Raw genomic sequence first — 72,089 nt, 5'->3', positions numbered from 1 at the left:
CAGCTGTACATTTCGATGAAACATGGTGAAGCCCCAAAATTGCCCTCCCTGGAAGACTGTGTTTTAGACATAAGGAAGTAGATAGTGGCAAATGTTTTACTTTTAAACTCAAAACAGAGTTGCTAGTTCTAGGTTCCAAGAAACAAAGAGATCTTCTGTTGGATCTGACAATTAATCTTGATGGTTGTACAGTCATCTCAAATAAAACTGAAGGACCTCGGCGTTACTCTGGACCATGATCTCTCTTTTGACGAACATATCAAGACTGTTTCAAGGACAGCTTTTTTCCATCTTCGTAACACAAAAATATGAAACTTTCTGCCCAAAAATGATGCAGAAAAGTTAATCCATGCTTTTGTCACTTCTAAATGAGACTACTGCAATACTCTACTTTCCAGCTACACGGATAAAGCACTAAGTAAACTTCAGTTAGTGCTAAACATGGCTGCTAGAAACTAGAACCAAAAAAAATTGATCATATTACTCCAGTGTTAGCCTCTACATTGGCTTCCTATTAAGGCTAGGGCGGATTTCAAGGTTTTACTGCTAACCTATGACATGGGCTTGCTCCTACCCATCTCTCCGATTTGGTCGTACTGCCGTACATAGCTAAACATACACTACGGTTACGAGATGCAGGCCTCCTTACTGTCCCTAGAATTTCTAAGCAAACAGCTGGAGGCAGGGCTTTCTCCTATAGACCTCCATATTTATGGAATGGTCTGCCGATCCATGTGAGAGACGCAAACTCGGTCTCAACCTTTAAGTCTTTATTGAAGACTCATCTCTTCAGTAGGTCCTATGACTGAGTTTAGTCTGGCCCAGAGGTGTGAAGGTGAACGGAAAGGCACTGGAGCGACGAACCACCCTTGCTGTCTCTGCATGGCCGGTTCCCCTCTCTCCACCGGGATTCTCTGCCCCTAACCCTATTACGGGGGCTGAGTCACTGGCTTACTGGTGCTCTTCCACCCCGTCCTTAGGAGGGGTGAGTCACTGACGTGATCTTCCTGTCCGGGTTTGGCGCCCCCCTCGGGTTCGTGCCATGGGGGAGATCTTTGTGGGCTATACTCGGCCTTGTCTCAGGGTATTAAGTTGGTGGTTGAAGATATCCCTCTAGTGGCGTGGGGGCTGTGCTTTGGCAAAGTGGGTGGGGTTATATCCTGCCTAGTTGGCCCTGTCCGAGGGTATCATTGGACGGGGCCACAGTATCTCCCGACCCCTCCTGTGTCAGCCTCCAGTATTTATTCTGCAATAGTTTGTGTCGGGGATTAGGGTCAGTCTGTTATATCTGGAGTATTTCTCCTGTCTTATCAGGTGTCCTGTGTGAATTTAAGTATGCTTCCTCTAATTCTCTCCCTCCCGAAGAACCTGAGCCCTGGGACCATGGCTCAGGACTACCTGGCCTGATGACTCCTTGCTGTCCCCAGTCCACCTGGTCATGCTGTTGCTCCAGTTTCAACTGATCTGCCTGCGGCTATGGAACCCTGACCTGTTCACCGGACGTGCTACCTTGTTCCAGATCTGCTGTTTTTGACTCTCTCTACCACACCTGTGGTCTCAAACTCTGAACGCTCAGCTATGAAAAACCAACTGACATTTACTCCGGAGGTGCAGACCTGTTGCACCCTCTACAACCACTGATTATTATTTGACCCTGCTGGCCATCTATGCTTCACTTGAGTGTCTCAGAGCCTGGTTACTCTCTAGATTTTTTCCTAGGTTCCTGCTTTTCTAGGGAGGTTTTCCCAGCCACTGTGCTTCTACGTCTGCATTGCTTGCTTCTACGTCTGCATTGCTTGCTTGCTTCTACGTCTGCATTGCTTGCTTGCTTCTACGTCTGCATTGCTTGCTTGCTTCTACGTCTGCATTGCTTGCTTGCTTCTACGTCTGCATTGCTTGCTTGCTTCTACGTCTGCATTGCTTGCTTGCTTCTACGTCTGCATTGCTTGCTTCTAKMTCTGCATTGCTTGCTTCTACGTCTGCATTGCTTGCTTCTACGTCTGCATTGCTTGCTTCTACGTCTGCATTGCTTGCTTCTACGTCTGCATTGCTTGCTGTTTGGGGTTTTAGGCTGGGTTTCTATATAGCACTTTGTGACATCGGCTGATGTAAAAATGGCTTTATAAATACATTTGATTGATTGACACAGCCTGGGTTCAAGGGTGATTCTCAATGCTCAATTATCAATTATTCAGGTCATGCTTTGGGAATCGCTTACTATGCACCACAATCGCCTTACACCTTGCCCAAACCGGCTGCGCGCGTGCGCTATCGTGCATAAATGTATTTTGCCCCCCCACACCAAACGCGATCACGACACGCAGATTAAAATATCAAAACAAACTCTGCACCAATGACATTAATTTGGGGACAGGTCGAAAAGCATTAAACATGTATGGTAATTTAGCTAGTTAGCTTGCACTTGCTAGCTAACGTTAATTTGTCCTATTTAGCTAGCTTGCTGTTGCTAGCTAATTTGTCCTGGGATATAAACATTGAGTTGTTATTTTACTTGAAATGCACAAGGATCTCTACTCCGACAATTAATCCACACATAAAACGGCCAACCGAATCGTTTCTAGTCATCTCTCCTCCTTCCAGGCTTTTTCATCGTTTAAATTATACGGTGATCGCATCTAAACTTTCATTGTATTACCACGACTACCGGCAAAACAGTTCGTCTTTCTATCACCCACGTGGGTATAACCAATGAGGAGATGGCACGTGGGTACCTGCTTCTATAAACCAATGAGGAGATGGGAGAGGCAGGACTTGCAGCGCGAACTGCGTCAGAAATAGGAACGACATCTATTTTAACCCTTGGTGTCGCAGACGCTCGTTGGCGCGCGCAAGCAGTGTGGTTGCTATAATTGAATAACATGGATTTCAAAATGTATTTTGCACGCGACGTGTCCGGTCTGGTCAGCATGTTATTCTCTCCCCACACAAACGCGCCACATTAAAATACAGGTGCCACTAACACAAATAACTATGCTAATATTAAAAGCAAACAAACTCAATGAGTGAAATGTCAGACTAAGCCTAGTTTGTTCAGTAACTCCACAGGGGGTTTCCCTCTTGTGAAACAATGGAATAGCTAGGGCCTGATCAACTTGGCACTGACAATGAGCCTTAGTACAGACTGTGTTTCCAGAATTGACAAACTAATAGGCCTGGTTGTGTTTAAGCTGCTTTCACGTCACTAAGGGGTGTGCTGATCCTATTAACCTACTAAAAGGGTTGAGATCATAAATAATAATGGAACATATTTTCTTGTTATAAGCAGAGGAAAACTAGTAAAGCCAACCAAATGATGTCTAGGCCTATTCACAATGTTACTGGCCACAACAACAAATGAAACAACTAGCCTACATGGGTGCTTGCCTGCAATCTTAAAGTTATTTTTGGCTGGTAATCAAAGTGGAACAAACTTCATTAAGCTGGAGAGTTTTGAATGTGGACCGTCAATCATAATAACCTCTACAACAATTCAGCACTGTGCCAAGAGCTGACTGGGTCTTTGCTTTTCACATCATCCTAAAATAAGTCAAATTCAATAATACCCTAAATATCACATCATCCATTCAAACATGGAACTCTCCATGCGTCAGCAGCATAGAAGGCTCTCACTAAGATTCCAGGAATGTCCCTTTATCCAAGCAGGTGTAGCAAAAGCATAGGTCAAAGGTTACTAGTAACTTATTGGCTGGGCTGTAAAAATCACCAGCCAATGTAAGTACTACACATCACATCCTCATTCTGAAGTGTAATTCCATCTGAATATACTATCAAATCAAAGTTTATTGGTCACGTACACAGACTTGCAGATGTTATTGCAGGTGCAGCGAAATGCTTGTGTTTCTAGTTCCAACAGTGCAGTAATACAAAACAATACACACATGATCCAAAAAGTAAAAATAAAGAAATTAAGTAATTTCAGAACGAGCAATGTCAGAGAGCATTAGTGAGGTCGGGCACTGATGTTGGACGATTAGGCTTGGCTCTGTGGTAGTGAAACTCACGCAAAACTCATGACTCCAATATTAGCAGGCAGTGTTTAGACTGTCCACTTTGAAGTGCTAAGACAGAGTGCCTATATAAGGAATGGAACATATATGAACAGGGCCTGCTACCATTATAACCTATACAGCTGTCAGATGTGGGCGTTAACAAGCAAGAACTGAGATGGAAAGATAATGGTGGAGAAAGGTCAAGAGGAGTTAATTTCGTATAGAGGGAGGGGATTCTTTACGTAACGCAAAGATCGGAAAACTATAAGGCAAATAGGAGTTGTTCGTGTACATACAAGGAGTGACTATATGTGCAATGTAAAGACGGGAAAAACTATAAAGTCAGAACTCTGTGATTAGAGAATTTAGTCTTTTCCATGGAAGGGCTTGGCTCTGTTAAGTTTGTAATAAAGTCTAAATTGAATTCACAAGTTCCGGTATCTGTGCAAATATTTGACTCAAGATTTTCCACAACAGCTCGCAGTCGGCGTTCCAATTCATCCCAAAGGTGTTCGATGGGGTTGAGGTTAGGGCTCTGTGCAGGCCAGTCAAGTTCTTCAACACATCTCGACAAACCATTTCTGCATGGACCTCGCTTTGTGCATGGGGACATTGTCATGCTGAAACAGGAAGGGGCCTTCCCTAAACTGTTAGCACAAAGTTGGAAGCACAGAATTGTCTAAAATGTAATTGTATGCTGTAGCGTTAAGATTTCCCTTCACTGGAACTAAGGGACCTAGCACGAACCATGAAAAACAGCCCCAGACCATTATTCCAACTTTACAGATGACACTATGCATTGGGGAAGGTAGCATTCTCCTGGCATCAGCCAAACCCAGAATTGTCCGTCAGACTGCCAGATGGTGAAGCATGATTCATCACTCCAGAGAATGCGTTTCCACTCCTCCAGAGTCCAATGGCGGCGAGCTTTACACCACTCCAGCCTTCGCATGGCATTGCGCATGGTGATCTTAGGCTTGTGTGCAGCTGCTCGGCCATGGAAACCTATTTCATGAAGCTACTGACGAACAGTTTTTGTGCTGACGTTGCTTCCAGAAGCAGTTTGGAACTCTGTAGTCAGTGTTGTAACCGAGGACAGGCGATTTTTACGTGCTACATCACTCGGCGGTCCCGTTCTATGAGCTTGTGTGGCCCACCATATCACGGCATGAAAGTTGTTGCTCCTAGACGTTTCTACTTCACAATAACAGTACTTACAGTTGACCCAGGGAGCTCTAGCAGGGCATAAATTTGACGAACTCACTTGTTGGAAAGGTGGCATCCTATGACGGTGCTACATTGAAAGTCACTGAGCTTTTAAGTAAGGCCAGTCTACTGCCAATGTTTGTCTATGGAGTTTGCATGGCCGTGGAACGCTTTTGACACCTTGTAGAGTCCATGCACTAACAAATTGAGGCTGTTCTGAGGGCAAAAGGGGTTCAACTCAATATCAGGAAGGTGTTCTTAATGTTTTGTACACTCAGAATATAATGGTGTGTATAGACAGCATGAATTCTATATGAATAGAAAAGGTGTGTAAAGCAGTAGTTATACTGTATTTGATGAGTCATGACTAGAATACAGTGTATACATATAATGTGATCAAACAGTATGAATATTATTAAAAGTGACCAGTATTTAATGACTATGTACATAGGGCAGCAGTCTCTAAGGTGCAGGATAGAGTACCGGGTGGTAGCCAGCGAGTAACAGTGACTAAGGTTCAGGGGCAGGCCGCTAGTGGTGACTAGGAGGCCGGCGGAGGCTGGCTAGCAGCTAGTGGTGACTGTTTACTAGGTATTCTCTATTATCTGTCCATAATATCTCACTACACCTGGCCAATAACGGTACGGCACATGGCTAACGTCACTCTGACCAGTCTCTATTGAGGAGTGGGAACTATTCCCGATACTAAGACACGTGACATCAGCACTGATGATGCAGGATTATTTGAATTAGTTTGTCAAAGCATCATTCCTGAAAACACATCAGGATCAGTGGAGGCTGCTGAGGCGGGAAAGGCTCATAATAATGGCTGGAACGGAGCCAAATGGAATGGCATCAAACCATGTGTTTTACATATTTGATGCCACTCCTCCCCAATTAAGGTGCCACCAACCTCCTGTGGATCAGGATATGAGGTCAATACTCAAATCCCTCCTGGCTTCCTGATGACACAGTCACGGGTCGCTTATCAGATTAACCCAGTTAGATATTACCTTAGGACATTTCCATTCCGTCATTCAAGGTGTGGTGGTGGTCTTAGTTCAGTAGAAACTGAATGCAATCCAGTTTGCATTTCAAGATGACTAGAATAACTACTATTACTAGGCCACAAGTAAATATTTGGATGCAAACAAAGTGTTCCCACCCACCCTTAAAGCAGTAGTCTACTCGATTCACATTATCCACATGTGATACTAGAACTGCCTTGGCGAGCCATGCAGAGCAGAACAAAGAGAGGCAAGACTGTTCCTGACAACCACCCACAGCAGCCAACACTCTGCATCTGAACATCTGACAGCGCAGCTTCAACTCAAATCACATTTTACCTGTCACATACACATATTTAGCAGATGTTATTGCGGGTGTATTTGAATGCTTGTGTTCCTAGCTCCAACAGTGCAGTAGTATCTAACAATTCACAACAATACACACAAATCTAAAAGTAAAAGAATGTAATTAAGAAATATATAAATATTAGATTGAGCAATGTCAGTGGCATTGACTAAAATAAAGTAGAATAGAATACAGTATATACATGAGATGAGTAAAGCAGTATGTAAACATTATTAATGTTATTAATTAATGTTATTATTAACTATTCATTCTTACATAGGTATTCCTCTTGTTCAGATGGGATAGGGAAGTGTGCATTGCGTCATCTGTGGATCTATTGGGATGGTAAGCAAATTGAAGACTAGTGTTCCATTATTAAAGTGGCCAGTGATTCCATGTCTATGTATATGGGGCAGCAGCCTCTAAGGCGCAGGGTTACAGAACCTGGTGGAAGCCGGCTAGTGATGGCTATTTAACAGTCTGAAGGCCTGTTTTTCAGTCTCTCGGTCCCAGCTTTGATGCACCTGTACTGACCTCACCTTCTGGATGGTAGTGGGGTGAACAGGCTGTGGCTCGGGTGGTTGATGTCCTTGATGATCTTCTTGGCCTTCCTGTGACATTGGGTGCTGTAGGTGTCCTGGAGGGCAGGTAGTTGGCCCCCGGCGATGCGTTGGGCAGACGTCACCACCCTCTGGAGAGCTCTGCGGTTGCGGGCGGTGCAATTGCCATACCAGGCGGTGATACAGCCTGACAAGATACTCTCAAATGTGCATCTGTGAAAGTTTGTGAGTGTTTTAGGTGACAAGCCAAATTTCTTCAGCCTCCTGAGGTTGAAGAGGCGCTGTTGCACCTTCACCACTCTATCTGCGTGAGTGGACCATTTCAGTGATGTGTACGCCAAGGAACTTGAAGCTTTCCACCTTCTCCACTGCGGCCCCGTCGATGTGGATAGGGGCGTGCTCCCTCTGCTGTTTCCTGAAGTCCACCATCAAATCAAATATTATTTTGACCAGAGCCCAATAGCCCTGGTCAAAGGTAGTGCACTATACAGAAAATATATGGTGGTTTATATGATGGTAATACAGTAATACAGAATCACGCCTGATCATGCGATTACCACATGCCGTTCTGGAGAGTAGGCTAGGAGTTGCTACTTCTCTTGATCCAGGCAATCAACTCAAAGATTGCCACTTTTGAGGCACTTTAGGTGTGCCAGTCCATCTTCACAACTCACACTATTGCTCAATAACTAATGTAGGCACTATGGCACATCTGATATAGTTTGAGCAATATGCATTTGAAGGAAATGTGTTTCCAATCACTGGGCAGAGGAAAGGGCACACACATTTGTTTGATTGGCCTTGTGACAAGGGCCATAATCCCAAATGGCACCCTATTCTCTATGTAGTGTACTGTATAGGGAATAGGATACCATTTAGGACTCAGCCAAGGTCCTGCTGTGATGTATTGCTACTGTACATGGTAACTCCAGCTCAGTGCCCAGCCAAACGCCTGGGAAACATAGAAGTCATTTTCACCGGAAAGGGATTTTTTTGCGTGACGTGCTAGCTGAGCACACCTGCGTAATAAGGAGGTATTTGCTTACTAGCTCATGTACCACATCTTTTGCAATTTACATATGCAAAAAAAATTGACTACGAAACATCAAGAATCGTCGTTTGTTCTGACATGCAGCAGAACTTGAGCAATGCACAATGCTTTTGTTTGTTACAATTTTTTTATTTTTTTTTATTTCCCCTTTATTTAACCAGGTAAGATAGTTGAGAACAAGTTCTCATTTACAACTGCGACCTGGCCAAGATAAAGCAAAGCAGTGCGACAAAATCAACAACACAGAGTTACACATAAACAAACGTACAGTCAATAACACAATAGAAAAATTGATGATGTAGTGTGTGCAAATGTAGCAGAATTAGGGAGGTAAGGCAATAAATAGGCCATAGTGGAGAAATAATTACAATTTAGTATTAACACTGGAGTGATAGATGTGCAGATGATGATATGCAAGTAAGAGATACTGGGGTGCAAAAGTGCAAAAATAAATAACATACGGGTACTCCATGAATACAACATAGAAAGCATGGAACATAGTGGGACCTGGGAAGGGTTGATTTGTTGTACCTTTAATGGAACATAGTGGGACCTGGGAAGGGTTGATTTGTTGTTCCTTGAATGGAACATAGTGGGACCTGGGAAGAGTTGATTTGTTGTTCCTTGAATGGAACATAGTGGGACCTGGGAAGAGTTNCTTGAATGGAACATAGTGGGACCTGGGAAGAGTTGATTTGTTGTTCCTTGAATGGAACATAGTGGGACCTGGGAAGAGTTGATTTGTTGTTCCTTTACCTTAGGGAGTAGCCAATCTAAAAGTCTTGTACAGCAGCAACAACATGGACTACTTGATGCAGATCTAAAGCTAACCCAGCATAACCAACCAGTTGCATCAGAGAATGTAGTGTAGTGTGATTGGGGATCATGGTGCCAGCTGCCCCAGAGTGAGTCTGTTTCTAAAGGTATTTTTTCTCTCTCACTCTACAATCTGACAAACTGCTGAAGGGAAATATGGGAAGAGAACAGCTTAGACTGTTCTCGACACGAAAGCCGACACGAAAGCCAAGGGGTGGGAGTGTCTATGTGTGTTGGCTGGGAGGGTCGGGATATTTCAGCGAAGACAGTAAACCAAATGGTATTAATATGGATGTTCAGACCAATAGCAGCTGCTGGTTTAAGTGTATTGGATGTTTCTGAAGATGATTAGGAAAGGCAGACTGTATCCTATCTATTCTAAAGAAAGCCACTGCTTCCCCAGCAGAGGATGTCAAATCAAAATAGTTGATAATGGGTTGCATGTTGGGCCCCCTCCTCGCTCTGCCACGGCTGGGACAAACAGAGGATTGTTATAGTGGTGTTCGGACTGTCTGCCACGCACTGACAGCTCACTGTCATAGTAAAGGAAAGTCACGTGGTGAAGAGTGAAACAAAACCTTGTGATATGTTTAGAAACAATGGGCCCGGAGGCAGCACTGAAGAAGAACTAAACTCCAAAGAGCTGAGCCTTCAAAGCCTTTTGAATCTGCTTCAGTCTCTTTCAAGTGCTATGACAGTCAGCATTTTTAGCTTATGCTTAGTTCTATAAATGTAGCATATTAACAGAATTAACTAGCATTTCCTGTCCCTCATCCTGTCTAGGCAAAACAACAGATTATCATGCAAATATTCAAAAATCTGCATGAAGAAAATATGTACATTGTTTTTCACCAAACTGATATTTTGCGGATAAAAATCAGTACGTGATGACCTAGCCCACACAAAACACACTTTTTCATGTACCAAATAAAAATACAAAATTCAATGTGATTCCATCATATTTTCAACACTAAATCGATAGTTTTGTCACAAAAACTGTTGTGTTAAATAGCAAATGTGCCTAGTCTGGTCTTGACACCTGCACTCTAACCAACAGCTGGCAGATACAGTGCAGATAGGCTGTGAGGGTAGGCTAGTTTACATGAGATTATTATGGATAACAGCAAACATATTTATATTTGTCAAATGGCAGTCAAGCATCGATCATGTCACCAGAATAAGACCCTGGATATTTATTGGAAAGTAGCATCGTTACTGTGCACTTTCACCACCTGGGGGAAGTTCATCATCATTTATTTAATCTGTAGCCTAATAAACGGAATGGTTTCCTGAATTATCGTCTTGTCGTTGGTGAAGGACTACACACCATATCATAGCGTAACTCCAAGTTTACTTCGATTTGATGGTTATTATATCAATATTTACACATAATTACATTTTAGACACAAAAATATTACACCATGTCAAACGAACAAATTCCCTGTTGGCATTCATAAAACTGTACCGAAACGTCCTGTTTTAATCATAGCTGTTGTGATTTTATACGGTATGACTTTGGTTGGTGGATATTTATAGAACATCTGATAAGTAATAATTACAGCCAGCAAAATGTAATGAGTGAGCTTAAAGTGGGAGGGGCCTACTCCACAGACTAGTACTGTAGTGTACTTTAATGCCATATATCATGCTAAGTAACTAGAACTTGCATCATGGAGTCAGAATCAGTTGGAGTTAGTTTGTCGAGACATGACTTGTGTCCCAGAGGGAGACTGACTATAAGATTATGGCTTCCCTGCCCTGAAGGGTTTGTCGGCTAGGCCTAGGATATGGTCTGTACACCACAATCGTAACTGTCAGTTTTGCGAGTGAGGATTATCCTACTTGACAAAACAGGTTTTCAAACTACAGGCTTAATAATTTAAGTTAAGACCTTACGGACACGTTATAAATATGTAGTGCCATTCAATTTTCACTGTCATGCTCCCACAACAGATGTTAATTTTTCTCCTCAGTCAGGGTTGCATCCATAGAATGAGTAGAATGGGATTGGAACCTCTGACATCACAATTTGACTGGTATACTCATTCTAACTCTAGGGTTCTGTGATGGTGACTCTGTGATGGTTCCTGCCACAGATGGGGTTCCCGACTACAGGTCAGAAATAGGGCTTTCATCCATGCCCTGTTAACTGGAGCTGACAGAGGCTCAGCAGGAGTAGGTTCCTGATCCTGGTGCCAGCCAGTCTGGTCTAGGAAGGTAAAGCCTACTAGGGTCGTGTTAGTGAGCAGTGGCCACCAGACGTGAGTAAATGGTTAAAAACACAGGAGGTAGCCAACAACAGCACCTGAACATGGCCTGTATGACTACTCATGTTTTCCATTCAACAACATTTCTCCAGTTTGTGTGCCCAGTGGGTGAATGTGACCCAGTATGTGACTGTACAAAAGCTGAGGCATCACTCTCCTGCAGCCAAGCCTTGCCCAAACTAGGAGTAAAAGGATCAGCAGATTACCAGCTTGTTGCTATTGAAGAGGACAGGAATCCCTTCCCTTCTGTTCCTAGAGACTCCATTGCGTAAACTCCCTCCCAGTTCAGTGAACTTGGTTTTGATGAGGTCGGCAGATGCGGTGAATCCAAAGCATAACTTCAACCTACAACCCTGTAACACAGCTTAAAGATTGACAAGAATCCTCTTCTTCAAGTCGAAGTCGAATGCCAATAAACTTTTTTCAGAGGGACTCTGCCACTTAAGATAAACATTGGACAAATTCTACAGGTCCTGTGGCAAACTAGGCATATGTATCACATCGATTCCTCCCTATAGGCCTTATTCCTATTTCATACAGTTGTTTATACAGTTGAAGTCGAAAGTTAACATACACTTAGGTTGGAATCATTAAAACTCGTTTTTCAACTACTTCACAAATTTCTTGTGAACAAACTATAGTTTTGGCAAGTCGGTTAGGACATCTACTTTGTGCATGACACAAGTAATTTTTCCAACAATTGTTTACAGACAGATTATTTCACTGTATCACAATTCCAGTGGTTCAGAAGTTCACATACACTAAGTTGACTGTGCCTTTAAACAGCTTGGAAAATTCCAGAAAATGTCATGGCTTTAGAAGCTTCTGATAGGCTAATTGGCATCATTTGAGTCAATTGGAGGTGTACCTGTGGATGTATTTCAAAGCCTACCTTCAAACTCAGTACCTCTTCGCTTGACATCATGGGAAAATCAAAAGAAATCAGCCAAGACCTCAGAAAAAAAATTGTAGACCTCCACAAGTCTGGTTCATCCTTGGGAGCAAGGATATAAAATGTGTGGGCAGAACTGAAAAAGCGTGTGCGAGCAACGAGGCCTACAAACCTGACTCAGTTACACCAGCTCTGTCAGGAGGAATGTGGGAAGCTTGTGGAAGGCTACCCGAAACTTTTGACCCAAGTTAAACAATTTAAAGGCAATGCTACCAAATACTAATTTAGTGTATGTAAACTTCTGACCCACTGGGAATGTGATGAAAGAAATAAAAGCTAAAATAAATAATTCTCTCTACTATTATTCTGACATTTCACATTTTTTAAATAAAGTGGTGATCCTAACTGGCCTAAAACAGGGAATTTTTACTAGGATTAAATATCAGGAATTGTGAAAAACTGAGTTTAAATGTATTTGGCTAAGGTGTATGTAAACTTCCGGCTTCAACTGTAAGTGCAGTGCATACACAACATTGATTGTTATCTAATTAAATGTATCTTTAAACCACAAAAAAATTGTAGCCCCTAATGGATTGAGCACCATTTCAAGCTAAGTATAGAGAAGGTCACGTGTTCTCAAACTACGATCCGTGGAGGTACTGCAGGTGGTCCGTTCTCATATACACACACACACCTACTCATTCAAGGGTTTATCTGTATTTTTTTTTTTTTACTATTTTCTACATTGCAGAATAATAGTAAAGACATCAAAACTATGAAATAACACATATGAAGCCAAAGGGTGGCTTCTGTGAAGAATCTCAAATATAAATATATTTTGATTTGTTAAACACTTTTTTGGTTACTACATGATTCCATAGTTTTGAATGAGTAGGTGTGTCCAAACTGTTGAATGGTACTGTGTGTATGTATATATTTTTTTTTTTTAAATCATTTTATTGTCCTGCTGAAAGGTGAATGTCTCCCAGTGTCTGTTGGAAAGTAGACAGAACCAGATTTTCTACTAGGAAAAGCATACCCATAACATGATGCAGCCACCACCATGCTTGAAGATATGAAGAGTGGTACTCAGTGATGTGTTGGATTTGCCCCAAACATACCGCTTTATAAAGCTTCTTACTTTTCCACATTTTTTTGGCAGTTTTACTTTAGTGCTTTATTGCAAATAGGATGCATGTTTTGAATACTTTTATTCTGTACAGGTGTCTTCTTTTCACTCCGTCATTTAAGTCATTATTGTGGATTCACTACAATGTTGTTGATCCATCCTCAGTTCTATCACAGCCATCAAACTCTGTAACTGTTTTAAAGTGACCATTGGCCTCATTGCAAAATCCCTGAGCGCTTTCCTTCCTCTCCGGCAACTGAGTTAGGAAGGACGCCTGTAATCTTTGTAGTGACTTGGTGTATTAATACACCATCCAAAGTGTAATTAAGAATGTCACCATGCTCAAAGGGATTTTTAATGCCATCTTTTTTTATTTTAGCCATCTACCAATACGTGCTCTTCTTTGCAAGGCATTGGAAAACCTCCCTGGTCTTTGTGGTTGAATTGGTGTTTAAATCATTTTATACTGAGTGTACAAAACATTAAGGATACCATCCTAATATTGAGTTGCACCCCACCTTTATGACCACAGAACAGCCTCAATTCGTTGGGGCATGGGCTATACAAGGTGTCGAAAGCGTTCCACAGGGATGCTGGCCCATGTTGACTGGAATGCTTCCCACATCTGTGTCAAGTTGGCTGGATGTCCTTTGGGTGGTGGACCCTTCTTGATACACAAGGGAAATTGTTGAGCGTGAACAACCCAGCAACGTTGCAGCTCTGGACACACATTTAAACCAGTGGCACCTACTACCATACCCTGTCCAAATGCACTTAAATCTCTTGTCTTGCCCATTCACCCTCAATGGCACACATACACAATCCATGTCTCAGTTGTCTCAAGGCTTAAAAATCCTTTAAGAACCTGTCTCCTCCTCTTCATATACACTGATTGAAGTGGATTTAACAAGTGACATCAATAAGAGATCATAGCTTTCACCTGGATTCACCTGGTCAGTCTGTCATGGAAAGAGCAGGTGTTCTTAATGTTTTGAACATCCCAGTGTGTGTGGGGTACAGAGATCTGGTTGTCATTTTAAAAAATCATGTTAAACACTATTATTACACACAGAGTGAGTTCATGCAACTTATTATGTGACTTGTTGAGCACATTTTTACTCCTGAACGCATTTAGGCTTGCCGTAACAAAGGAGTTGAATACTTATTGATTCAACATATTTCAGCTTCTCATTTTTTATTAATTTGTACAAATTTCTAAAAACATAATTCAACTTTGACATTATGGGGTATTGTGTGTAGGCCAGTGACACAGAATCTAAATGTAAATCAAAAACATCAAAAGTCAAGGGGTGTGAATACTTTCTGAAGGAACTGTAGGTGCCGGTAAGATATACATTGTGATTGTCATGATTCTATATGTATTGCGATTCGATACTGTGATTTTATTTGCGATTTAATGTTCCAAAACATATTGCTCACTATATGTCTGCTGCAGAGAAACAAGAGAATGAAAAAAAWTTTTTGATGTTGGCTCACTATTTAAAAAGAAGATGGAGACGAAGCTATAGGATGAACAACATCTGAGTTAATACCTAACAATAATAATGAATAAATCATATTTTAACAAATCTATACTTTTAATCAAAGTATCGGTATAATATTGTCTAAAATAATATTACGATATGTAACTGTATCAATCCCCCCATCACTATGAGCTATCATCATCACTTTGGCATAAATCGTAGCCTATCTCCCATTGACATTTCCATAATTTAGGCCTACTCAAAAGTTTGAGCAAATCGCATGGATCTCAACTAAGGATTCCACACACTGAAAAGGAACCTTTACTAGGACCCAGTCTGTGCAGTCTGTCCTTTGTCAACTAAAACCTAAGACAACATCCCCCTACGGCCAGTCCCTCGAGTGCTACACAGACAGCCGAAATCTCGTTCTCACAATCTTCTCTTTACAGGCGTACAGTAATCTCTCTGCTGTGTGATGTCGTCCAGACACAGATACACCACTGATTATTCAATGTGCACATACCACACAAAGTATGCGTCCCAAATGGCACTCTATTCCATTTGTAGTGCACTACTTTTGACCAGGGCCCATAGGGTAGCGCACTATATTAGGGAATAGGGTACCATTTAGGACTCACCATAGACACTCCACAGCCACCAGACAATGAATAGAGAGGAAGCCTCACAAGCCTCACAATACCCCATAATGTCAAACGGTCTGAAGACACTCAGATAGCAAGTCAGAGACACACTGAGAACCAGGAGTTCCCATTTCCCAAGATCCCATCCATCTTATCTAGCCAACGTGAACATGGAAAACACTGAGGCAATGACTGGAGCCAAATGGAACTGGCAGGAAAACAGTGGTGGCCTCTCTTTCACACAGCTAGCTTGGGCAACAACATTAGGCCCAAGCAGACACACACACACTCAGAGTCCCAAACGGCACCTTATTCCCTATATAGTGTACAAAACTATGGGCTAGGTCAAAAGTAGTGCACTACAGTATGTAGGGAATAGGGTGCCATTTGGGATCCAGACAGAGTCTGGAGGCCCCAAGCTGCTTATCCCACTGTCTCTTAAAAGCACTAGTTAAGTTTCAGCATCGGTACAGGAGGAATAGCAACACAGGGGAGACGCAGGATTAGTAAAAGCTACACATGATCCATGGCCATAGTTATTCTATACTCCATCTTCAAAGTAATGACTAGGGATGTCGGGTTTGAAATGAAAGCTTCTTTTAGTAATACTACTTGTTCACGTTACATTTAACAAAACTATAAAAGAAAGTTGCTAGCGAAAGTCAGGATAATCACTTATCACTTGTACATAACAGTCTCGTTCTTTCTCTACTTCTACTCTATTGGAACTTGCAGTCAATAGCGTAATCCAATACTAACAATACAACAAAAATATGTATGTAGTTCTCTCAATCTCCAACACACAAATTCTAATACAATTACATATGTAAACAACTCTAAAAGAAAATATCTTTAGATACAGCTCAATGAATTAACTTAAACATTACCTCTGTAACCCATTAAAGTTACAACATAGAGACAGTGAATTATTGACGCTGCAGTGAATGCTGAATGCTCATCCCATGGGTGAGGCAAAATGTCCCACTATTCCATCTATAGAACAGAGAACCATAATGTTTCTGTGTATAAAAATTGCCAAAAAATGGCCCTCAATGACAACAGAAAAAAAACAGACTGTAGTCTATAATATTTCCTTTTATGTCACAGGGTTGGGACTAGGGAGAGTGCTGGTTTAATATGGGTCAAAGTTTCCCTTAATAAAGCTACCTAATGAGCAACCAGGGATGGGCTTGGCCAAGGCAATCATAGAGAATAAATAATTGCATATATTACAAATGAAACCTCCTCATGCTTCAGTCAACAGCAAATCCTTTGTCTGGACTCATAGCTTAGAGCACTAGATGACTGCAGACAGAGTGAAAATAATGTCAATATTTCTAATCCACTACAGAGAAGCAAATAACTGATATTGATTGAATAGGCCTCTGTCTAGCCTGTGTGTCATCTATCTGTATGTAGGCCTATTCAGACTTCGGCACTGGTATAAAAATATTCATTGTTGTGGAAACAACTATCAAACTGATACTGAATCAGGCCAACTCCCCAAATATTATCTAACCCTATCAGTAACAACTAAATCAGATACTGGTACTGTAACTGTAGTGTGTGCACTGTAGACTTAACTATGTAGGCTAAATGTCCTTAGAGCAATAGTACAGACTTTATAGAACCCTGACCTGTTCACCAGACGTGCTACTTTGTCCCGGACCTTCTGTTTTCAACTCTCTCGCTCTCTCTACCGCACCTGCTGTCTCGAACTCTGATTGCTCAGCTATGACAAGCCAACTGACATTTACTCCTGAGGTGCTGACCTGTTGCACCCTCTACAACCACTGTGATTATTATTTGACCCTGCTGGTCATCTATGAACGTTTGAACATCTTGGCCATGTACTGTTATAATCTCCACCCAACACAGCCAGACGAGGCCACACCTCAGAGCCTGTCTTCTCGGTTTCCTCCTAGGTTCCTGACTTTCTAGGGAGTTTTTCCTAGCCACCGTGCTTCTACATCTGCATTGCTTGCTGATTGGGCTTTTAGGCTGGGTTTCTGTACAGCACTTTGTGTCATAAACGGATGTAAAAAGGGCTTTATAAATAAATGTGATAAGAGACCATAACTCCATTCCTTAAAGAGGCCTTGGGTTGAGTTTCCAAAGGTCAGAAACACCTGATCTATAGTACTGGCACCAGGGACGAGGTATGTTACTATGGTTACACTGACTACCTGCCTTAATGATGGGCTGGGTTCATTTGCATCTATGTTGCCGGCTAAATCACTTAAGGCATGAAGTTATGCAATCAGGCCAAGTTCACAGCAGAGACATGGAGGGAGAAAAATGTATGAATGAACTGAAGATTCGAGCCCACTCGCAAAACTCAACAGTTTGATGTGATGAAAGACCCATGCCAAGTAGGTCTGTCATAGACAGTAGAGGCTCAGTCAGTACAGAGGCTCACCTCAGCCATTTGGTCTGGAAAGGGAAGAAGTAAAACATTCCATGACGGTGTCATCCTTCATATCAGATCAATAGAAACAGGTCACGGCACATCATTTCCACTACATAGCCTACCTACTATAGAACCTGGTTTGTTGTTCTGTGTGCTAATAGCAAAATGAGAGAATAACAAAACTACTAGCCTTTTACAGCCAAAGCTCAAACCTCCATTGCTCTCCCATTTACAACCCTGATCCTACACAACAAAGCTGGTTTGGTGGGGTTTTGAATAGAGGTCAACCGATTAAATCGGCATGGCCGATTAATTAGGGCCGATTTCAAGTTCTCATAACAACTGGTAATCAGCCTTTTTGGACGCAGATTATGGCCGATTACATTGCAATCCACAAGGAGACTGCGTGGCAGGCTGACCATCTGTTACTCGAGTGCAGCACCAAAAGGACCTTGTGGCTGCAAGGAGCCAAGGTAAGTTGCTAGCTTGCATTAAACTTATCTTTAAAAAAACAATCTTCACATAATCACTAGTTAACTACACATGGTTGATGATATTACTAGGTTAACTAGCTTGTCCTGGGTTGCATATAATCAAAACGGTGCCTGTTAATTTATCATCGAATCACAGCCTATTTCACCTTTGCCAAGCGGGTGATGATTTAACTAAAGCACATTCGCGAAAAAAAGCACAATCGTTGCACAAATGTACCTAACCATAAACATTATAAAAAACACACAGAAATACGAGCCCTTGGTCATTTAATATGGTAAAATCCGAAAACGATCATTTCAAATACAAAACGTTTATTCTTTCAGTGAAATACGGAACTGTTCCGTATTTTATAGAACAGGTGGCATCCCTAAGTCTAAATATTGCTGTCATAATTATGTAAATTATGTTTTTTTTTAACTGCATATTTAGTTAAAAGAAATGCATGTTAGCAGGCAATATTAACTAGGGAAATTGTGTCACTTCTCCTGCGTTCAGTGTAAACAGAGTCAGGGTATATGCAGCAGTTTTGGCCGCCTGGCTCGTTGCGAACTGTGTGAAGACCATTTCTTCCTAACAAAGACCATAATTAATTTGCCAGAATTTTACATAATTATGACAGCAATATTTAGACTTAGAGTTGCCACCCGTTCTATAAAATACGGAACAGTTCCATATTTCACTGAAAGAATAAATGTTTTGTTTTTAAATGATAGTTCAATAGGGTCAACCTGCCCGCTTGACCCTATCCCCTCCTCTCTTCTCCAGACCATTTCCGGAGACCTTCTCCCTTACCTCACCTCGCTCATCAACTCATCCTTGACCACTGGCTATGTCCCTTCCGTCTTCAAGAGAGCGAGAGTTGCACCCCTTCTGAAAAAACCTACACTCGATCCCTCCGATGTCAACAACTACAGACCAGTATCCCTTCTTTCTTTTCTCTCCWAAACWCTTGAACGTGCCGTACTTGGCCAGCTCTCCTGCTATCTCTCTCAGAATGACCTTCTTGATCCAAATCAGTCAGGTTTCAAGACTAGTCATTCAACTGAGACTGCTCTTCTCTGTGTCACGGAGGCGCTCCGCACTGCTAAAGCTAAGTCTCTCTCCTCTGCTCTCATCCTTCTAGACCTATCGGCTGCCTTTGATACTGTGAACCATCAGATCCTCCTCTCCACCCTCTCCGAGTTGGGCATCTCCGGCGCGGCCCACGCTTGGATTGCGTCCTACCTGACAGGTCGCTCCTACCAGGTGGTGGGCGAGAATCTGTCTCCGCACCACGTGCTCTCACCACTGGTGTCCCCCAGGGCTCTGTTCTAGGCCCTCTCCTATTCTCGCTATACACCAAGTCACTTGTCTGTCATATCCTCACATGGTCTCTCCTATCATTGCTATGCAGACGACACACAATTAATCTTCTCCTTTCCCCCTTCTGATAACCAGGTGGCGAATCGCATCTCTGCATGTCTGGCAGACATATCAGTGTGGATGACGGATCACCCACCTCAAGCTGAACCTCGGCAAGACGGAGCTGCTCTCCTCCCGGGGAAGGACTGCCCGTTCCATGATCTCGCCATCACGGTTGACAACTCCATTGTGTCCTCCTCCCAGAGTGCTAAGAACCTTGGCGTGATCCTGGACAACACCCTGTCGTTCTCAACTAACATCAAGGCGGTGACCCGTTCCTGTAGGTTCATGCTCTACAACATTCGCAGAGTACGACCCTGCCTCACACAGGAAGCGGCGCAGGTCCTAATCCAGGCACTTGTCATCTCCCGTCTGGATTACTGCAACTCGCTGTTGGCTGGGCTCCCTGCCTGTGCCATTAAACCCCTACAACTCATCCAGAACGCCGCAGCCCGTCTGGTGTTCAACCTTCCAAGTTCTCTCACGTCACCCCGCTCCTCCGCTCTCTCCACTGGCTTCCAGTTGAAGCTCGCATCCGCTACAAGACCATGGTGCTTGCCTACGGAGCTGTGAGGGGAACGGCACCTCCGTACCTTCAGGCTCTGATCAGGCCCTACACCCAAACAAGGGCACTGCGTTCATCCACCTCTGGCCTGCTCGCCTCCCTACCTCTGAGGAAGTACAGTTCCCGCTCAGCCCAGTCAAAACTGTTCGCTGCTCTGGCACCCCAATGGTGGACAAAACTCCTCACGACGCCAGGTCAGCGAAGTCAATCACCCACCTTCCGGAGACAACTGAAACCCCACCTCTTTAAGGAATACCTAGGATAGGATAAAGTAATCGTTCTAACCCCCCCCTTAAAGAGTTAGATGCACTATTGTAAAGTGGTTGTTCCACTGGATATCATAAGGTGAATGCACCAATTTGTAAGTCGCTCTGGATAAGAGCGTCTGCTAAATGACTTAAATGTAAATGTAAAATAGTTTCCGGATTTTACCATATTAAATTACCAAGGGCTCGTATTTCTGTGTGTTTATTATAATTAAGTCTATGATTTGATAGAGCAGTCTGACTGAGAGGTGGTAGGCAGCAGCACGCTCGTGAGCATTCATTCAAACAGCAGTTTACTGCGTTTGCCAGCAGCTCTTAGCTGTGCTTCAAGCATTCCGCTGTTTACGACTTCAAACCTATCAACTCCCGAGATTAGGCTGGCAATACTAAACTGCCTATAAAAACATCCAATAGTTAAAGGTATATGAAATACAAATGGTAGAGAGAGAAATAGTCGACGCGTCAATTCCTACAATAACTACAACCTAAAACTTAACTGGGAATATTGAAGACTCATGTTAAAAGGAACCACCAGCTTTCATATGTTCTCATGTTCTGAGCAAGGAACGTAAACGTTAGCTTTTTTACATGGCACAAATCCAGACAGCTGATGTTCTGAAAGAACTGAAAAATCTGGCTCCCTCTCTTTCTAAAATTATCCACCAAAATTGTTGCAATCCCTATTACTAGCCTATTCAACCTCTCTTTCGTATCGTCTGAGATCCCCAAACATTGGAAAGCTGCCGCGGTCACCCCCCTCTTCAAAAGGGGGAGACACTCTAGACCCAAACTGTTATAGACCTATATCCATCCTGCCCTGCTTTTCTAAAATCTTCGAAAGCCAAGTTAATAAACAGATCACCGACCATTTCGAATCCCACCGTACCTTCTCCACTATGCAATCTGGTTTCCGAGCTGGTCATGGGTGCACCTCAGCCACGCTCAAGGTCCTAAACGGTATCATAACCGCCATCGAAAAAAGACAGTACCATGCAGCCGTCTTCATTGACCTGGTCAAGGCTTTCGACTCAGTCAATAGCCGGCAGACTCAATAGCCTTGGCTTCTCAAATGACTGCCTCGCCTGCTTCACCAACTACTTCTCAGATAGAGTTCAGTGTATCAAATCGGAGGGCCTGTTGTCCAGACCTCTGGCAGTCTCTATGGGGGTGCCACAGGGTTCAATTCTCGGGCCGACTCTTTTCTCTGTATATATCAATGATGTCGCTCTTGCTGGTGATTCTCTGATCCATCTCTACGCAGAAGACACCATTCTGTATACATCTGTCCCTTCTTTGGACACTGTGCTAACAAACCTCCAAACGAGCTTCAACGCCATACAACACTCCTTCCGTGGCCTCCAACTGCTTTTAAATGCTAGTAAAACTAAGTGCATGCTCTTCAACTGATTGCTGTTCGCACCCTCCCGCCCGACTAGCATCACTACTCTGGACGGTTCTGACTTAGAATATGTGGACAACTACAAATACCTAGGTGTCTGGCTAGACTGTAAACTCTCCTTCTAGACTAACATTAAGCATCTCCAATCAAAAATGGAATCTAGAATCGGCTTCCTATTTCGCAACAAAGCCTCCTTCACTCATGCAGCCAAACATACCCTTGTAAAACTGACTATCCTACCGATCCTTGACTTCGGCGATGTCATTTACAAAGTAGCCCCCAACACTCTACTCAGCAAACTGGATGCAGTCTATCACAGCGCCATCTGTTTTATCACCAAAGCCCCATATACTACCCACCACTGCGACCCGTATGCTTTCGTTGGCTGGCCCTCACTACATATCCGTCGCCAAACCCACTGGCTCCAGGTCATCTATAAGTCTTTGCTAGGTAAAGCCCCGCCTTATCTCAGCTCACTGGTCACCATAGCAACACCCACCCATAGCACGCGCTCCAGCAAGTATATTGCACTGGTCATCCCCAAAGCCAACACTTCCCTCAGCCGCCTTTCCTTACAGTTCTCTGCTGCCAATGATTGGAACAAATTGCAAAAATCTCCCTCTCTAATTTTAAGCATCAGCTGTCTGAGCTGCTCACCGATCACTGTACCTGTACACAGCCAATCTGTAAATAGCACACCTGACTACCTCATCCCCATATTATTACTTACCCTCTTGCACCCCAGTATCTCTACTTGCATATCATCATCTGCACATCTATCACTCCAGTATTAATGCTAAAATTGTAATTTTTCACCTCTAGGGCCTATTTATTGCCTACCTCCCTACTCTTCTACTTTTGCACAAACTGTACATAGATTTTTATTTTATTTTGTGTTATTGACTGTACGTTTGTTTGTGTGTAACTCTGTGTTGTTTGTGTCGCACTGCTTGCTTTATCTTGACCAGGTTGTAGTTGTAAATGAATACTTGTTCTCAACTGGCCTACCTGGTTAAATAAAGGTGAAATAAAAAAAATATGCACTTTTACTTTCTTCTCCAGCACTGTGTTTTTGCATTATTTAAACCAAATTGAACATGTTTAATTATTTATTTGAGATGAAATTGATTTAATTTATGTATTATATTAAGTTAAAATAAGTGTTCATTGTTCATTCAGTATTGTTGTAATTGGCATTATTACAAATATATATATATATATATAATAAAAAAATAGGCATCGGATTTTTTTGGTTCTCCAATAATCGGTATCGGTGTTGAAAAATCATAATCGGTCGACCTCTAGTTTTTAATGTGTGTGAACATACAACAAGAGTCAGAGGTGTCAGATGCAGCACCTGGGGGAGCAGTCTGGGTAGCCTACACACCACATACAGTGTAAGGTGACACTCCTCAGTCCTCATCACATTGAACAGAGACTTTAGTCTTCTCACTGGGGCATGACTAAATCAGCTCACAATCCACTAATTACAAAAGGCACACGGGTGAGCCAATGAGGTCTGGATGGAATCCACCACAGAGTATCATACCCCTCAGAAACACGATCTTTGCAGTCCTCATTCCGTCATCATTGGCACCCACATACACACTGTGGTGGTTAGGCAACCTATTCCCAATTTAGTGCACTACCCATAGGGCCCCTGGTCAATAGTAGTGTACTATTTAGGAAATAGGCTGCCATTTGGGAGTTAACCAGTGTCTGATGAAAGGGTTACAATAACCCTGGTCCCATGGTGTGGGGGATGTTGTTTTACCGTCAAGACACTGAGGGCAGCAGTCAAATAAGAAACCAGTGAGATTGCACTTTACAGCTTTAAAAACCTGTGTTTTATAGTAAACGTACAGAGTCATTGAATCCAAAAGTCCTTTAATATAATTGTATTGCTGCTGCTCATCAATAATGGTCCAATAATATGGAGGAATTTGCATTGTTAAAGCTTGTCCCACAGTGGTTATAACAGAAAAGAAAAGGGGATATTTAGCCTGCTGTATCCTACAAGCAATAGCTATACACTGGGTAAAAGTAGACATTTCCAGTGGTCTTCAAATGTTTTTTAAGAAAGGTGAAACCGGCAGTGCATGGTAGTAAAGTGAATATTTCCTGAAAGGAAATGTAAAGTGAATATTTCCTGAAAGGACTTTGAACGGCCTCAACTTTTACTAGCAGGATGTCAACACAGGTGCAACGCCTCTGTCACAAAGAGCAGCAACACTGTGACTGATAGCAATTCACTCTCTCATAAAAATAAAACAGGTATGGAAATGACAAAAGATCAAAGTCCCCCAAAAAACGGAGACAAATCATTTTCTGTTGGCAACGCCTGCAGACAGTGGGATCAATGGAAAAATTGTGAACTTGGCACCTCTAGTTCTTTCCATCAATTTTCTTTCTGGTCTGTCAGACACAGAACAGCATAGCCTATTGCACACACTGAATTCTCATGTAACATTTTTGATTTAGGACATTACTCATCTGAGAACACAGGCATGAGTTATTGCAATACATAACGAGAGCACACGTACCTGTGTGTCTATATGAAAACTCCTGTTTATTTTTTAAGCAATAGGTAGGCTAGATGCTTGCCCTGCTTCAATTGGTTACTCAGTTGGATTTCTTGCCACACACAACAGTATGCCTGTGTGTGTGGGTGAGAAGAAAACGAACGAGCTACAAAACCGGAACACTTCGGTCAGGACACAAGGGTTCCATCAATCCTCAAGCAATTGCGTTGATGGTGCATAACTGTTAGGATTATATTGTAATGGAACCATTCGTTGGAACGGTTATAAAAACTGGAATCGCATTATCTGATCTGATGTACGCAGCAGTGCATGCTCTGCAGCTGGGAAATGACAACTCTAGAGCGGTGTAATGAACCTTCAGTGATACCCAGACACTGTTCTGTCTCGGAGCGTGTCAAATATCGAATTGACCAGCTAAATGTTGAACTCATTGGAAACCAGTAAAGTTAATGTTTTCTAAAAGGGAGTATTTCTTTGAGCGAAAATCGGAACAAAAGTCTACATTCCAGGATGCTGTGTTTACGGTTTTCCCTATGGAAGAATACATGTGATGGCAATCGTCTCCTGCGTTTTGACAGCCTCCATTGGCATCAATGTAGCCTGCTAATGTTAGCCAACCAGCTAGCGAAGATAACTCCCGTGTACAACTAGCTACCAATATTTAAAAAGCTTCCAACAATTGCATTGAATTTAGTTTGTAAGGGTAAAAGAATGCGCGCAGACATTACCTACCTCGTATCCTCTTCAACCAGTGCAGCCCGATACTTGTTTATAAAAGTGGAAGTTTCCCCAATAGACTGCCGGGTGTAGATCCAACCTCCGATCTCCCCTTCCTGCAGCAACCTTCGACTCGCTCACAAATCCAAGGAATTGGCCATGACGTCACTTGACACTACAGGACAGTTGTACACATTTAGATTATATGTATCCCATTATCTTTTTAAACTGTCTGCGCAGCCATGTGGTTCAATAGCCACTTAGCCAGACTTATTTCTCAGCAATTATGCCACTACAGGGTTCTGAAAAATGCAAATGCACATGCACAAAATGCACAGCATTGCAGACCAAGTTTTCAGACAACTTGGGCATCATACATTTTTGAGTGACCCAGTAACATTTAAGCCCCCTCCCCTAAAGAAGTCATCCAATACCAGATTGAAAGCTGATAGCTGCAGGGTGAGTGCATCACATTAGAGAATCGCCTGAGAGGAGGCCAGAGCGACATCTGCTTCATGTTTCTGTACACACAGACAATGGTGCCTCCTAATGTGTGCATTCTGCCCTGAGAACATGTTGGCTCCTCACTGGTGCGTCCCTATAATATCTCCATTCTCCTGAAGTGTGCACATAAATTAAAACCATAGGATTGCAGAAGCATGGGCTATTGGGAGCTTCCACCATGTTTCTTATACCACTCATTTCAAGGACAAGGGAAGTGAACAAGACAAGTGCTTACTTTGGGAGGAAAGACAAAGCACAAATATATCACACTCCACACCTGGTGAGGTGAGCAAGTTCATTGGCCACCTTGTATCATGTACATATGAAAGGCAATTTCAGGTTGTGCTGGAGGAAATGTTTGTCTATTCACCAGCCAACTGGGGCCAGCCCTCATGAAAAACAAGGCTAGCTGTGCAAACACAATCATAGGCCTATCCTCCATGGAAACTATGATGACTGGTTGTGTGGCAGAATTGGTTTGGATGCACTTGACATTTCAGTGGACAATAGATACTGTCCGTCACATCACAGAGGACAAGTGTGAGGGTGCATTGATCCAACTTAAGCTTGTAAAATATTTACACAACATTGTCCGTGACCATAACCGCAGTGAAGGCATCTCTAGGTTATTCTCTCATGGTTAGCGTCCCAAATGGCACTCTATTCCCTATATAGGGCACTATTTTTGACCAGAGCTCTGGTCAAAAGTAGTACACTAACTACACGGGGCTCTGGTCAAAGTAGTGCACTACATAGGAAGCAGGGTGCCATTTGGGATACACCCTTAGTTTTAAAACACCCATCAGGATAGAACGTGGGAATGAATGCAAAGCTTCTATGAACTCAAAAAGCTACACATACCTAGAAAAGGAGAGGAAAGCCTCATTCTGCTGTTTTAACATACTTCTTCACATACAGTATCTTTAAGATCAATGTGATTAAAACAAATAATTAACACCTCTGAATATACATGGAGCTTACTTTGAGCTAGGGTTATATAAAATAAAAGCTTTTTAGAAAATAAAGATCTATAAAACTGCTGTGGTCCGTCATGTACACACCCACTAAATATACAGTGTACAAAACATTAAGAACATTGGGTTCCTAATATTGGGTTGCACCTCTGCCTTTTGCACTCAGAACAGCCTCAATTCTTTTATGGTATGGTCGGTCTCTACAAGGTGTCGAAAGCGTTCCACAGGCATGCTGGCCCAAGTTGACTCCAATGCTTCCCACAGTTGTGTCGAGTTGGGTGGTGGACCATTCTTGATACACACGGGAAACGGTTGTGTGAAAAACCCAGCAGCGTTGCAGTCCATGACACACTAAAACCGGTGCGTCTGGTACCTACCATACCCCGTTCAAAAGGCACTTAAATATTTTGTCTTGCCCATTCACCCTCTGAATGGCACACACACACAATCCATGTATCAATGCTTAAAAATCCTTTAACCTGTCTCCTCCCCTTTATCTACACTGATTGAAGTGGATTTAACAATTGACATCAATAAGGGATCCTAGCTTTCACGTGGTCAGTCTGTCACTCAATGTATATCCCTGTATAAAATGTCAAGACCCAATCATCCCTAGATAATGATAGATCATAATAGCAGTTATTTGTTCAAACAATGGAAGACAAGCAGCTCTCTGGAGGACCTACTTTACATCCCATCCACCCCAGGTGACCAGATGAAGCAACTAGGCAAAATGCACTAATAACCGAAAGGTTGCAAGATCGAATCCCCGAGCTGACAAGGTAAAAAAATATGTCGTTCTGCCCCTGAACAAGGCAGCTAACCCACTGTTCCTAGGCCGTCATTGAAAATAAGAATTTGTTCTTAACTGACTTGTCTAGTTAAATAAAGTTAAAATAAATAATTTAGCCAGTGCTTGTTAAATCCCTACTACCAGAGTGGATGGATCTTGAGCATTAAACACAGACACGAGCACATCACTTGCCTTTTATAACATACTGTATGCCAGTATTTTTCCCTGCATAAAACATTCTGAATTGGGTGCACCTTTTCCCTAGTAAAATATTTGACAGTTACTGTTATAGAATACATGAGATGATGTCATCCCAGGTTCAATATCTCGTTATACTAGTTCAATGCTCTAACCACTAGGCTACCTACCGCCCCATTAATGAGAGGTATGGATATAAATTACAAATAACTGCCAGTTCAGTCTCAGTCGAAAGCATAAACACGATGCGAGAGCAGCACAACGGTATATTCTACACAGATCCTACCGAAAAATAACATTTATGAAGAAAACATAACTAACCTATGGATGATGATCTTCATGTAGAGCACGGCATCAAAAACAATCAATTACAAAGGCAGCAAAAAACTTCCAGAATATATACATGTTTTATTCAATACAAATTTAAAATGTTTTGTTTTGTTGTCAATGGAAGGAATATGGCAGTTAAGAAATAATGGAGATGGAGAGTAATCCAGCAGTGTACAACCAGGCTTGGCCCTGGCAGCAGGCAGGCAGACCTCCATCCAGTCTGGGCCCGGCAGCAGGCAGGCATACCTCCAGATCCCCATCCAGGCTTGGCCAAGGCAGCAGGCAGGCAGACCTCCATCCAGGCTTGGCCCCGGCAGCAGGCAGGCAGACCTCCAAGGCTTTGCCAGGCAGCGGGAGACCCACCCGATAGATAGGACCATCATGTCAAAGTAAAGGAGGTAAGTAGGTAGCAGTGTCGGACTAGACAGTGCACCTCAGGGGCTGACAGGCAGGTTCTGAATCTCTACACCTTCCCCTGTATCCTCTTCTCCCACCTCCTGTTCTCCAGGGGAGCCTTTGGCTGAGCCCTGGCCCGCCTCCATCTCCTGTTGGGCTTGGATATTTAAGATGAGCTCCTTGATCTCTTCGCGTTTCGTCTTCATCCGTTGCTGCGGGAACCATTCCTCCAGGTTCACCGGGAGATGAAAGCTGGTAAGTGGATTCTGAATGGGGGCCCAAAATCATAATTATTTTGGATTCAGGCCGAAGTCCTATTTTCAGAGTGGTGCAAGGTAGAAATGAAGCTTCCAAATCAATAGTCTAAAGCCCTGGTTCATGCAATTGCTCAATTGATTAACAACCACTGCAGGTAATTCAGTTAAATTCAATATACAGTGCATTCGAAAAGTATTCAGACCCCTTCCCTTTTTCAACATTTAGTTACGTTACAGCCTTTTTTTTTTTAAATTAGACTGATCGATCTACACACAATACCCCATAATTGTTTGAAATGTTTGATAATGTATTAAAAATAAAAATACCTTATTTACATAAGTATTCAGACCCTTTGCGATGAGCTCAATTTCGAGTCCCAGGTGCATCCTATTTCCATTGATCATCCATGAGATGTTTCTACAACTTGGAGGCACCTGTGGTAAATTCAACTGATTGGACATATGGAAAGGCACACACCTGTCTATATAAGGTCCCAAAGTTGCCAGTGCATGTCAGAGCAAAAACCAAGTCATAAGGTCGAAGGAATTGTCCGTAGAGCTCCAAGACAGGATTGTGTCGAGGCACAGATCTGAAGGTACAAAAACATTTCTACAGCATTGAAGGTCCCCAAGAACACAGTGGCCTTCATCATTCTTAAATGGAAGAAGTTTGGAACCACCAAGACTATTCCTAGAGCTGGACGCACAGCCAAACTGAGCAATCAGGGGAGAAGAGCCTTGGTCAGGGAGGTTTTCAGCAGCAGCGACTGGGAGACAAGTCAGGATCGAGGGAAAGATGAGTGGAGCAAAGTACAGAGAGATCCTTGATGAAAACCTGCTCCAGAACACTGAGGATCTCAGACTGGGGCGAAGGTTAACCTTCCAGCAGGACAATGATCCTAAGCACACAATGCAGAAGTGGCTTCGGAACAAGTCTCTGAATGTCCTTGAGTGGCCCAGCCAGTGCCCGGACTTGAACCCGATCGAACATCTCTGGAGAGACCTGAAAATAGCTGTGCAGCGACACTCCCCATCCAACCTGACAGAGCTTGAGAGGATCTGCAGAGAAGAATAGGAGAAACACCCCAAATACAGGTGTACCAAGCTTGTAGCGTCATATCCAAGAAGACTCGAGGCTGTAACCACTGCCAAAAGTGCTTCAAAGTACTGAGTAAAGGGTCTGAAAACATATGTAAATGTCAGTTTTTTATTTTTGATATATTTGCTAAAAAAATGAAAAACCTGTTTTTGCTTTGTCATTATGGGTTATTGTGTAAATTGATGAGGGGGAAAAAACAAATGTTATCTTTTAGAATAAGTCTAACATAACAATGTGGAAAAAGTCAAGGGGTCTGAATACTTTCCGAATGCACTGTACAACTATTTATCCTACCAGGATCAATGGTAAGGTGAGTCTGCTACAAGTAATTGCGTCACTAAATACATTCTGAAAACATTGGCAATTTAAAATGACCCAGCAACACTGTGTTAATGGCCTACATCTCATTATATGGCTCCAGGTGTCTCAGTTACAGTACACTGCATTGGTGTGTGTGTGTACACTGGTTGTGTCGCTCCAGATTATACTCTCACCTCGAAGAAGCTCTCCACATACTGCAGAATGTAGACTCCACAGTCGCTGAAGTTGTCCTGCTGAGGCACATGTGGGCTAGAACCCTTTGTCTGGTCCCTCCCAAAACTCCTCCGACTTCCTTTCCTCACCTCCCACTCCACCTCCAGGTACCTGCAGTTACACACACACACAAACCAAATATAAATGGCTTGGGAAGGTTTGCTTTTGTGTGCTAATTAGGCAAACTAAATCTACAATATTCAGAACAGTATTAAAGCATTGACTTACTCTCGTAATGTTTTAATGACAGAAGATCTGGCAGGGCCACGTAACGAGTCCATGATGAGAATACAAGGTCTGAGAAAACAAACAAATCACTTAGAAAAGGCCTAAAACATTGTAATTTTTAGGTAAATATTCATGGCCATTAACCTCAAATGACACTATCCACAAAGGTGTCAGAAGGAAAGCAATAGCATCCTCTACTGCCACAAAAATGGTAGAACATCCTTTCCTACTCACTGTTTACAGACGGTGGGTTTTGATGTCCACTCTGAGCTCTCAGGGGGTTCCAGGTCTTCAGCAAGTGCACCGTCCTCACTGCACTCATCCTAGACAAAAAAAAAGAACTAAACAAAGTTACACAACATTCATTTAACTTAATCTGCAAATCATCAGATAATGTTATTTTACAGTAAACAAATTGACAACAAACATTTCGCATGCTTATAGGGAAGGACATTCAACAAGCACAGCACTCACACAAATGACTGATGATTGGGTGAGAGAAATTGATGATAAAAAGATTGTGGGTGCTGTTTTGTTAGACTTCAGTGCGGCTTTTGACATTATCGATCATAGTCTGCTGCTGGAAATACATATGTGTTATGGCTTAACACTCTCTGCTACAGTTGAAGTCGAAAGTTAACATACACTTAGCTTGGAGTAATTAAAACTTGTTTTTCAACCACTCCACAAATTTCTTGTTAACAAACTATAGTTTTGGCAAGTCGGTTAGGACATCTACTTTGTGCATGACACAAGTAATTTTTCCAACAATTGTTTACAGACAGATTATTGCACTGTATCACAATTCCAGTGGGTCAGAAGATTACATACACTAAGTTGACTGCCTTTAAACAGCTTAAGAAAATCCAGAAAATGATGTCATGGCTTTAGAAGCTTCTGATAGGCTAATTGACATAATTTGAGTCAATTGGAGGTGTACCTGTGGATGTATTTCAAGGTCTACCTTCAAACTCAGTGCTTCCTTGTTTGACATCATGGGAAAATCAAAAGAAATCAGCCAAAAATTGTAGACCTCCACAAGTCTGGTTTATCTTTGGGAGCAATCTCCAAACGCCTGAAGGTACCACGTTCATCTGTACAAACAATAGTACGCAAGTATAAACACCATGGACCCACGCAGACGTCATGCCACTCAGGAAGGAGACACGTTCTGTCTCCTAGAGATGAACATACTTTGGTGCGAAAAGTGCAAATCAATCCCAGAAAAACAGCAAAGGACCTTGTGAAGATGCTGGAGGAAACCGGTACAATAGTATCTATATCCACAGTAAAACGAGTCCTATATCGACATAACCTAAAAGGCCGCTCAGCAAGGAAGAAGCCACTGCTCCAAAACCGCCATAAAAAAGCCAGACTACGGTTTGCAACTGCACAAGGGAACAAAGATCGTACTTTTTGCTGTAGGAGAGACTGGAGCACTTCACAAAATAGATGGCATCATGAGGCAGGAAAATTATGTGGATATATTGAAGCAACATCTCAAGACATCAGTCAGGAAGTTAAAGCTTGGTCGCAAATGCCAGCAGCATACCACCCTGCATACCACTGCTGGCTTGCTTCTGAAGCTAAGCAGGGTTGGTCCTGGTCAGTCCCTGGATGGGAGACCAGGTGCTGCTGGAAGTGGTGTTGGAGGGCCAGTAGGAGGCACTCTTTCCTCTGGTCTAAACAAAGATCCCAATGCCCCAGGGCAGTGATTGGGGACACTGCTCTGTGTAGGGTGCCGTCTTTCGGATGGGACGTTAAACGGGTGTCCTGACTCTCTGAGGTCATTAAAGATCCCATGGCACTTATCGTAAGAGTAGGGGTGTTAACCCCGGTGTCCTGGCTAAATTCCCAATCTGGCCCTCAACCATCACGGTCACCTAATAATCCCCAGTTTACAATTGGCTCATTCATCCCCCTCCTCTCCCCTGTAACTATTCCCCAGGTCGTTGCTGCAAATGAGAACGTGTTCTCAGTCAACTTACCTGGTAAAATAACGGTAAATAAAAAAAAAATGGGTCTTCCAAATGGACAATGACCCAAAGCATACTTCCAAAGTTGTGGAAAAATGCCGCAAGGACAACAAAGTCAAGGTATTGGAGTGGCCATCACAAAGCCCTGACCTCAATCCTATAGAAAATTTGTGGGCAGAACTGAAAAAGCGTGTGCGAGCAAGGAGGCCTACAAACCTGACTCCGTTACATCAGCTCTGTCAGGAGGAATGGGACAAAATTCCCCCAATTTATTGTGGGAAGCTTGTGGAAGGCTACCTAAAACATTTGACCTAAGTTAAACAATTTATAGGCAATGCTACAAAATACTAATTGAGTGTATGTAAACTTCTGACCCACTGGGAATGTGATGAAATAAAAGCGGAAATAATTAATTCTTTCTACTATTATTCTGACATTTCACATTCTTAAAATAAAGTGGTGATCCTAACGCACCTAAAACAGGGAATTTGTTCTAGGATTAAATGTCAGGAATTGTGAAAAACTGAGTATAAATGTATTTGGCTAAGGTGTATGTAAACTTCCGACTTCAACTGTACATTGTGGATAAAGAGTTACCTGTCTAACAGAACACAGAGGGAGTTCTTTAAATGGAAGCCTCTCCAACATAATCAGGAATTCTCCAGGGCAGCTGTCTAGGCCCCTTACTTTTTTCAATTTTTACTAATGACATGCCACTGGCATTGAGTAAAGCCAGTGTGTCTATGTATGCGGATGACTCCACACTATACATGTCAGCTACTACAGCGACTGAAGTGACTGCAACCCCCTAACAAAGAGCTGCAGTTAGTTTCAGAGTGGGTGGCAAGGAATAAGTTAGTCCTAAATATAAAAAATATATATATAAGCATTGTATTTGGGACAAATCATTCACTAAACCTCAAACTAAATATTGTAATAAATAATGTGGAAATTGAGCAAGTTGAGGTGACTAAACTGCTTGAAGTTACTCTGGATTGTAAACTGTCATGGTCAAAACATATTGACACAAAAGTAGCTAAGATGGGGAGAAGTCCATAATAAAGCGCTGCACTACCTTCTTAACAGCACTATCAACAAGGCAGGTCCTACAGGCCCTAGTTTTGTCGCACCTGGACTACTGTTCAGTCGTGTGGTCAGGTGCCACAAAAAAGGACTCAGGAAAATTGCAATTGGCTCAGAACAGGGCAGCACGGCTGGCCCTTGGATGTACAGAGAGAGCTAATATTAATAATATGTCAATCTCTCCTGGCTCAAAGTGGAGGAGGGATTGACTTCATCGATACTTGTATTTATGAGAGGTGTCGACATGTTGAATGCACCAAGCTGTCTGTTTAAACTACAGGCGTAGGACACCCATGCATGCCCCACAAGACATCTCTTCACAATCCCCAAGTCCAGAACAGACTATGGGAGGCGCACAGTTCTACATAGAGCCATGACTACATGGAACTCTATACCACATCAAGTAACTGATGCAAGCAGTAACATTTTATTTAAAACCGTGGGCACAGTGTGTTGTGAAATCTGTGAATGGGTTGTAATATCTTTGAAATTGTATAAACTGCCTTCATTTTGCTGGACCCCAGGAAGAGTAGCTGCTGCATTGGCAGGAACAACTGGAGTTTCATAATAAATACAAATGTCACCAACAGAATAGCAAATTCCCCCATTACCTGACAGGAGCTTTGGTCATCAGAAAAGGTATCTGTGTCATCACCATTGCCACTACCTGATCTGTAACACAAACTGATTCTGTGCAAGCCATCTGCAAAACATGATTAAAAGCCAGTGAGATAACTGACTCTTCATCCATCAATTTCCACACAGCTTCTAAGACAAAGTATATTTGCCATATGCACAGGATACAGTGTACTGTACACAGTGCAATGAAATGCTACTTCCAAGTAGAGACATTGTCTGTGGGTCACCTGTGTACTGTGGCTGAGCATTGACCAGCCCATTCACCCTTTCTAAAGAGGTCTTGGGAGGCACTTGGCCCCCATTGGGACAGATGGACGCTCCCTTTGGCTGCTCGCTGTGGGAGTGTCCTTCCGAGGAGTCCTCTGTTGCACTGAGGGACAGCTTCTCTGAGGGGGCCAAAGGTTCCTCTCTGCCTGGGGGCTCACAGTAGTCTGACTCTGGGGAGAGTGGCCGGCAGTGGTCAGGAGGCCTGCCCTGGGGGGCTGACTGTGTCTGTGATAGCCCTGGGGCCTGGCACAAAGGGTTGGGCTCAAACTGAGGGCCCTGCATCCCTGGGAAGCAGATCACTGCCAAGTACCAGTGGGCTCTGAAACATAGAGAGACCAATGGGTTTGGTTAAGAAAGAGAATTAGGTTTACCATCTGTGTCTTACATTGCATCTTATACTGATATAAAATAACAAATGTGTTTGCTTTCATCACTGCACGTCACGTAAATGCTTAAAGGGATACTTCAGGTTTTTGGAAATGAAGCCATTCATCTACTTCCCCAGCGTCAAATTAACTATATCTCTGCGTGCAGATTGAAGGAAGTTGCTAGCATGCTAGTAGATACCATAGACTTCCATCATTGCGCAAACACTACAGTGCATTCGGAAAGTATTCCGACCTCTTGACTTTGTCCACATTTTCTAACGTTACAGCCTTATTCTAAAATGGATTAAAATTGTTTCCCCCCCATCAATCTACACATAATACCCCATAATGACTAAACAAAAACAGGTTTTTAGAAATGTTTGCAAATGTATACAAAAAAAATGAAATATCACATTTACATAAGTATTCAGACCCTTTACTCAGTACTTTGTTGAAGCACCTTTGGCAGCGATTACAGCTTCGAGTCTTCTTGGGTATGACACTACAAGCTTGGCATGCCTGTATTTGGGGAGTTTCTCCCATTCTTCTCTGCAGATCCTCTCAAGCTCTGTCAGGCTGGATGGGGAGCATCGCTGCACAGAGATTTTCAAGTCTCTCCAGAGATGTTAGATCGGGTTCAAGTCTGGGCTCTGGCTGGGCCACTCAAGGACATTCACAGACTTGTTCCGAAGCCACTCCTGCGTTGTCTTGGCTGTGTGCTTAGGGTCATTGTCCTGTTGGAAGGGAAATCTTCACCCCAGTCTGAAGTCCTGAGCGCTCTAGAGCAGGTTTTCATTAAGGATCTCTGTTTACATCTTTCCCTCGATCCTGACTAGTCTCCCAGTCCCTGGCGCTTAAGGATCCCCACAGCATGATGCTGCCACCAGCATGCTTCACCATAGGGATGGTGCAAAGTTTCCTCCAGACACGACGCTTGGCATGCAGGCCAAAGAGTTCAATCTTGTTTCTCATGGTATGAAAGTCCTTTAGGTGCCTTTTCGGACAACTCCAAACGGGCTGTCATGTGCCTTTTACTGAAGAGTGGCTTCCGTCTGGCAACTCTGCCATAAAGGCCTGATTGGTGGCATGCTGCAGAGATGGTTGTCCTTCTGGAAGGTTCTCCCATCTCCACAGAGGAACTCTGGAGCTCTATCAGAGTGACCATCGGGTTCTTGGTCACCTCCCTGACCAATGTCCTTCTCCCCCGATTGCTCAGTTTGGCCGGGCAACCAGCTCGAGGAAGAGTCTTGGTGGTTCCAAACTTCTTCCATTTAAGCATGATGGAGGCCACTGTGTTCTTGGGGATCTTCAATGCTCCAGAAATGTTTTGGTACCCTTCCCCAGATCTGTGCCAACACAATCCTGTCTTGGAGCTCTACGGACAATTCCCTCGACCTCATGGCTTGGTTGTTGCTCTGACATGCACTGTCAACTGTGGGACCTTATATAGAACAGGTGTGTGCCTTTCCAAATCATATCCAATCAGTTGAATTAACCACAGGTGCACTCCAAGTTGTAGAAACATATAAAGGATGATCAATGGAAACCGGATGCACCGGAGCTCAATGTCGAGTCTCTTAGCAAAGGGTCTGAACACTTACATAAATAAGGTATCTGTTGTTGTTTTTTTCTCTGTACTTTGTTTTTATTGAGGAACACAAAGAAAGTACAAATAAAGTAAAGTAAAAGAACAACAAAAAAGATCTGGCAGTTACAGTGCACATCACAGCTTCATCATATTAGTTACATTAACATCTTTGAATTAGACCTTTTCCAAGTACGAAACCCATTTTTCCCAGTATTCTTGACCTCTCTCCTCTTGAGTTCTTAAAGCAAAGGTCATATGCTCCATGTGGTGTATTTCTTCTACAATATCTATCCATTGTGTCACTGTGGGAGGGTCTTTTTGTAGCCATTTCCTAGTGATAGCCTTTTTACTGGCTGCCAGTAGGGCCTTCAACAGGTACTTGACTCTATTGTCTAAGTTATCAGGTATTTCACCCAAGTACAAATAAATTAATGTTTGTTCTATGTCAAATCCCATTATTTTTCCAATGTTAGATCTTATTTCTCCCCAGTAAGTTTCGATTGCGGGGCAAGTCCAAAAGATATGAGAGTGGTCCGCCCTCAATAGACCGCGTTCTCTCCAACAAGGGTGTGGTGAGCCAGTCTGTTTTGATTTCAGTTTAGGTGTTATGAAGAAACGTATAACATTCTTCCAACAGAATTCTCTCCATGTTCTTGAGTTGGTGGAGCTTTGTTGAGTCTCTAATATGTTCAACCATGTTTCATCAGTTATTTCAATGTTAAGTTCCTCCTCCCATTTCTTTTTAATATAGTTTGTAGAATGTTTCTTTGAGGTTTGAATACCCAAGTAGAGATTTGAAATAGCTTTTTTGTTACTCCCCAAGTTGTATGCGTTAGTGAATACTTGGATTCATTTTTGAGGTGCTCGTGGCTCAATCACTTTTATCTCCCTCAAGAAATAGTGTCGAACTTGTAGGCATCTGTAAAAATCTTGCTTATCCAAGCCATGTTTTTTTTACTTAGGTCCTGGAAGTTATCTAGGTCCTCATAATTGTACTGAATGATGGGATGCCTTTCTGCGTCCATTGTTTAAATCTGCTGTCCTGAGTTGCAGGGATGAAGCTGGGGTCGTATGCAGGCCAACTCAGCAGTTTGATCTCTGTCTAAATTATTTTGCTTAACTACCCTAAACCATGTCTCCAGAGAGAAATTAATCCACTGATTTTGTCTACAGTATATTTCTATTACCATGTCTTTATTTCCCAAAACTGACTGTATGGGTATCTCTGTCAAAGTAGTCTCCATGTCTTTCCATTTGGATTCGTATTCTGAATTGCACCAACACACCAGAGGTCTCAATTGGGCTGACACAAAATAATATTTCAGGTTTGGTAAGACCAAGTTCTTTGGTAATTGTAATATTGTATATCTAATTATTGGTCTCTTACTGTTCCAGATATACCTTGATATCTGTTTATCCCAATCTGTTTTTTGTTATACATTTGCAAACATTTCTAAAAACCTATTTTCGCTTCGTCATTATGGGGTATTGTGTGTAGATTGAATCAATTTTAGAATAAGGCTGTAACGTAACAAAATGTGGAAAGTCAAGGGGTGTGAATACTTTCAGAATGGACTGTAGTTAGCATTGGCTTGTGAAACTACCTCCAACTTCCTTCATACTGGATGCAGAGACATAAAAATGGTATCCATGACTTCATTGCCAAAATCCCAAAGTATCTCTTTGAGACGAATGGAATTCCATTTGGATAGATTGTGCATCCTAAATAGTGAACTTATTTTAACCAGAGCCCTATAAAGCGCACTACTTTTGTAAAGTGGTGCACTATATAAAAATGTGTGCACTATATGGCGAATAGGGTGTCATTTGGGAAGCAGTCAGTGATATTTAGAGAGACAGTAACTTACGACTCATTGATGGGCACAAAGATGAAGTCCTTTTGGAACAGGTCTACATGTCTGGTCCATGTCTTCACCCTGTTGTGCTTCCTCTTCTGCATCCTGATAACCAGCAAAGAAGTAACATGTTTGTTTTTTTAAGTCGTTGGTATTTTTATTTTATGGACAATAATAGTCATAGTCGAAATGTAGAGAGGAAGACTGAGTGGACAGGAAGGGCCAAGGTGGGCATCGAAACGCAGTACCCAGCGGATGTGTGGTCCGGAGTCAGCAGAGCTATCACTAAACCAGACTCCAGCACTTCAGCTTCTGTCCTGTCATAACTAAATTCGGTGTGAAATGTGTTGCCCCTCATATCACTGGGCAGAGAAGAGGAGACTCACGGTAGGTTCGTGGTGTCTGGGAGGATTCTCCTCTCTTTCTGGTTGAGTCTCTTGTAAAAGAATGAGCTAAACACATGACTCCTTTGTGAGTCTTCTTTTTTCAACTTCTCCAAAACTAAATATCTAAGTAAAGGGAAGATACACACACACAGAAAACAGTCAATCCACAGTCCCTGTGAGGTTGGTCAATGTCCCTTATATGCAACAAAAGCAAGCACTGCTTCGATTGAATATCAAACAGAGAATGTGACTTTAAAGACAATGGAAAATAGACAATGGAAAATTTACAATGGAAAATAAGACAATGGAAAGCAAATTACACCAACTTTAAATAAAAGTCTATGATGACGTCGTTTAGGAATTCTCCATCATTAAGGCAGTGAAGGTCTTCGTTAGTCACCGATATGCCCCCCTTGGCTGGAGGAGGTGGGTACACCATCAACCTACAACACAACCATCCAATGATTAAACCATCAGTAACAAACAAACACAGAATTGTGCTTAAGATGACAGGGTTGTATTCATTAGGGTACAACGAAGCAAAATCGTTTGCAACAGAAAACAAGTGTTTCTTATTGGACAAGTTTCAGATAGTCCCTCCCTGTTTCAGTCAATTTTCTTCTGTTTGGTGCCTAATGAACATGACCCAGGAGTAGGAGATAGATAACCCTTGTACTTTATGATTGGTCCAGTGAAGGTGGGTTGGAGCTCAGCCATGTCATCGTCTTCATCATCAAAGAACAAACTGTTCTGCTGTCGTGTAGCCATGCGCGTTCGCACCATTGGAGCCGGTGTGTTGGTTTTAGTGCTGTTGTTTTTGTTGTTTACCTACAAGAAAGGGATGTAACCAAAATATATTTGTCATGGGATTTATTGAAAATCTGATGTCTAAGAAAAGCAAAACCAGCAACATATATTTTGGTAGCTAGTCTCAAAAGGCTCTAAGATGCTAATCTTCAGGACCTGAGACACACAGCCCTATTACGTCACATACTGTTAAGTTTGATCAATTCCAACAACTTTTCCAAAATTCCCAAGTTCTCCAGAAATCCCAGTTGGAAGATTCCCAGAAACAGGGAATAAGCAGGCCCACCTTTTCTTTAGTTGCTTTGTTGTAGTTGACCAATCTGATGTTAGCTTCATCAAACGACAATTTGGTGGGGAACTCATTGAGGTTGTTGGCTCGGCCGATCTCTTGTAGAATCTCCTCTAGAACCGTCTGCTGGTGCAACGACAGCCCGTTCTCAAAGATCAACACGATGTACTTCTCATCAGAGTCTGAGGACAGAACGGAAAGCAACAAGACTTGACATTTTGTTGAAGGTGAGATAACAGACTTGCTTTATTTAGCACAAAATTACGTGTCACAGAAAGGCTTCTCCAAACACAGGTTTCTGTTCATCCAACTATGTACAGACTACTGCAACTGGCATGGGATCTCCAGAGTTCAATTGACATCACTATGTAGCGTCTGCAATCCTTACCGTTGCCAGCGCAGTCGTACCAGCACAGGCCTCCCTTGTCTCGGGTCATCTTGAGCTGGGTGCGGAGCCGCACACATTCCTCGGGGCTGGTCTGGAAGAAGAGGACGGGCAGCTTCCTCACGCTGCACCACTCACAGCTTATGAGCTCCGACGCACGCAGACACACCTTCTCCAGAGCATCCACCTCAGGACCTGGGACACAAAGCACTATTATGTCACATACTGTTTAGTTTGATCAATTCCAGCAATTTATTTAGGAAATGTACTGTAATTTTGCAACCCTACACACTGTACAACACTGTCTAGTCTATCTACAATAGGTTGTCCTTTGAGAGCAGAGGAAAAAATTTATAGGACATCTGACGTTCTTGTTGTCTCCTACCTTCAGTTTCAAGATGAATGTGATCGACCGTAAACTGAAAGACAAAGAGATGGTTGAATGATGACGGTATGCTAGACAGTCAGGGAATAGTGAAAATTCAAAAAACTATTAATTTAGCAGTATTCATTTTGTTATGGTTAAGACAAATAACAACATTATTCATGGAAAATGTATAGAATTGCAGGAAAACTAGCTTTAAAAACGGTAAAATTCTCTCTCAGCTCGATGGCAGAATATGTAGAATCACAGGAAATAAGCTTTAAAACGGCACCATTTTCTCTCAGCTCCATGGAGAAAATGTGTAGAATTGCAGGATGAGGGCCTCTTAAAATGTTCTCTAAAATGTAGCTACACTGACGGCGCTCATTCCACGCCTCCTACCAAGCCCACCACCAAGCCCACCACCAAGCCCACCACCTAAGCCCCTTTTTGATCCAGGAAAAAACCCTGATAGGCTATTGCTTTTGGCCAGATTTTAGGTAAGTATAAGTGTCTGTACAGAGAGAGTACAGTCGTGACCAAAAGTTGAGAATGACACAAATATTAACTTTCAAAGTCTGCTGCCTCAGTTTGTATGATGGCAATTTGCATATACTCCAGAATGTTATGAAGAGTGATCAGAAGAATTGCAATTATTTGCAAAGACCCTTTTGCCATGCCAATTAACTGAATCTCAATAAAACATTTCCACTGCATTTCAGCCCTGCCTCCAAAGGACCAGCTGACATCATGTCTGTGATTCTCTCGTTAACACAAGTGTGAGTGTTGACGAGGACAAGGCTGGAGATCACTCTGTCATGCTGATTGAGTTCGAACAACAGACTGGAAGCTTCAAAAGGAGGGTGGTGCTTGGAATCATTGTTCTTCCTCTGTCAAGCATGGTTACCTGCAAGGAAACACGTGCCGTCATCACTGCTTTCACAAAAAGGGCTTCACAGGCAAGGATATTGCTGCCAGTAAGATTGCACCTAAATCAACCATTTATCGAACGGTTCAATTGTTGTGAAGAAGGCTTCAGGGCACCCAAGAAAGTCCAGCAAGCGCCAGGACCACCTAAAGTTGATTCAGTTGCGGGATCGGGGCACCACCAGTACAGAGCTTGCTCAGGTATGGCATCAGGCAGGTGTGAGTGAGGCGAAGACTTTGAGGATGGCCTGGTGTCAAGAAGGGCAGCAAAGAAGCCACTTCTCTCGAGGAAAAACATCAGGGACAGACTGATATTCTGAAAAAGGTACAGGGATTGGAATGCTGAGGACTGGGGTAGTCATTTTCTCTGATGAATCCCCTTTCCGATTTTTTGGGGCATCCGGAAAAAAGCTTGTCCAGAGAAGACAAGGTGAGCGCTGCCATCAGTCCTGTGTCATGCCAACAGTAAAGCATCCTGAGACCATTCATGTGTGGGGTTGCTTCTTAGCCAAGGGAGTGGGCTCACTCACAAATTTTCCTAAGAACACAGCCATGAATAAAGAATGGTACCAACACATCCTCCAAGAGCAACCTCTCCAACCATCCAGGAACAGTTTGGTGACGAACATTGCCTTTTCCAGCATGATGGAGCACCTTGCCATAAGGCAAAAGTGATAACTAAGTGGCTCGGGGAATAAAACATGAAATTTTGGGTCCATGGCCAGGAAACTCCCCAGACCTTAATACCATTGAGAACTTGTGGTCAATCCTCAAGAGGCAGGTGGACAAACAAAAACCCACAAATTCTGACAAACTCCAAGCATTGATTATGCAAGAATGGGCTGCCACCAGTCAGGATGTGGCCCAGAAGTTAATTGACAGCATGCCAGGGCGGATTGCAGAGGTCTTGAATAAGAAGGGTCAACACTGCAAATATTGACTCTTTGCATCAACTTCATGTAATTGTCAATAAAATCCTTTGACACTTATGAAATGCTTGTAATTATACTTCAGTATTCCATAGTAACATCTGACAAAAATATCTAAAGACACTGAAGCAGCAAACTTTGTGGAAATTAGTATTTGTGTAATTCTCAAAACTTTTGGCCACGACTGTACAGGAGCAGGGTACTTACATTGACAGGCTTGGACACCATCCTGCGAAGAGTCCCTACTCTCACACTCCGACAGTCCAGGATGATGCTGTCCAACTTGTCGGGAGAGATCCTCTGTTTTTTCCTGGGTGTAGAGTCGTCCGGCATTTTGTTTCCAAACTGAAAATAACATGCATGGTCAGCCTTGAAACCTGCTGCTTCATATCACTAATTTCTCTGAGGGACAAATCATGTACAGTAGATGTCTGGCCAACACCACAAGGTGATTCATCAACTGGCCATTTAGATTCAACTGCCCAATTCGTTTGCAAGCTAAATATCGGTAGCACTATGTTGTTTTCTCAAAGGTAAACTTTACAACCCTGAAGACACAAAGTAAATGAGACTTAAATCCTTAGTCACAACGGCTGCCAAAAACAACTTAAGGAGCCCATCTCGGTGAATACAAAAACAACTTAAGGAGCCCATCTCGGTGAATACAAAAACAACTTAAGGAGCCCATCTCGGTGAATACAAAAACAAACACCCAGTGATGTCATTTTCTGCCAAGCAAAACAACCCACGAGGTTACCTTGAGAGAGCAGATCAGGAACATTATGGTCTCAAGGACATTTTGACAGACAGATTCAAAGTCAGACTGAAACGTGATAAAACAGCTCACTACAACACTGGCTCACTATAGACAGGTCCGTTTACATAATGTAGCAATGAATTGAGGAAAACTTAATTACGTATCCACACAAGTACCACCCTATACACAGAGGCTGTTGTAGAGGATAATGCGGGTCGCCTACAGCACCTATACACCACCCCAGCATGGGTAGGACTCCTGGCCGACCCTACTTACGTCATGCTATCCTGGTCTAAATAAAATGAAAAATACTTAAAAATATAAACTCAGCAAAAAAAGAAACGTCCTCTCACTGTCAACTGTGTTGATTTTCAGCAAACTTAACATGTGTAAATATTTGTATGAACATAAGATTCAACAACTGAAGCATAAACTGAACAAGTTCCACAGACATGTGACTAACGGAAATTGAATAATGTGTCCCTGAACAAAGGGGGGGGGGGGCAAAAATAAAGGTAAGAGTCAGTATCTGGTGTGGCCACCAGCTGCATTAAGTACTGAGTACAGAGTACAGGCCTCGGTGTAACGCTCATTCCTTCGACGATAAACGCAAATCCGACCATCACCCCTGGTGAGACAAAACCACAACTCGTCAGTGAAGAGCATTTTTTGCCAGTCCTGTCTGGTCCAGCGACGGTGGATTTGTGCCCATAGATGACGTTGTTGCCGATGAGGACCTACCTTACAACAGGCCTACAAGCCCTCAGTCCAGCCTCTCTCAGCCTATTGAGGACAGTCTGAGCACTGATGGAGGGATTGTGCGTTCCTGGTGTAACTCGGGTAGTTGTTGTTAAAATCCTGTACCTGTCCTGCAGGTGTGCTGTTCAGATGTACCGATCCTGTGCAGGTGTTGTTACACGTGGTCTGCCACTGTGAGGACGATCAGCTGTCCGTCCTGTAGCGCTGTCTTAGGCGTCTCACAGTACGGACATTGCAATTTATTGCCCTGGACACATCTGCAGTCCTCATGCCTCTTTGCAGCATGCCTAAGGCACGTTCACACAGATGAGCAGGGACCCTGGGCATCTTTCTTTTGGTGTTTTCAGAGTCAGTAGAAAGGCCGCTTTAGTGTCCTAAGTTTTTATAACTGTGACCTTAATTGCCTACCGTCTGCAAGCTGGTAGTGTCTTAACGACCGTTCCACAAGTGCATGTTCATTAATTGTTTATGGTTCATGGAACAAGCATGGGAAACAATGTTTAAACCCTTTACAATGAAGATCTGTGAAGTTATTAGGATTTTTTTTTGAAAAGGGACATTTCTTTTCTCGCTGAGTTTATGTTAAAAGACGACATACCTGATCTTTCATGCGGTTCCTTCTGGGTAGTGAAATTCTGCTGTCGACGTCGGAGAAGAAGTCAGAAGTGATCTCCTCCTGCTCCCCTCCTGTGCTACTCTTCACTGCCGCCTCCACTCTGCCTCCGGAGGGCGCCGGTGAGGAGTGGGCTGAGTCAGCGGGCCGAGGGGAAACGCTGTCCAGCCTGTTTACGCTGCCCGTGCTGGCGTTGTCCGCCTCATCCTCGTCACTGGACAGCACGACTGGAACACAAACAGAGTCGTCATTTCCAGACGCAACACAGCTGAATAAATTATTTCAACAAGATGGGATTTACATCCTGAAATGTGGCCTTCGTTTGCTAACAGTTCTGACAGAGAGAGGTAAGATGTACAGACAGGTGCTAGTGGTTTTGAGCTGTGTGGTTGGTTACATAGAACGTCCTGTGCAGTTGGTTGAAATGAACCATTTCTGTAGTGTACTACCTCTCACAGGGACAAACGCCTGCCTGCAGTAAACCCTGAGACTAACCAGCACACAGGCAGGTGAAGAGTGAGTACTGAGCAGGCCAGGTGTGTATCCCAAATGACACCCTATTCCCTACATAGTGCACTACTTTTGACCAGAGCACTTAATGGAATATGGTGCAATTTGGGATGCATACCTGGACCGTGGACTTACTGGGGTCGTTGAGCTCGTGCTGCTTGGCGGCCGCCATCCTCCTGCCTTTGTTGCCGGCGACTTTCCCGGCGCAGCAGCTCCCCACCAACCCCACCCCCGCGGGTCTCCCGTTGTGTGGCAGCGGCAGGCCGGCCCGGGTGGTGATGCGTACCGGAATGGGCGGGTTCATCACTGTGTCCACACGCAGCGGCAGCGCCCTCATGGTCGAGGACGAACCGTAGAAGCTGTTCTTGGTCAGCTGTCGACTGTTTGGTCCTGGGGAGGGGTGTTGATGGGGGTGGGTGTGCTGTGGGTGAGGTCGAATGGGGGGTCTGGGCGTGGGGGACGTAGGCTGGGCTGCTGGGGGGTGGTAGAGGTGGGGAACCTCCGGCACCAAGGAGTTTCCACAGTGTTCACACGTGCTGTGGCTTTCACTGGATTTGCTACACTTATCACACACTGTGTGGTTCCTTTCTGGATTTAGAGGCTGCAGACAAGGCAAAGACAATTTCATTTCAACAGCAGGTAGGCTACACTTAAATTATTTGTATCTTCTGACATCAGTCAACATCATTGCTAAATCGGTCAGGGGTATCGTCTTAAAACCGCTCAGCTCTTTTTGGTTGAAATGGACAGCGGAGGTAGAAATTATAAACAAGATGCTTCTTCCTATTCAGTTATATATATATATATGATCTCTAGCCACAACATTAATAGGTATGACTCGGACAGGAAGGAACATGCTGGATGGTTTGATAGTGGACTAGCGAGATCAGAGAGAGAGCAAGAGAGAGCCAGGCCCTTTTTAACTTCAGGACCTGGCATATCCATAAAGCGTCTCAGAGTAGGGGTGCTGACCTAGGATCAGGTCCCCCATGTCCATATAAACATATCCATTATGGTGTAAAAGGCTAAACTGGTCCTAGATCAGCACTCATACAACAAGATGTTTTATGAATACGGACCCAGATGACGACGTGAGTGCATACTGCTCTTACCTCCACTGTCTGAACCTGCGAGGGAAAGCTACAACAGCCCTCCAGCGAGGGTCTCCGACTGTGCTCTTTGATGCTCAAGTTGTCGTTGGCTTAAAAGGGAATAAAAGACAACATGGAAAGGAAACATTCATCTGTCATGTACAGTAACGACTGATCGTGTTGAGAACCAGCCTCATCTTCAAGACAAACAAAAAAATATCAGAGTGGAGAAAGTTGGCCTTGGGGAAGTTTCACACAGGTGCAGTTTTCCAGTGTTTCAAGGTCACCTTGCTGCACCAGGTGATCATCATCATTACTGTATACTGTCATATTTGTCTGTGCCGGAGTCAGCTGGCTGGGTCACAGTGTGCTTTACTAGCCTGACTGCCTGTGTGTGCTACTGTCCTCTCCATGCTCATCTGTGGCAGCCAGACTCACTCGCTCTCACTCCTTCCTCTCAGAGGAGCTTTGCGGGCGGATTAATCTGCGAGGCCTGATGCAATCCCCCTTAGGCAGACAGACAGGAGGCTCAGCCCAGATCTACTGCCCTCCAGGCACCACTCCGCAAAGGATTTCACTGCTAGAGACAGACTTCCCAGCAAGACACCGTCCACTATTCCCTCTACCACCAAGTCCCACATTACATCCTGATACTAGCATTTAACCGCACCATCTTAGTACAGCACACTGTGTCCACATAGGAAACCATGGTTTGAGACTGCCTCAGATTGAGACTGCACACACCGTCCTCCATCCCCCACCACCACTTACCGTCCCACATCACATCCTGAAAGCAGCATTTGCCCACACTGTCTTAGTAGTACACTGCCTCCACATATAACATGCTACTGTTATTATATCAGTACAGTGAATGTAATGGCAGTGTGTGTCTCATTTTACCTGGGCTCTCTGGACAGGTGAGAATGATACTCTCTACTTCTGCTGCTTGGATCTGCTGTTGAGTGGTGCTGTAGTCTCTTCTGAGGGAACAATGGCACAGTCTGGTCAGATGTCATTCAAAACAAAGCCTTTTTGTTTTCTTGTCAACAACCATAATGAGGTAAACAAATCAATAACTCAAATTTGGAGATAAACAAGTTATGCAATTGAAGAGGTTGGCGGGGGAAATGATCTAATATGATGAAACAACACGTGGGGTATCCATGCTAGCAGTGCTGCCCTACAGAACCAGACCAAAGGTGGATGGATGCAGGTTATTAAGGTGATTAGTTAGTATAAACGCACATGGCCACAGGCACCACTGCTTTGACTACAGCATGAGATGGAACAAAATACAATGTTGGAACAGGACAAAGTTCAGATCACTACAATGCATTACAGCACAAAGCATGGCTAAGCATATACTGTATACAGGGTGCAATGTCTTCCCTTTCTTTTAGGTCAAGGTTGCTTTAGAAAGGAAAATGAAGAGAGCAAGTCTAGTCTTGCTGTTACGAAACTAATAACAAACCGATTGATTTTGCTGCACTCGTTATGTCTAGGGGTCTTAGGCCTAGCTACCTGGTCTGTAACCTGACTCGTTATGTCTAGGGGTCTTAGGCCTAGCTACCTGGTCTGTAACCTGACTCGTTATGTCTAGGGGTCTTAGGCCTAGCTACCTGGTCTGTAACCTGACTCGTTATGTCTAGGGGTCTTAGGCCTAGCTACCTGGTCTGTAACCTGACTCGTTATGTCTAGGGGTCTTAGGCCTAGCTACCTGGTCTGTAACCTGACTCGTTATGTCTAGGGGTCTTAGGCCTAGCTACCTGGTCTGTAATCTGGTTGGTGCTGCCACCTGGGGGAGGGTGTGTTGAAGTGTATCCTGGTAGAGTATTGCCAAAAGCCGGGTGTACACTACACAACTTTCAAAATCCTGACCTCTCACATTAAACAACAACAAACTAAACAATGTGGCACAGACTTGGGTCACACAATACATAGTACCCTCCAAGCTCATCATTAAGCTTGGGGCCCTGGATCTGGACTTCCCGACGGGATACCCCCACGTGGTAAAGTTAGGCAACAACACCTCCACTACGCTGATCCTCAACACAGGGGCCCCACAAGGGTGCGTGCTCAGGCCCCTCCTGTACATCCATGACTGCGTGGCCACGCACGTCTCCAACTCAATCATCAAGTTTGCAGACAACAACAGTGATTATCAACCACGACGAGACAGCCTACAGGGAGGAGGTAAGGGCCCTGGCGGAGTGATACCAGGAAAATAACCTCTCCCTCAATTTAAACAAAACCAAGGAGCTATTCGTGGACTTCAGGAGACAGCAGAGGATGGTTGAAGACATTTGTCTTGGCCCCTAAAACCCTCACTAACTTCTAAAGATGCACTATTGAGAGCATCATGGTCGGGCTGTTTCACCAACTGCACCGAATGCAACCGCAGGGCTCTCCAGAGGGTGGTGCGGTCTGCCCAACATCATCAGGGCCACACTGCCTGCCCTCCAGAACATCTACAGCACCCGGTGTAACAGCAAGGCCAAGAAAAACAACAAGGACCTCAGCCACCCGGGGCGTGGCCTGTTCACCATGCTACCTTCGAGATGGCGAGGTCAGTACAGGTGAACCAAAGCTGGGACCCGGAGACTGAAAAACATCTTCTATCTCAAGGCCATCAGACTGTTAAATAGTCAACACTAGCCGATACCCTGCCCTGAAATTTAGTCGCTGTCATTAGCCAGCCACCACCCAGTTAATCTACCCTGCACAACTGACTAGGTATCCCCATTTCCCTACATACACAGTCATGGAACACTGGTCACTTTAACAAATGTTAACACACTGTTTTATCCACGTCATATGTATATACTGTATTCTAGTCAAGGCCCATCCTATTTAACTATTGCTGTATATATTCTATACACGTATTCTTCAGATATACTATATATTCTATCCACATACTGTCCATAATGTCTATACATTCCATCACATTCACATACAGTGGGGAGAACAAGTATTTGATAACCTGCAAAATCGGCAGTGTTTCCTACTTACAAAGCATGTAGAGGTCTGTAATTTTTATCATAGGTACACTTCAACTGTGAGAGACGGAATCTAAAACAAAAATCCAGATAATCACATTGTATGATTTTTAAGTAATTAGTATTTGATACATCAGAAAGCAGAACTTAATATTTGGTACAGAAACCTTTGTTTGCAATTACAGAGATCATACGTTTCCTGTAGTTCTTGACCAGGTGTGCACACACTGCAGCAGGGATTTTGGCCCACTCCTCCATACAGACCTTCTCCAGATCCTTCAGGTTTCGGGGCTGTCGCTGAGCAATACGGACTTTCAGCTCCCTCCGGAGATTTTCTATTGGGTTCAGGTCTGGAGACTGGCTAGGCCACTCCAGGACCTTGAGATGCTTCTTACGGAGCCACTCCTTAGTTGCCCTGGCTGGTTCTGGCCTTTCTAGGGAGTTTTTCCTAGCCACCGTGCTTCTACACCTGCATAGCTTGTTGTTTGGGGTTTTAGGCTGGATTTCTGTACAGCACTTTGAGATATCAGCTGATGTAAGAAGGGCTTTATAAATACATTTGAAATTTGAGTTGAAATACAAAATTTCCATAAATATTCACACCCTTTACTCAGTACTTTGTTGAAGCCCCTTTGTCAGCGACTACAGCCTCGGGTGTTCTTGGGTATGATTCTACTAGGTGTGCTTGGCACTTGTATTTGGAGAGTTTCTCCCATTCTTCTCTGCAGATCCTCTCAAGCTGTCAGGTTGGATGGGGAGTGTCGCTGCACAGCTATTTAAAGGTCTCTCCAGAGATGTTCGATCAGGTTCAAGTCTGGGCTCTGGGTGGCCACTCCTGGACATTCAGAGACTTGTCCAGAAGCCACTCCTGCTTTCTCCTGGCTGTGTGCTTAGGGTCGATGTCCTGTTGGAAGGTGAACCGTCGCCACAGTCTGAGGTCCTGAGCGCTCTGGAGAAGGTTTTCATCCCCTCGATCCTGACTAGTCTTTCAGTCCCTGCCACTCTACCATAAAGGAAAGATTGGTGGAGTGCTGCAGAGATGTTGTCCTGGAAGCCACTGGATTCTCCTATCTCCACAGAGGAACTCTGGTGCTCTGTCAGAATGACCATCGGGGACTTGGTCACCTCCCTGACCAAGGCCCTTCTCCCCTGACTGCTACGTTTGGCCGGGCGGCCAGCTCTAGGAAGAGTTTTGGTGGTTCCAAACTTCTTCCATTTAAGAATTAAGGAGGCCACTGTGTTTTTAGGGACCTTCAATGCTGCAGAAATGTTTTGGTACCCTTCCCCAGATCTGTGCCTCGACACAATCCTGTCTCAGAGCTCTGCGGACAATTCCTTCAACCTCATGGCTAGGTTGTTGCTCTGACATGCACTGTCAACTGTGGGACCTTATATAGACAGGTGTATACCTTTACAAAATCATGTCCAATCAATTGAATTTACCACAGGTGGACTCCAATCAAGTTTTAGAAACATCTCAAGAATGATCAATGGAAACAGGATGCACCAGAGCTCAATTTCAAGTCTCATAGCAAAGGGTTTGAATACTTCTCTAAATAAGGTATCTGTTTTTCTAAAAACCTGTTTTCACTTTGTTATTATGGGTTATTGTGTGTATTGTTAGATATTACTGCACTGTTGGAGCTAGGAACACAAGCATTTCGCTACACCCACAAAAGCATCTGCTATATATGTGTATGCAACCAATAACATTTGATTTGACAAGATTCTTCACTTGGTCGTGAGGATTCTCCATACCACGCTGTATCGCAAAAACAATGTGTTTAGATTTAGCGTAGCTAGAATGAGCTGTGGCTCAAAGCAGCCTCAAACGTTTTCAGTCAGACATTCACGCTTGCCCTACAAAGTTGAAATATCTAGCCAACATTTTGAATTGAATAACATTGCTTGTGAACTTCAGAGCTGTAACGATTTGACACTTTTGTTATAAGGCAAGTACAAACGCATACTTGTAGTAGTCATGGCTCCTGCTCGAGTCTACACATTCTGGGTGATGCGAAACAACGTCATCATTTCACTGGGTTCTTCTCTGGCGAGCTCTTATTTGCTATTGTTGATCACTGTTCTCAACTTGTCGTTGCACATCTCATACTACAAAAGCATTGCAGATTTTGTGCCGATAAAATCAAAAGTCTGAAAATATCGGGACGTCTGGGACTGCTCAAAGACGAGATCGGCAGTCCTCAAACTGCGTCTCTGACCCGCTCACATGAGCGTAACTGACGGCCGCGCCCCGATTGGACAACAACATGGGGATTTTGTCTCGGATTTCAAAAACTTGTCTGAGACAAGTAAATCGGGCCCAAAATTATTTTGTGTACACCCGGCTTAACTGTGTGCTAACACTAAACTACCTACTACATAACTTAACCAATACAATCAAGTCCAGCGCAGTAATAGTCTATCACAAATATTAAATGGGTTGCACTTTCGACTTGATGTCAATTCGCCAAAATGAATTGATCAGATCGCCTAAATAAAGTGAGTAACATGTCTCTTCGACTGATTAGAGATCCAGCACTACCAACTACTTTGAGAAAGAAAGCATTTTGTCAAATGAAACCATTCGGTAGCTATCAATGCTATGTTATGCAGTACGACCAGTGTGACTTCAGTGAGGACTCATACCTTTGGACAGGTTTCCTCATTGCAGCAGGAACATTGTGGGTGTGTTGAAAGGGTCTCCCCTGTAGAACAACTCCTTGAGACGGTGTTGGGCTGACTATTAAATAGTCAGTTCTGTTAGGCATCGGTGACGTTGTTGCTACCATGTTTGGGAGGTCACTGTAGTAGAGGAAGCAGAGGAAGGACATTAGGGTTTTGCTAAACACAGGTTGTAATGGTTCATTGTGATATTTGCAGTTGTCAGCAAAACATTCCAACTTGAACTGAAGAGATACTTGCAACAGTGATATGTCATACCTTAGCCTCTTGTCACTTCCTGGTTTGTTTAGAGCCCGTATGTGATTATTTGTATTTGGCCTGTTTTCATATGTTTTTAGGGGATCCGCAGAAGAAAAATGCCTAAGAGCGGGGGACTGGTGTGGGGAGAGAGATTGAGAGTAGAGAACAGAGAAGGTAATTAACACAGGATCTGGTGACAGGTTGCAGGGCATTTCTGCCGAGTACATAGATAATTCTGTATGTCAGTGATGCTGCATGAAAAATAGATACACCCCTGTAGGATATGACAATAACAGCACTGATCTGATGTCCTTGTTCACTGTTCAAGAGAAACATGTTTTGAAGATTTTGTTATAATAGCCTAAAGTAAGATCACATTCACAATAAAGTTCATCAGATTAAATGTTCTGTGTATAATAACCGAGTGCTGTAAGCATCAAATGTCACAACATGAACTTTTCACCAGCAGCAGCATAAAACAGACCCATTTTGTTGGTAAAAATACAGAGTCCTCTGGATGGCATAGCCAGACACGCTTTGGCAGAGAGATAGTGAGAGAGGAGAGCAAGATGGGCAGAATAACAATGACCTAAATGTGAGTTGTGTGGAGGGGGGCTAGATGAGGAGTTAGCCTACAGTACCTTCTGTCCCTCTGGGGAGGAGTGCTGCTGTCTGTCCATCTCCATGGTCACCACCGATGTGCTGCTTAGGAGAAAAGAAGAGCAAGAAAAGGGGTGGAAGAGAATGCTTAGATAATGCCTTGGTTTTATGTCCTTAGGCCCAACCATTGGATAAACATACTGGGTACTTATTCCAGTTAATGGATTACATACAGTACATTATTGGATTACAAATACATTGTATGTAACATCATGATTATGAGATGCATGTTCTGCAGATTTACAGTCACATCACTGTCAGGTTGTAGCTCTAGAGTAAAACAAAAGTCTACACACTTCTATCTCAACACAATGGCTCTGTATGCAGAGTGTGTGTACATGTGGCTGTGCGTGTCAGTCTGTGTATTGAGCTGACAGGCAGGCAGGCTCTCAAGTGGGAATAGTAATTCACAGAAGAGAGAGAGACTTGGGGTCTATCTTAGTCTGGTGGATACAGTGGGGTCAAGTTGATGCAGTGCAGCGATGCCGAGGGCTGAGTGCTGAAATGAGGTCCGGGAGAGAAGTGCTTACTCGTGTCTCCTCTCCTCTTCACTGCCTTCAGAAAGAGAAAAGCTCCAGTTCTGCTTGTACCCTCCATCTCGCCTGGCCTCTGATCTATCCAGAGCTTGAATATAATAAATCACAACTCACATCAGTTATTCGAGGCCAAATGAAGGCATCAGTTGAAATGATCATGTATACTTCCAGGAGTTCACTAATAATTTCAACATTGCTTGTTGCAATCCCTTTTTGATACCACCCCTTTTGATTTGAACAAAACCTTCCATACATATTTGCACCATATGTATAATTAAAATCATCAAAGAGCTACCTGATTCAAGTGTGATCCTAAGATCTAATTAGATAAATCAGATGTTAAGCCTCAGTCTAAAGTGAAGTTGTCAACACTGACTATCCCTGCTATGTTCTTTGATGAATAAAACTCAACTCATGCCTGCAATAAAACTGTATGCAGAGGAGAACAGAGCAGGTGGTACCAAGGAGCTACTCCCCCTCTCTCTGACCCACAAGACTCATTTCCTGGTGACTCTCAAACATTTGCAACAGCCTTAGAGGCTTAGCAATATGCTGCTGGAAAATGAGACGTGGTGGAGTTGTAATATCTCATGAGAATCACAATAACTAGCTTGGATAAAAACACCTTTTAAAAGTTTTCTTGAAAAGCAATATGAATGATGCTTTGAGAAATTGTGTTTTATTTTCGGTGTTGTCACCCTGTCATTATTGCAATCACGTAATTGTAGGCCTCCACGTATCAATGTCTGAGGATAAGGAAAGACATTTTACCTCTGTAGGGTAAATTCATTTCAATGCAATCCCTTTTTGATACCACCCCTTTTGATTTGAACAAAACCTTCAATACATATTTGTCCATTAAGTTACTTTTTGGACCTTAATGCTAAAACATTCAAGAGCTAAAGCTGCTCAAAGTTGACCTATTTTGCATACCCCACATCTATGTCTTCATCACTGGAAAAGAAAGACAGTTGAGAATGATATAATTTAAAAAGCTTACAAACAGGTTTGTCAATCTGAGTTTCTGAATTATCAAAATCAACCGTTTATCTTTTCCAGTGATGAAGACATGGAAGTCTCAGTCTGGTATGCAAAATGGGTCAACTTTGAGCACCTCTATCTCCTGAATGTTTCTGACCACTTCTTCCATGTGCAAACATGTATGGAAAGTTGTGTTTAAATCAAAAGGGATGTTGTCAAAAAGTTATTGAATTCATATGGATTTACCCTGTATGAAACCATTGAGGCACTTAAAATGTTTTCCATAGCTGAGCTATTATTAAATTGATAATTCTCCCTGCAGTAAAAAATAAATAAAAAATCCAATATTTAAAATCAGCACTATCTGCCACAGCAGCAGGATAAGTAGTGAAGCTGGGGATGTGGCAGTTTGCCAGAGGGCCTATATTTCACAATCAAAAACAGTGTCACTAAGTGTATAGACTAACATTACAATATAGGACATGCCTAAATCTAGCAGAGTTCAGAAAATATATCTACAATTGTACCCTAGATAACCAACTGTAGCCTAGATATTTAAGTCATGGCTGGTCCATTAAGCTCCTTCCATTTCCACCCTACTAGCTCTGATTTCATAACGCCGTAGGCTATCCTTACAGTGTTATGAAATCAAAGCTTCCACCCTACATGTAGAAGCCCACCTTCTTCACAACACCATCAGCAGGCTAAATGAGTTAGGCTGCTTAGTCATAGGTAGAGCAGTTGTAAGAGAGCTTTGAGTCTGGCTTGGTGGTTCAGACTACCTGACAGTCACTGCAGCTTTGTTCCCCCTGCCACAAGACAGCTCAAACCAGTCTGTTAGGTACAGCTAGATACTTCCCACTATAGGCACTTACAGTTATTCATAATTGAAGAAAATTGTTACGGTGAGCATTCTAGAATGACAGGCTACCTTCAGAATCTGTCAGATCAATCTCAACATACTGACCTCGAAATTAAAAAAGTTAGGAGCACCAGAAAATATGATTAAAAAAGAAATTTGATTGAGATACAGCCTATATGAATCCAGTAAATTTAATTGATCAACATGCCTTTGGGTTGCATAAACTGTCCCCATATCAACTACTTCCTTGCTGCACATTGCACAGGCAGTGAATAACTTAGGCCTATTACTTAGCCTAATTGGTAATGACTACAAGTGTTAAAGGTTCAGGTTTTTCATCAAACTGGATGATATTTGGATGAAACCAGTTCATAGTAGGTTGACCCAAGTATGAAAAATGACTGCAGCTGGTACATTGACAAAGTTGATCCCCCCCATGTCAACAAGTTGGATTCAGGAGGCATGCATTACTTCCGGCTTTCTGCAACTTCACTTAAAGACTGACATTTTATAATCGTTTTATAATCTTAACTCATTTAAATATGCAAAGCCTTAAAACCCTAATCACGTGCACGTTATACAGCTCTGTTTACAAACCGTATGATAGCTCAAGCAAAATGTGTCAGAATGATACTGGTAACAAACCCCTTTTCATCTGTGTTGTGACCTTTAGCTAGAAGGCTATCTACCAGCACGCCAGAAAAAGCACACTGTTGTGACTCGATGCCATAGTGTTAATTTAACGTTACACTATTATTTCACTTTCCATCTCCTTTTGTCTTCCCACTATCATCAAACTGTAATGATAGACCATTTTAAAAATTCTAAATCTACTCTGTCGGCTCAGCTTCCCAGGCAATCGCCGCAGCAGGAATGCTGTGATGCAAAGAAGGAGGGATATGCTGTGAAGCCTGTGAGGACAGATCCAACATACTGCATGTCATCATTATTCATTTCAAATCAATTGAGCATTTCAGGCACACAAAAATTACAAATACAAACATTGAAAAGTTTCCCAAAAAAGTGCAAGACCAAATATTGCATATTTCCAATTGAGTACTTCAAAAACACATTGTAGAATGAGTAGATCACTATATCAATGAATTGATAGCATGATAACTCAAAACAGTCAACTCTAGCCACTTTAAAATGGAAAAATTGATGTAATAAATGTATCACTAGACACTTTAAACTGCCACTTTATATAATGTTTACATTACTCATCTCATATGTATATACTGTACTCTATACCATCTACTGCATCTTGCCTACGCCGTTCAGCCATCACTCATTCATATATTTTTATGTACATATTCTTATTCATTCCTTTACACTTGTGTGTATACGGTAGTTATTGTGAAATTGTTAGGTTAGATTACTTGTTAGATATTACTGCATGGTCGGAACTAGAAGCACAAGCATTTCGCTACAGTCGCATTAACATCTGCTAACCATGTGTATGTGACAAATAAAATTTGATGGAGGAAATTAAATTCACTACCCATTTAACAAACATTTTCCTTTTCAAAAACATTACAGGCTACGTAGACAGGCTCCTGGATCTCCTCTTTAAGGATGTCACCCTTGATCCAGTGCTGTATGTGGGGAAGCTGTGCGAGCTGTCCATCCCAGGACCCCTGTATACCCAGTGTGAGAGGCCTGACTAGGAGGCCATAGCTGGATTTGACTCCCGCTTCAATCTTGGGGGTGACTGAATCCTGCTTGATTGAAGCGGGGTACATGGGTCCCCCTCCTCTCCCGCTCCCCTTCCATCAATCTCTGTAGTTGGTTGCATTTCCTAAAGTCTAAGTAATTCACTTTTACATGATGACTTAACATTGTTACTTTGTATCGTTATGAAAATCTTTTATTAAGCATTTGGACGGGAAGGTGAGCGTTACAAATTGTACGAAGCAATGGGGTCCTGCGGTTGGGTATTAGGCTTCTGGCTCAAATGTTTGGGGTGTTAAATGTCTCACCATTATTTCTCAGTTCATGTTGATCAATACTTTGGCTATGCTGGCCTACTGTAAATTATCAAATATATATGCCTGATCAATACATACGCTACATTTACAAAAGTATGTGGAAACCCCTTCAAATTAGTGGATTCAGCTATTTCTGCCACACCCGTTGCTGACAGGTGTATAAAATCGAGCACACAGCCATGCAATTTTAACCTGGATTGGCTCTCACCAGTATCCGATAAATTAAAAGGCATTTGTACTGAGCTAAATCTAACTCAGCTGATAACTAAACCAACCCGTCCCAACTTTAAGAACCCAGTAAAATCCACTCTACTAGACATTATTCTAACAAATACCCCCCATAAATACACAGCCAGTGGGGTTTTTGCAAATGATATCAGTGACCACTGCCCTATTGCTTGTATTAGAGATACCAGGCTGAAACACTCTGATCCCTGTATAATCTCTAAGAGAAATTATAAACATTTCTCACAGCAAGCTTATGCCTGACTGTAGAGCTAGCGTGCGTCGGGAGGTCTTTATCCACTTGCTGCTTTCTGTGGCAACCGTCGGTTCTGTAGCTGCTGTGGGTTTTCACCTTCTCTTTTGCGTGGTTCATTTGTTAGCGTTCTATGTCTGGTAAAACATTTCCCGCTTGAAGAATCACAGAGTAAGAAACCGAACCAGTTCTTGTCTCTCCTGAATTGTCAGGTCTTTTCCTGCAAAAGAATCGGGCCTGGCCTTGGGCGAGGAAACAGGTACTCCAGCTATTGGCTGTTTTTTAGGCAATTGAGGAAATAAATGTACTGCAGCTGTCAAAAAGGCAAAATCAAATTACTTCCTTAATGCTCGACAGATTCTGCAGGAGAATCCTGCAAAATTCTGGAACCGTTAATTCACTGAAACGGGGAATTCTGCTGTTGTTTCTCTTCCTAAGCAAATACCTTCAGACTTCTGTATTCTAACTGAAAAAAATGATTTTGTGATGCTTTTAATAAGCATTTTCATCTCTGCTGGTTTTTTATTTGAAAGGAAAAAGTGGACTTTGTGGTACTGGCCAGTTAGTTGATTTTTTCGTCTTGCTTTTCAACCGTTTACTTGAAAAATGGTAACCCTGTTTTTAGTTTCAGAAAATAACTGAAGCAGAGGTTCTAATTGCCCTGTTGTGCCATATACTAAGAATCCTTAGGCGTGACAATTTAGAACCGTACTTAATTTAAGTGGCTTGCACCTATTTTTGCTGGTTCAGTAACACACATTTAATCTAACATTAAGCACAGGAAATATCCCTAAAGGTGTGGAAAGCAGCTTTGTTTATCCATTCATAAGGGAGGTGACGGGTAGTGATTTGATAACTATCGACCCATCTCTAGGCCCCCTTGTCTGGTAAAGATTCTAGAATTCTATAGTCAACAAACAGTTACAATCTTTTTTTCTGCTAACAGTATTCTTAGTACATCAATCTGGTTTTAGATCTAAACACAGTACCACATCGGCCACTATGCTTGTTTAATAATGATAATTGCAAATGCCTTAGATGATAGAAGCACTGTGCTGCGCTTGTTTGTAGATTTGTCAAAAGCTTTTGACACTGTAGACCATGCTATCCTTTTGAGTAAGCTGTCATTATAGGACTGGGCACTGATGCCTGCCGATGGTTTTTATGACTATCTTAAAGATAAGAACCAAGCCGTCATGGTCGATGGGGTCAAGTCTGAACCCTTACATTACTTAAAGGGTCCCTCAGGGTTCAATAATTGTCCCACTATTGTTCTCACTTTATAAATAAAACATTTGATAATGTCAGATATTGTAATTCCATTTATATGCAGATGACACAGTGATGTACTCTATTGCTCCAACAGCGGACAAGCTTTAATGCAGTTGGAGCTGATTTTAGGATACTACAGGGGTCTTTTTACAGCTAAATTGTTTTAAACGCTAGAAAACAAATGTCATGTTTTTCCTAGGTCTAAAACTCTCATTAGAAACACGTTTGTAATCACTAGCTTGGATGGTACTCAAATCAATAAATAAGGTCTTTGCATAAAATACTTAGGGGGTAGGTTTTAGATGATAGGCCTTTTTTAAAAAAACATGTTATCTGATAATTGAAAAAAGTCAAATCAAGATAGAACTTCCTTTACCAAAACAGGGCTTGTCCTGTCCTCTGTAAAAATAGGAAAAAAATTGTGGCAGCTTAACTTTTATGTCCGTTTTTAGATTATGGTGAATTATCTATATTGCCAGCAATCGGCAAAACACATTAAAACACTGGAGTCTTATTACCATTGTGGCCTCAGGTTTATCACGGGGTGATAGTTTCAGAACTCATCATCTGTATCCTATATCAACATGTGGGTTGGGTCTCTCTATCGTGAGCGAAGAGCAACACTCTTTGTATTTATAAAAGCACTTCTTTTAAATACCTCCAGTATACAGTGGGGAGAAACAAGTATTTGATACACTGCTGATTTTGCAGGTTTTCCTACTTACCAAAGCATGTTAGAGGTCTGTAATTTTTATCATAGGTACAACTTCAACTGTGGGAGACGGATCAAAAACAAAAATCCAGAAAATCACATTGTATGATTTTTAAGTATTTAATTTGCATTTATATTGCATGACATAATGTTTTGAACATCAGAAGAGCAGAACTTAATATTTTGGGTACAGAAAACCTTTGTTTGCAATTACAGAGATCAGTACGTTTCCCCTGTAGTTCTTGACCAGGTTTGGCACACACTGCAGCAGGATTTTGCCCACTCCTCCATACAGACCTTCTCAGATCTTCAGGTTTTTCGGGCTGTCGCTGGCATACGGACTTTCAGTTCCCTCCAAAGATTTTCTATTGCAGGTTCAGGTCTGGAGACTGGCTAGGTCACTCCAGGACATTGAGATGCTTCTTACGGAGCCACTCCTTAGTTGCCCTGGCTGTGTGTTTCGGGTCGTTGGAAGACCACCAGCGACCCATCTTCAATGCTCTTACTGAGGGAAGGATGTTGTTGCCAAGATCTCGTGATACATGGCCCATCCATCCTCCCTCAATACGGTGCAGTCGTCCCTGTCCCCTTTGCAGAAAAGCTCCCCAGAAGATGATGTTCACCTCCATGCTTCACGGTTGGAGGTGTGTTTTGGGGTTGTATTCATCCTTCTTCTTCCTCCAAACACAGGTGAGTTGAGTTTAGACCAAAAAGCTATATTTTTGTCTCATCAGACCACATGACCTTCTCCCATTCCTCTCTGATCATCCAGATGGTCATTGGCAAACTTCAGACGGGCCTGGAACATGCGCTGGCTTGAGCAGGGACCTTGCGTGCGCTGCAGGATTTAATTCCATGACGGGCGTAGGTGTTACTAAGTTTCTTTTGAGACTCGTCCAGCTCTCTTCAGGTCATTGACCAGGTCCTGCGTGTAGTTCTGGGCTGACCCTCACTTCCTCATGATCACTGATCCCACGAGGTGAGATCTTGCATGGAGCCCCAGACCGAGGTTTGACCGTCATCTTGAACTTCTTCCCATTTTCTAATAATTGCGCAACAGTTGTTGCCTTCTCCCAAGCTGCTTGCCTATTTGTCCTGTAGCCCATCCGACCTTGTGCAGGTCTACAATCTTATCCCTATGTCCTTACACACTCTCTGGTCTTGCCATTGTGGAGAGGTTGAGCTGTTTGATTGAGTGTGTGGACAGGTGTCCTCTTTTATACACGGTAACAGTTCAAACAGGTGCAGTTAATACAAAGGTAATGAGTGGAGAACAGGAGGGCTTCTTAAAGAAAAACTAACAGGTCTGTGAGAGACGGAATTCTTACTGGTTGGTAGGTTGATCAAATACTTATGTCATGCAATAAAATGCAAATTAATTACTTAAAAAATTCATACAATTGATCTTTCTGGATTTTTGTTTTAGATTCCGTCTCTCACAGTTGAAGTGTACTACCTATGATAAAAATGACAGACGTCTACATGCTTTGTAAGTAGGAAAACCTGCAAAATCGGCAGTGTATCAAATACTTGTTCTCCCCACTGTATATCATCATTAATTTCCACAAGATGTACTAATTTTAAAACCAGATCACAGATGTGGATTACTTTAGAGACTCCTGCGGTCTCCACAGAGTTGGGTAGGACTGCCTTCAGTTCCTTTGCACCTTATTCATGGAACAAACTGCAGATCCAACTTAAGTTAGACACTCTGGTGTCCCTTGCCCATTTTAAAATGCTTATGGAGGATCAATATGATGTTGTCTGTGATTGTTTCTGTTGAATTGTGTATGTTTTGAAATGTTCTTGTCTGTATGTCTAAAACTGTACATGTCAACATGTTTACACAGGGCACAGCCGTAAAAGAGATCCAGGTCTCAGTCTGTTTTCCCTGTTAAAATAAAGATTTTAAAGAAATAAAATAAAATAAAAATCACTATTAACAAACATTGGCAGAAGAATGGCCTTACTGAAGAGCTGTGACTTCAACATGGCACCGTCATAGGATGCCACCTTTCCAACAAATCAATTTGTAAAATTTCAGCCCTGCTAGTGCTGCCCAGGACAACTGTAAGTGCTGTTATTGTGAAGTGGAAATGTCTAGGAGCAACAACAGCTGAGTGGTAGGCCACAGAACTGGGCCGCCGAGTGCTGAAGTGAGTTACTGAGTTCCAAACTGCCTCTGAAGGCAAAGTCAGCACAAGAACTGTTCGTCGGGAGCTTCAAGAAATGGGTTTCCATGGCCGAACACAAGCCTAAGATCACCATGCGCAATGCCAAGTGTCGGCTGGAGAGGTGTAAAGCTCGCCGGCATTAGACTGGAGAAGTGGAAATGTGTTCTCTGGCAGTCCGATTGACAAATCTAGGTTTGGCGGATGCCAGGAGAACGCTACTTGCCCCAATGCATAGTGCCAAATATAAAGTTTGGTTAGGAGGAATAATGGTCTGGGGCTGTTTTTCCGTGGTTCAGATTAGGCCCCTCAGCTCCAGTGAAGGGAAATCTTAACGCTACAGCATACAATGCCATTCTAGACAATTCTATGCTTCCAACTTTGTGGCAACAGTTTGGGGAAGGCCCTTTCCTGTTTCAGCATGACAATGCCCCGTGCACAAAGCAAGGTCCAAACAGAAATGGTTTGTCGAGATCAGTGTGGAAGAACTTGACTGGCGTGGACAGAGCCCTGACCTCAACCCCATCGAATACCTTTGGGATGAATTGGAACAGCAACTGCGAGCCAGGCCTAATTGCCCAACATCAGTGCCCGACCTCACTAATGCTCGTGGCTGAATGGAAGCAAGTTCCCGCAGCAATGTTGCAACATCTAGTGGAAAGCCTTCCCAGAAGAGTGGAGGCTGTTATAGCAAAGGGGGACTAACTCAATATTAATGCCCATGATTCGACGAGCATGTCCACATACTTTTGGTCTTGTAGTGTACAATTCTGAACATATTGTCACTTATAATGCAGAGGCACATATGAATTGTCCAGTACACTTATTGTAAGCTGTTTTCATGTACATTTATCTTATGTCTAAGTTTCCAAGGTGACTCAGGCTTTACTAATAATTGTAAAGAAGTATCAGTGAACTGTATTCAGTAATTAGCTACAAAACAATAGCAATGCAATTGTGTATTGCAGCTGTTTGTCTGATATCCAACAGTCCATGATCAGCTCTGTTGACCATGAGAGCATTTTTACAGAGAAAAATGGGTTGATGCATACTATTTAGGCTCAGAATAACATGTGGCCCATTGTTTACCTGGTCATCAATGACATGTGGTCCATTGTTTACCTTGTTACCTGGCAACGACCACAATGGTGTTTCAAAGAGCTGCCAGCCAAGGTGAGCTCAGAATTATAAGCTCCCCACCCACCCAGGCTGTTCTTTCAGACGTTCTGGTGAGAGAACATGTTTGATTTCTTCAATTATGTGCATTTTAATGGCGTACAAATGATATGGGTGATGTTTTGGTCATTCACAGGATATTTTTACTTGGGAAATTGGACAACTGTTCAGCACCTTTAATACAAAAAAATATATTAAAATGTGTTAAGTCTTGTTTGAAGTTGTGTTCTATGGAACTCCCCCACCCCTGTGGGACACACTGAATCTGAGACACCACATTCCACACTGGCATGGTGCTTAGCTACAGAAGTAGTCCCTTTCTTGTTTTTGTGAATTAACTAACGTTAGCTTCTTTGACATTGCATTACTGTTACGTGTGCATCTGTACAATGCAGAAACATGGGTGTTATATAGCTAAAGCATATGCTTTGTCCTTCCTGGGTTGTTGGCTATTTACATAAACACCATCAGACTAGCTAGCTACTAACTTTGTTATGTGCTGCCTGAAATGAAGAGCCCTGTGGCTGTGCTTTACCTTAAAAAGCCGAAAGAATACATTGTTTATAGGTAGCTAGCTAACCAACAAATAACGTTACGTTGATCCACTGTTGAAACTATGTAGCTATATATGAAATAAAAAATTACTTGTAAAAGTATATACTAGTTGACAGGAAGGCCCGTCAACAATTAGGTAACTAACGTTAGCTAGCTAGGCCTTGCTGTCTGACCGTTCGCAAGTACAGTAACGTTACAACTTTACCCCATGCCACAGCAAGCTATCGATATTTATATAACTAACGTTAATCCTGTAAAATACTGCGCAAATGTATCAGTCAATTAGTGTCCAATTTCCTACGATATGAGGCCAGCTAACAAGCTAGTACCGGCTAGTCTGATAGCCAGACATAGCCAACGTTACACGGGCAAGTTAGCTAACATCAACAATAGCTACTAGCTAGTTTAGTATATTTACTAATAATGATTCAATTTTAAATCGTGCATATTAGTTAAGTCGTTTTGTCCATGCACTGTCACAAAAGCTGTAAGTTATGCGAATACATGTAGTTAGGTCTGCAAGGCATAAGGAACTTTAGTTAACTAGCTAGCTCTGAACATGATTGAACCCACATTTACACGCGTGCAATGTATCTGATGGCGTCTCATTCACCTAGGAATGCGATTGCTAACCGACATTGCCTTGTCTTCGCTATTAGGTGAATATAGTAACACCTTACCTTCAAAAAAGCTTATATTGTGGGCCATGGTTTATTCCATGTTCTCTCTCTCAGATGGTGTTTGCTTCTCATCAGCGACCCGGGCTCGCGATTAGGCTCTTTGTGGTTCTGTGCACAACGTTCGACTACTTTTTTGTAGCCAAAAAACAAATTGCCAAATGTACCGTACTGGTCTCAGAATTATTTTGTTAGCGCGACACACATTGTGTTCATTCGATTGTTACAAAGTAGTTGGCTAGCTATAAACTGCATGGCCAACATTATTTGGTAGCTATAATAATTGCCTGGAAATGCCCATATTGATTTGCCAATTATTGTTATTATTACTCATTGAGGTGCTAGATTTTTTTTATATCAAAAGAATACGTGCGTCGACTTGGGCACCACATCTTCTGCTGCTGCCTCCACGTAGCCTATTCTGTCTGTGAAGGTAAGGGCATGCAAAGCTACTGTAAGTAGGCTCTAAATTCACCCAAGTTTACAGTCATCTGCCATGATAAGCTGCCTGACAAAGTATTGCTTGGAAATCATTGGGCTTGTGTGCAACAAAGTGACAAAATATTTGGTGTAGCCATATCCACGTGAAGTAGGGGTGCTTATTTTTTTTATATACCCCCCAGGGGTGCTTATTTTTTTTATATATATACCCCCCCCCCCCCATACATTTTGTGAACTAGGCATTTATTACTCCTGTGTGAATGGAGAAAAATACCAGCATCCCCAACCCAAAACATATTCCTGCGGCCATGGATGAAGCCTACTGATGATAGCAAAGTCAATTTTGACAAAAGCTGTACCTCTTCTAGACAAACCAGAAAAATCGTCCCGTCCCTACTGTTCAGCAGTGTTCTCAGCATCACTGATCTCTGAAATACCACATCCCTCAATTCACTTTCCCAAACCACAGACAACGGCTAGGTGGAGTCAACTCACCAGTAGCAGCGTTTACAACCATCGCAGTAATTTATATATTCACTAGATGACTCTCAGGGGATGCTGTTTTGAAGCCCCACGCCTCCATCTTGGCACTCCCCCACCGTCGTAAAAATTATTTGGAAGTTGTAGAAATGCATTTATTAATTCAAACATGTGTTTTTCCCACATTGATTATATTACAAACACCTTAATGCCTCCTTTTCAATTATATTATGTGAATTAAACATACAGTCATTACAATACAAATAAAACATTACAAAATATAGGCCTATAAAAACATGTTCATTTTTACATTTTTGTAGACACTCTTATCCAGAGCGACTTACAGGAGCAAATAGGGTTAAGTGCCTTGCTCAAAAGCACATCGACAGAGCCTTGTCGGCTCGGGGATTGGAACCAGCAGCCTTTCAGTTACTGGCCCAATGTGCTAACCTGCCATCCATTTTCCTGAAAGAAAATGTAAATAAACTAAATAAATGTCCTTTTGTTGTTGAAACGTTTAATTGAAATACTGTATAATTCCATTCATCCCTATAGAGGACTGCTTCTTTTGGGGAGGTCCAATATGGCCTACCGGTGGCTTGTCATTGGCCAATACATAGAATATTATTCCAGGGTTTATATACATCATTGGTACAAACCCATATGTTACAAAGCTTCTTCACTCCTAAGGGGTATCATTTATAGCCGTTGTGTAAATTTTACACAAAATATCTGTGTGCTCATGCACAAAAATGTTGAGATTTAGAAACTTGGTGCACGCCATACATACGCATTTTCCGGTCATAAATCAGACCAGTCTTTAAACTGTGCAGGAATGAACAAGCATTACAACACCGCCTGAAAAACACCCAAAATTCACCTTTTATAGTGACAATAAACATTGAAAGTATTGGAATTAGGCCAAGACAGTATCTCAAATTAAATCAAATTGTATTGGTCACATACACATATTTAGCAGATGTTATTGTGGCTGTAGCAAAATGCTTGTAAAGGAAATAGCAATGGCAAACTTGATTAAATGTCTTTGGAGGTGTTGGCAGAATGTTTTCTTTTGTGGTGACATAATGCAGTAAACTATCTGAACAAGTGTCTGAAAGACAAAAACAATTGCACATTGTTGTGGACCTGTAAACAACTCCTTTGAATTCAATGTTTTGCATTTACTTCTTCCCTAACCTAAATATGATGCAATGCCTGCAAATTCTGAAACATTGTCTAGTCAAAAAATATGAAACTTCAGTAGGCCTACTTACAGTGGTACCCTACACACTTAAATGCAAAAGATCAACTGTCTGTTCACCTGTTCAATTCTACTGTATGTTATAAACCGCACTCCCTTTAGGATGCATAGAGCAAAAACTCTAATTATATAATAGCCTATCTAATAGGCCCGATTAAATGAGAGATTTGCATTGTAATTTATTGTATGGCTACTTCGGGAATATGAACTCATCATGGCCAGAAAAGGTTAGGAATTGATATGTATTATGTTCATAAATTAAATATTGTCTATGAGAAATTTGACATTACAGTATTCAGATGTAGCCTACAAACGTCAATGGAAAAGGTGAACCATCATGGAAATGAAATAAATATATGCCTATTTATAATGATTTTAGAATGTAAAGATTAAATAGATTTTCGCTGTTTTCACTAATGGTAAATGATTGAATCTTATTATATTTAGCTAGGGTACCTGTTCTTTGGTTATGAAGGAGAGTGTATTCTGAGCATGGTCCTTGCAACGACAGGGTTGTGGGTTTGATTCCCACAGGGAACTAGTATGGAAAAAAGGTATGAAAATGTATGCACTCACTAATGTAAGTCGCTCTGGATAAGAGAGTCTACTAAATTATGTAAATGTATAACTTTTTTCTAATTGCAATGCAGTACTTCAACCACTAAAAAACTGTGCATTCTCATGTCATGTTCAACTGGCACAGGCATGTTTTAAGATATTTTGTTGTGTAAATTTAACATAAAACCTCTGCTTGCGCCATTTCTGAAAAGACTGTGCATGCACAAAAGATATTGAGATCAGTGGCGATTTTAGCATGTACATCTTGGTGGGGCAAACAATTTATTTAAAAAATTGTTATGCATGCCACCAAAGCCACTACACAACACTAAACATTACTTTAATTGCACTATAACGGTGACAAGCGGTGCCCATAAACTGTTAGGGCTTACATAAAGCTGTCCCAACAGCAGAACTTTCTTTTCAGCACCATGGAGTGAATCCTTACCACTGCTACACCTGGCAATCAGAGAAGCCTTGTCTGGCAAATTCATTCAGCCTCGTTTACTGCCTTTTAAAAAAACATAGCTGATGTGGCTGACTTGCTTAAACAAATGTGGTATCTACTGACAATTGAGATGTACAAACTATGGCATAAGGGAATGTCGAGAGGATAAGAGGCAATCTGTAATTTCGATTAAGACATTAATGAGCGAGCTAGGACTGAGGTAGTCTATATAACTATTTGTTCAGCACTTTTAAAATATACAGTGACAGAATTCAGAACATGGGCCGTTCTTACAGTATTCTCCCTGTACACCAAGTCAAAACCGTAGGATAAATAAAGGGGGCATATAAGCAGAAAATGAAAGCTCTTACAATATTTGATGATTACATTTCTCTAAAACAGGCTATAGGCTACATGTGCAGCACCAAGTCAGAACAGTAAGTTATGAAGGGGGAAAGGGACCAAATTATTAGGGTGAGGCACATGGGCTACTAACAGCTTACTACACAACATAAACTTAGTATTACTTTCTTAGCTAGAGTATACATGCACATATCTCCCTGGCATATTATATAATTTTGCAGCAGCATACAATACATTTTCGGACTCACCTTGTTTTGCTGTGCTCACTTGAACAGTTAGATGGCGTGGCGGTCCTTCTTGTGGGCAAATTTTGTCATCAAACTTTGTCATCAAAGTCTGGCATTCTCTGGATTTATGGTGCTTTCAAAACTACTGGGAACTCAAGAATTCCAGACTTGGAATTCTGAGTTGGTGGTCCATTCAAAACTTATTTTCCCAGTTGGAGCTGTTTTTTTTTGGAGTTCCCAGTTGTCTTGAACACGGCAGCAGTCATGCTGGATTGACAGCATGGCCAATGTATTCAAGCTTTTCTGGCCCATGGTGTGTTGCGAGTGAATGTTTGTCCTTTTAAGCTTGGAAAAGAGACCCTTCAACCCAGACTTGGACCACATACCCTCTCCACTGAATAGCAGGCTAGTGATTGCTTTGCAAAGCTTGCAGTTAGCCACTGATTCCTTCCAAACCACTCATTGTTGAATTTCCGAATTCCAACTTGAGTAATATTTATGTCCAATGGCCGATAAGCACCAATATGTTTTATCTATAATTTCTCTTCATATGAAAAGGATTGAAAAGGATTTGCCAGTAGATTGTCGACATGATTCACGTAGATGACTGCTTGTCTAGCTTGCTAGCTAATATTTTGAAAGTACCATGTTGACATGATCATTCCAATCAAAGCTACGGTAGATATAACGTGATTTGACGTAATTTTATCTGTGGCCGATGACCTTGAGCTGTCATCAAGGCAAAGGGTGGCTACTTTGAAGAATCCAAAATATATTTTGATTTGTTTAAAACTTTTTTGGTTACTACATGATTCCATATGTGTTATTTCATAGTTTTGATGTCTTCATTATTATTCTACAATGTAGAAAATAGTACAAATTGAAAAACCCTTAAATGAGTAGGTGTGTCCAAACTTTTGACTGGTACTGTAAAACCGATGCTGGAGATGTTAAGCAACAGCATCAGCACCAGGTCTCCGGTGCGCCTCACAGCTCAGTACGTCCTGTGCCTCCTCCCCACACTCTCCCTGAAGTGCGTGTCACCAGTCCGGTGCCACCTGTACCGGCCCCACGCATCAGGCCTCCAGTGCGCCTCCCCAGTCCGGTACGTCCTGTGCCTCCTCCCCGCACTCGCCCTGAAGTGCGTGTCACCAGTCCGGTGCCACCTGTCCCGGCCCCACGCATCAGGCCTCCAGTGCGCCTCCCCAGTCCGGTACGTCCTGTGCCTCCTCCCCGCACTCGCCCTGAAGTGCGTGTCACCAGTCTGGTGCCACCTGTACCGGCCCCATGCATCAGGCCTCCAGTACGCCTTCCGGAGACAGTTCCCAGTCCAGAGCTTCTGGCGACGGTTCCCAGTCCAGAGCTTCCAGCGACGGTTCCCAGTCCAGAACTTCTGCCGATGGTTCCCAGTCCAGAGCTTCCAGCGACGGTCCCCAGTCCAAAGCTTCCGGCTACGGTTCCCAGTCCAGAGCTTCCGGCAACAGTTCCCAGTCCAGAGCTTCCGGGGACAGTTCCCAGTCCAGAGCTTCCGGCGACAGTTCCTAGTCCAGAGCTTCCGGCGACGTTCCACAGTCTGGAACCTCCAACGACGGTCCACGGCCCGGAACCTCCTGAGACGGTCCACGGCCCGGAACCTCCTTAGACGGTCCACGGCCCGGAACCTCCTGAGACGGTCCACGGCCCGGAACCTCCTGAGACGTTCCACTGTCCGGAACCTCCTGAGACGGTCCACGGCCCGGAACCTCCTGAGATGGTCCACGGTCCGGAATCTCCTGCGACGGTCCACGGTCCAGAACCTCCAGCTCCAGGGCAGGAGCCTTCCTCTGCCTTCCTCCGATGCCTAGTCCGAGCACGGTACGAGTCTTCCTCTGCACCGATGTCCAGGCCAGGGCCGGTGTCCAGTCACGCTCCATGGCAGGAGCCTTCCTCGGCATCTAGGTCCAGTCCAGGCACAGTGTTCAGCCTGTGTCCATGGTTGGATCCGCAGGATGAGCAGATTCTTTGGCCCGCACCAGAGCCGCCACCAAAGATGGTGGATCCGCGAGCTGAGCGGGTTCTTCGTCCCGCACCAGAGCCGCCCCCGATGCTGGCAGATCCGCGGGATGAGAGGGTTCTTCGTCCTGCACCAGAGCCGCCACCGACACTAGACACCCCCCCTAACCCTCCCTTTTGGTTTCAAGTTTTGCGGCTGGAGTCCGCACCTCCTGACCATAGAGAGTCCTTATTTTCGATGGTAGGAGTAGGTCAGGGTGTGACTGGGGGGTTAGTCTAGTTTATATTTTCTATGTGGGGTTCTAGTTTTGTTTTCTATGTTGGTGTTTGGTATGATTCCCAATTAGAGGCAGCTGGCTATCATTGTCTCTAATTGGGGATCATATTTAAGTAGCTTTTTTCCACCTGTGTTTTTTGTGGGATATTGTTTATGTGTAGTTGCATGTCAGCACTCCATTGTCGTCACAGTTCGTAATTTTTTTATTGTTTTGTTTTTGTGTGTTTCTCTATTAAATATGTGGAAACCATATCGCGCTGCACCTTGGTCTGATGATTATTTCAGCGAACGTGACACAGACGACAAACAATGCAGCAGCGGGGGAACAGAGCTGGGGAACTGACAAATATAGGAGAGGTAATGACACAGGTGATTGAGTCCAATAATTGCTGAAGCGTGTGACAGGGAGGCAGGTGTGCGTAATGATGGTGGCAGGAGTGAGTAATGCTGGGCAGCCTGGCGCTCCGGGAGCAGACGTGACAGTTACTGTATATAGATATTTTTTTACCTAAACATGTGGTGCTCAAAACAGTTGGGGCTCTTCCCCACCTGCCCTGAATGACAGGTCGCCACTGATTGAGATTTATAAACTTGCCACATGCCATACATATTTCCCATTATAAATCAGACCTGTCGTAAAACTGGCCCACGTGAACGAGCATTATAACGCCGTGTGAAAAACGCCCATCATTCACATTTTATGGTGACTATAACGCTCTTATTGGCTGTATAATTGTAAGTATTGGAATTAGGCCAAAACAGTATCTAAAGTAAATCGCAATGCATGGCGAACTTGATCAAATGTCTTTCAAAGGGTTGTCAGAATGTTTGCTTTTGCAGTGACACTTGCTATAGCTGACCGTTTCTGCAAGACAAAAACAATTGCAAATTGTTGTGGACCTGTAAACAGATTGTTTCAATGCAATAATGTTTTGCATTCAGATTTTCCCAACCTAAATATGCTGCACTGCCTGCTAATTCTGAATCAATGGGTGCGTTTGAGTGACAAGGCGAAAGCAAGCAACTCAACGAAAGTCGAGAAGTGAAGTCGGGAGAGGTGCATCTGCGACAGCCGAAAGTCATACACTAATGTGGCTCAGATCCACGGGGGCAGAGTTTGAGTGTGAGAGAGGGTTGGGGGTTGGAAATGGTGGCGAGTAGTGCAGACGAAATGGAGGAAATTGAGAAAAAGATGGTGAAGCAACAGCTGTCCTGGAATCAGGACAATATGGGTGTCAGCTCTGATGGTATGGAGCGGGAAGATGAGGGTCAAGGACCGAAATGGTCAGTAGTGGAAAGACATAGGAAGAAGAGAGATCATGATACAGAAAGCAGTGGATAGTCTAGTAAAGAAAGCACAAAGAGGGCCAAGGTAGGAAACAAGAGTAGTGATGTGTTGGAGTGGAAAGTGGTGATAGTGTTTGATAAGACCACAGGGCCTCACTTACACCCTATTCGACTAACTAATGCCATAGAGAAAGGTTGGTGAAGTGAAATTACCCTGGTTCATCAGAAATGGTCGATTGTTAATATTGTGTGGTAGCCAGGCTCAGCAAGAAAACATTCTGCAAATGGAAAAGCTGAATAGAAGAAGATTAAAAGCCATGTACCTAGTGCTTATGCTAGATTGATGGGAGTCATCACTGGGGTCCCAATATCTATGTCCACAGTTGATATTAAAGAAAATGTGAAGGGAGGCAGAGTGATTGAGGTCAAAAGGTTGATCAGTAGGAAAGAGGGTCAAAGAAGTGAAAGCTTATCAGTGATGCTGAGGTTTGAGAAAGTCTTGCTGGGAAAAGTACAGATAGGATTCCTTAGTTTTAATGTTAGAGAATTTGTCCCATATGCACTGCAGTGTTTTAAATTCCAAAGAATGGGACATGTTCAGTGTAAAGGAAAGAAAAGCTGTGCCAAGTGTGGAGGAGCACATGATTACGGTGA

The 72,089-nt window shown here is 42.9% G+C and overlaps 2 protein-coding genes across 8 annotated transcripts in view; both read right to left on the bottom strand.

The window, feature by feature from the left end:
* Positions 1 to 25,368, bottom strand: part of LOC111954568 (unconventional myosin-VI-like) — a 126,620-nt gene extending 101,252 nt beyond the window's left edge. For 2 of the 4 annotated variants that reach the window (XM_023974406.1, XM_023974410.3), the window contains exon 1: positions 25,221 to 25,368. The gene's annotated coding sequence lies outside the window, so the exon portion shown is untranslated. Of the gene's footprint in view, positions 1 to 25,216 lie in introns of all 4 variants that reach the window. The other 2 variants (XM_023974407.1, XM_023974409.1) reach the window with 2 other exon arrangements.
* A 2,694-nt stretch (positions 25,369 to 28,062) lies between these two features.
* Positions 28,063 to 64,532, bottom strand: LOC111954571 (sentrin-specific protease 6). Of its 4 annotated transcripts, none has more exons than XM_023974412.2 (23): positions 64,105 to 64,532; positions 53,224 to 53,317; positions 52,675 to 52,738; positions 52,052 to 52,167; positions 51,758 to 51,913; positions 47,013 to 47,092; positions 46,134 to 46,222; positions 45,157 to 45,622; positions 44,497 to 44,738; positions 42,590 to 42,727; positions 40,548 to 40,581; positions 40,166 to 40,357; positions 39,775 to 39,959; positions 39,358 to 39,509; positions 39,008 to 39,124; positions 38,682 to 38,804; positions 38,308 to 38,400; positions 34,444 to 34,802; positions 34,189 to 34,280; positions 30,753 to 30,841; positions 30,519 to 30,587; positions 30,251 to 30,401; positions 28,063 to 28,666 (listed from the first exon to the last, which is right to left on the bottom strand). In XM_023974412.2, the coding sequence occupies exons 1-23, from the start codon at positions 64,130 to 64,132 to the stop codon at positions 28,439 to 28,441; spliced, it is 3,357 nt and encodes a 1,118-aa protein (XP_023830180.1). In that variant the 5' UTR covers positions 64,133 to 64,532; the 3' UTR covers positions 28,063 to 28,438. The 4 variants fall into 4 exon arrangements, with proteins under 4 accessions (XP_023830180.1, XP_023830182.1, XP_023830184.1 ...); XM_023974414.2 differs by having other exon boundaries at positions 52,675 to 52,735; XM_023974416.2 differs by lacking the exon at positions 53,224 to 53,317 and having other exon boundaries at positions 64,105 to 64,531.
* Between the last annotated feature and the right edge of the window lie 7,557 nt (positions 64,533 to 72,089).

Source organism: Salvelinus sp. IW2-2015, linkage group LG28 (assembly GCF_002910315.2).
Source record: "Salvelinus sp. IW2-2015 linkage group LG28, ASM291031v2, whole genome shotgun sequence".
In the NCBI taxonomy this organism is placed as follows: domain Eukaryota; kingdom Metazoa; phylum Chordata; class Actinopteri; order Salmoniformes; family Salmonidae; genus Salvelinus; species Salvelinus sp. IW2-2015.
The sequence above is the reverse complement of the archived record's forward strand: the minus strand, read 5'-3'. Positions and strand labels throughout refer to the sequence as shown.

Bases quoted from the DNA above. Each gene is read 5' to 3' on its own strand.
- LOC111954571 (XM_023974412.2), bottom strand. From the start codon at position 64,132: ATGGCCCACAATATAAGCTTTTTTGAAG. The intron at 39,960-40,165 runs GTAAGGATTGCA...TTCTGTCCTCAG, and splicing joins GTACGACTGCGCTGGCAACG to ACTCTGATGAGAAGTACATC. The intron at 30,588-30,752 runs GTGAGTAGGAAA...TTGTTTTCTCAG, and splicing joins AAACCCACCGTCTGTAAACA to ACCTTGTATTCTCATCATGG.